General features: G+C 40.0%; 4 protein-coding genes, 2 long non-coding RNA genes and 1 pseudogene across 14 annotated transcripts; 2 read left to right on the top strand and 5 right to left on the bottom strand.

Moving 5' to 3' along the window:
- Positions 1 to 2,029: 2,029 nt before the first annotated feature.
- Positions 2,030 to 4,188, top strand: LOC112195426 (protein C2-DOMAIN ABA-RELATED 1). The gene is made up of 2 exons (XM_024335864.2): positions 2,030 to 2,335; positions 2,784 to 4,188. Exons 1-2 carry the CDS (start codon positions 2,225 to 2,227, stop codon positions 3,168 to 3,170), a joined length of 498 nt encoding a protein of 165 aa, XP_024191632.1. The 5' UTR covers positions 2,030 to 2,224; the 3' UTR covers positions 3,171 to 4,188.
- A 15,209-nt stretch (positions 4,189 to 19,397) lies between these two features.
- Positions 19,398 to 21,792, top strand: LOC112195391. 4 transcript variants are annotated; one of them, XM_024335813.2, is made up of 6 exons: positions 19,401 to 19,649; positions 19,831 to 19,878; positions 19,948 to 20,042; positions 20,669 to 20,716; positions 20,973 to 21,067; positions 21,473 to 21,792. In XM_024335813.2, exons 1-6 carry the CDS (start codon positions 19,445 to 19,447, stop codon positions 21,570 to 21,572), a joined length of 591 nt encoding a protein of 196 aa, XP_024191581.1. In that variant the 5' UTR covers positions 19,401 to 19,444; the 3' UTR covers positions 21,573 to 21,792. The 4 variants fall into 4 exon arrangements, with proteins under 4 accessions (XP_024191584.1, XP_024191582.1, XP_024191583.1 ...); XM_024335814.2 differs by lacking the exon at positions 19,831 to 19,878 and having other exon boundaries at positions 19,399 to 19,649; XM_024335815.2 differs by lacking the exon at positions 20,669 to 20,716 and having other exon boundaries at positions 19,400 to 19,649.
- Positions 21,793 to 22,356: 564 nt separating this feature from the next.
- LOC121052378 lies at positions 22,357 to 31,108 on the bottom strand. 3 transcript variants are annotated; one of them, XR_005808877.1, is made up of 4 exons: positions 30,590 to 31,108; positions 30,374 to 30,467; positions 22,986 to 23,098; positions 22,357 to 22,850 (listed from the first exon to the last, which is right to left on the bottom strand). It is a non-coding gene; the product is annotated as an uncharacterized LOC121052378 (long non-coding RNA). The 3 variants fall into 3 exon arrangements; XR_005808876.1 differs by having other exon boundaries at positions 30,374 to 31,104; XR_005808878.1 differs by lacking the exons at positions 30,374 to 30,467; positions 30,590 to 31,108 and adding an exon at positions 23,194 to 24,324.
- A 3,530-nt stretch (positions 31,109 to 34,638) lies between these two features.
- Positions 34,639 to 37,395, bottom strand: LOC112194575. Its single transcript, XM_024334796.1, has 4 exons — positions 36,997 to 37,395; positions 36,163 to 36,876; positions 35,309 to 36,114; positions 34,639 to 35,071 (listed from the first exon to the last, which is right to left on the bottom strand). The coding sequence occupies exons 1-4, from the start codon at positions 37,393 to 37,395 to the stop codon at positions 34,639 to 34,641; spliced, it is 2,352 nt and encodes a 783-aa protein (XP_024190564.1).
- Positions 37,396 to 38,006: 611 nt separating this feature from the next.
- LOC112195139 lies at positions 38,007 to 45,752 on the bottom strand. Of its 4 annotated transcripts, XM_040517237.1 has the most exons (9): positions 45,634 to 45,752; positions 45,339 to 45,555; positions 44,680 to 44,774; positions 44,097 to 44,130; positions 43,644 to 43,691; positions 43,467 to 43,552; positions 42,160 to 42,207; positions 41,726 to 41,805; positions 38,007 to 40,773 (listed from the first exon to the last, which is right to left on the bottom strand). In XM_040517237.1, exon 9 carries the CDS (start codon positions 40,273 to 40,275, stop codon positions 38,020 to 38,022), a length of 2,256 nt encoding a protein of 751 aa, XP_040373171.1. In that variant the 5' UTR covers positions 40,276 to 40,773; positions 41,726 to 41,805; positions 42,160 to 42,207; positions 43,467 to 43,552; positions 43,644 to 43,691; positions 44,097 to 44,130; positions 44,680 to 44,774; positions 45,339 to 45,555; positions 45,634 to 45,752; the 3' UTR covers positions 38,007 to 38,019. The 4 variants fall into 4 exon arrangements, with proteins under 4 accessions (XP_040373171.1, XP_040373170.1, XP_040373172.1 ...); XM_040517236.1 differs by lacking the exon at positions 44,097 to 44,130; XM_040517238.1 differs by lacking the exon at positions 44,680 to 44,774.
- Positions 45,753 to 63,336: 17,584 nt separating this feature from the next.
- On the bottom strand, positions 63,337 to 64,321 carry LOC121052173. The gene is made up of 3 exons (XR_005808251.1): positions 64,190 to 64,321; positions 63,829 to 64,018; positions 63,337 to 63,461 (listed from the first exon to the last, which is right to left on the bottom strand). It is a non-coding gene; the product is annotated as an uncharacterized LOC121052173 (long non-coding RNA).
- Positions 64,322 to 66,376: 2,055 nt separating this feature from the next.
- Positions 66,377 to 68,118, bottom strand: LOC112194573 (annotated as a pseudogene).
- Between the last annotated feature and the right edge of the window lie 2,879 nt (positions 68,119 to 70,997).

The raw sequence follows: 70,997 nt of genomic DNA, 5'->3' as shown, positions 1-70,997 counted from the left end.
CATTTTGACATAGCTTATGTTGCATAAAAAGTTTTTTAACTTATAAGTTATCGTAATAAAATGTGTTGGTAAAATTTAATTTAATAAAACAGTTTTGAAACAAAAATTACAGTCAATGAATTATTTTTAGGATTGTGACAAGATTAATCACTACCTAAGCAATTTCACATATCAAAACTACCATAGAATCATAGAACTATAAAAAAAAAAAAAATCAAAAAGATAATTTTTGTATCACAATCAACCTCCGCAAGTTGGTGCTTAGTTAAATACAGTTGTTTAGTAGAGACTCATGATAGTATTTCAGGATGTTCTCTAATTGCGTATTGTAATAAGGAGTTTTGGCTCAATATTCCCCTCTTGTATTCGACAGTTTCATTAATCAATACTTGAGAGCAGCCACACCACCCTTTATTCAAAAAAAAAAAAAAAAATGTCCAACAGATCAGCCGCTGCACAATTGTCTGGAACCAATATCACAACCTAAAAACCATAGGTCCATTCTTTTACCATCATGCACCAAACTAATTGTGTTTTTATTTATTTTTTTATTTTATTATTATTTTTTAAAACTATTTGTGTTTGGTGGTGAATACTTAATGACTTACATTTCTTGGTCAACTCCTAACATAACACTAGGTGACCGGCACACATCAGCGCAATATCACAAATCCATTCACCAGGCAAGTCCTGGTCAGTGCTCAAAACGCCACCACCGCCATGCTCACTTGTCACGGAAAAGAACCTTCTAGGTAGTTTCGACGAAAAGAACCTTCTATTTCTGCTTCATGATGACTCTAGGATCGAGAATCCTCTTACCAAGGCAAAAGCCTTTAAGTTCTAAGTAGTTTCGACGAAAAGAACCTTCTATTTCTGCTTCATGATGACTCTAGGATCGAGCAGAATCCTCTTACTAATTACATCCCATTTATTGCTTGATGATAGCATTATATCTGTGGCAAACAATTTTCTCCAAGTCTATGTAGAGGATAAACTATATCTTGCTCAGTACTCAAACTTTACCCCCGAAACTTGATTCAATCAATCAAATTTTATGATAACTGTAACAAGAATTTTACTCGATCAACTGCCATTTTATATAGTAAGGCAGACTTGAGGTGACGCTCGTTCCATGCCGTAATGAATTTTTCCAGTCCAACTCCAAAAATGAGTTGACTATAGAACCATGCAGGAAGGAACCTTTATATAAAACTCACCCGAAGGTCAATGTTTGTAGCACGTAACGTTTACGGTGAATTTGTAATGTATGGTTATTTTTTTGTAAAATTATTGATGGAAGTTTCTTTCAAAATCAATCTATTAAAGCATAATTCTTAATTCGCTGAATGAAGATGCATAGCATTGTATCATTTTCTGATAAGACAATCATAAAGCTTTCAAAGGGAGAGGCATTGACCATGTGTATAATGTTTTATAAATAAAAAAGAGTCATCTTATTGTAACTAAAGACTAGTATCTGGCATATTAACAATTATCTGACGAGATTTGAGCTGATTATTGTAACTAAAGACTAGTATCTGGCATCTGCACATCATTAGATCCCTACTAACGGCTGTTTAGTCTTTGTCTCATTATGCTCTAACAAAAATGCCTAACTGTAACACCGTGTGGGCGCTCGGTGCGAGAGAATCATGATTAAGAATCACCTAATTAACATTAATCCAATTAACTAGCTGTAAGCCAGCAACACCGTTATAATCTTCTTATTCTTCGTATTCCTGTTAATTGGAGCCGATACGATCGAGTCAGACAAGTAATGCATGCCGGCATTGACATGGCTACTTACTGTAGTGGTAAGTCAAACTTTGTAGACAACCCTAATTCATATGAAAACAAATATAAAAACACAAAACGAGTGATGGAGTCTAGAAGAAAACGAGCGCGTGATCCTTGTGAGTAATTCTTTATGGAAAGATTGGTCGCGTTGAAAATATAGAGTAATATTATTATAGTGGCTTCTTCTAGCTAACGCAAACACTTTCAGACATTATATAAAGCAAGACAGAGTCGTTGGTTTAGTGTAATACATATCAAACTAGCTACCTCCTGCTTTCTCAGCAACTTCACAGTTCACACACCTTGGTCTAATTTCTAAACAGATCGAGATCGCATCCATACTACTAAGCCCTTCATCCTTCTCCTACTAATTTGTTTGTGGTGCGCGATTAAATCTGGTCGTACTGTACGTTGGAGCTAACTAGCAATGGAGAACCTGTTGGGTCTGTTGAGAATTCATATCCAAAGAGGAGTGAACCTTGCCGTCAGAGACATGAGAAGCAGCGACCCTTATCTCATTGTCAGAATGGGCAAGCAGGTACTTTCATTTCTTTTCTTCCTTTTTCTTCCATTTCTGGGTTTGGGAATTATACATCCTACTTTTCACTGATAATCCTGATCCTTACAAAAAACAGCTTGGCCGGACTGATAGATTGTAAATTATTTTCTTCTGGTGTTGATCAGGCACTTGGATTTATTATTATTATTTTTTTCCTTGATTGGACTAGTATTTTGTTTTTCATTTTAACCTTCTAATCTGATCCTATGGTTTGTTTTTATTTTCTCTCGGCCCTTGACTTTTTCATTGAGCATGACATAGCGGTCAATCGAAAGCACTATATGTCAATCAATAAATTAAGAAAATCTAATAGAAATACTAGAATTGAAAACAATATTGCTCTCAGTAAATAGGGAAATTTTAAACTTTTCAATCCTCGTCTTGTAGTTTTTAACTCATAGCTAATAGAGATTCCTTCGTAATGCAGAAGCTAAAGACTCGTGTAGTGAAGAAGAGCGTGAATCCAGAGTGGAATGAACAATTGACTCTTTCAATTGCTGATCCAAGTCTTCCGATCCTGGTCTCTGTGTATGACAAGGATACATTTAGTTTTGATGACAAAATGGGGGATGCAGAGTTTGAGATTGGTCCATTCATTAAAGCCTTGAAGATGGGTTTCCAAGGCCTTGAAGATGGAGCCATAATTTCTAAAGTGCAGGCAAACAAGCAAAATTGTCTAGCTGAAGAGAGCTGCATTATTTACTCCGAAGGCAAACTTGTACAGAACATGGTTCTCAGACTCAGAAATGTGGAGTGCGGGGAAGTGGAACTCCAATTGCAGTGGATTGATGTACCTAGTTCTAGGGGTCTATAGTTACTGATCTCACTGTGTCTGATTTTCCGTTCGTAATGTCCAGAGGAGTTACAGATGCTATCCTTCCATGTATTGTCATCAACATATGGGATGTGAGAATCTAATAAACTACAAATTGTATGCGATACCTTTTCTATTTCTATGTATGTGCACAGTAAAAAAGAAATAAATATCGCTTTCTCTAGATTGACAAAACGTCCTATGAGAAGCTCTGCTAGGATTTTTCTAGGGGTTGGAGAGGGCTTTCGACCTTTCAACGGTGTATCGGGTTCTTCCCTCGTATACTTGTGGGTCCTTTGGTTGAAATGAGTATGGAGGATGCGGCAACGTTCTTATTATTGGGTCCTATTTCGGGGTTCTGGCAAGTTTGTTTCTTTTCTGAGTTTTGTTTCACCGATCATGGTGTTTGATTGGTTCTTTGGTGAACATCGGTGGTTTCAATGGGTTTTTGGTTGGATATATTGGTGTGTGGAGATGGCGTGATTGGTTGCGAATTTTGCTCGGGCTAGAATTCTGGAATTCCGCTCTAGTCGGGTCGGGGGCTAGAGCTTCGAAGTAGGATTTTGTTGTTCCTCTGTCGATGTCTTTTGCTAATGGTCTTGGATTGTTTAGAGGCATGGGTCTGGATCGGGTCGATGGTTGCTGCGACGCCCTATTCGCATATGGTAGACTCTTCCCCGTGTGTTGTTCTGGTCACAGGTGATTGGGCAGCGCGGTGGAGGTTTTCCCCCGAGTTAGAGGTGCTCTACATGATGAAACGGTGCTCCCGGCGGTGGGTATACGTCGGTTTCAGGCCCAAACCGACTTCGACCTGAAACAGTCAATTAGGCCCAAAGTCCAAATCAACAATCGACTTAAAAATAATTGAGCCGAATTTTAGGTTGGGCCGAATTTTCGGGTCAGCCCAATTCAGTTTCAGGTCATTTTAATGGTTTTTTTTTTTTCCTTTTTCTTCTAGCGACTGTCCCTTTTTTATTTTTTTTTCTTCTCATTAATTTATATTTTCTATACATATCAACCCAATTTCTTATTTAGCAAAATATTTTAGCTTTATTTTTTTTTCTTTTATATCATTTTTTGTTGGTTTCAAGGTGAAATTCATGAACTAATTGTGAGAAGTTGAGAATAAGAATAAGTCAACTAATAGCCCAAATTTGCAGATTACAAGATTACAAACAACAGAATATTTGAAAATTTGAGAAAATTAACAAATCATATCAATTGCAGAGTGCCAAAGTAAAGTTCTCAACAAAAAAAAAACAATAATAACAACAACAAATCATATCAAATCTTTAAACACAGATTCTCAATTCCCATATTGCATCGCAAAATAAATTCCTAACTTCATCTCAATCCCTCTAGATTTGCTATGATTCCATATCTTACAATACATAATTTAAAAGTCATAAACCATAATTTGAATCATATATTTTATAAACCCAAATAAAACAGACATGCAATTCCAGATTTCAATAGCCTAATTCAAATCCTAAATAGAAGTTGAAAGGACGCACCCCGAATTTCACTCTGAAATCCGAAGTAGCCATGCGGGGCCTATCTTAATTTTACAAAAAATTTGGCTGAACTTCCCCTAGCCAAAACTTGTAGAAAGACAATTACACTTCTAAACAATCCATCCTTATTCTCCTGGAGCCACCCTGCTCCCTGATTCACAACAAACTCCACCACAAAACAAGTCTCAACTTAAAAACGTTTTGCCACTAGGTTATCAAATCAATCTAATATACAAGGTATACACGAAAATAAAATAGAAAGGTATAGGATCGATAAACCTACAATGCGGAAGTAGTAACAGCTATGCCTTAACTCCATGTACTCCCAACCTCAACTAATCTAGCCTGTAAATTGGGCATTTGAAAGTGAAGGGCCCAGGAAAAAGCATTTAAAACGTTAGAGTGAGTGGACGAAAAATAAGTAATTTTAAAATAAATAAACAAAACTTAATGCTTCCCCAATTTATTCTCTTAAAAACCATGCATGCAGTAAAGTCTTGAAAATACTCTTAATCCTCTTCTTTACTGAAATCTCAATCAAGTATTGTAGAACATCTCGAAAACAGTCTCGAAATCTGTTTAAAACCTCATATCATAAGTACCTCAAAATCATTCAGAAATCTCAGAAACCTCGTAGTCTCATAAATTCCGTTAAAATACTCATAAATAGGCGATGACTAGAGGGAACTGTCGACTAGTCATCTCATGCCACCTGGAGGGTACTGCAGTCCAGGACGCATCGGAGGGTGTTGCCGAACGGAAGATGAGGTGATAGTTAGAGGGTACTACCGACTAATCTATCTGGTTAGTCGGTAGATAGATTAGTCAGTAGTACCCTCTAACCATCACCTCTGCTGATAGCTCTGATTCTAGATAGATTATGTTGACATTAGACTAAACATGGACTATATACTGTTAAGAGTGGTTATCAGTTGGCACAAAACTACAAATTTTTAAATGAGGGGAGTGAAGGTAGTTCTAATCCACATGACCCGGTCTGGAAGTATGTTTGGTGTCTAAAAGCTCTAGCTGCTGCCAAGGTCTTTCTTTGGCGTGCGATCCATTACATCTTTCCTTGTGCCTTCAACTTACATTGACGACATTTACTATCTCCTCTGACATGTTCCCACTGTAAAATGGTGACAGGACTAGCCCCAGATTTCACCCTGAAATCCGAAGTGACCCTGCGGGGCCCACCTTAGAAGAAATTCTACCAAAAATTTGGCGGAACTTCCCCTAAAATGGGCTACCCAAACCTGTACAAAACATTTACACTTAATCAATTCATCCTTATGCTCCTAGAGCCACCCTGCTCCCCAAATCAACATCAGTCTCCAATTCCCAAAACACACATCTCAACTCGAATAGCATAAATCTCATAGGTAATCAGAGCAATTCTAACAGAAAGGTATAAGAGGAAAACCTAATTCAAAGGCAGATGCAGAAGCCATGCTATTGACTATGCCTCAACCCGTGTACGCCCGACCTCAACCAATTCGCCTGCAAACTGGGCATTTGAAACCGAAGGGCCTAGGGGAAAGTACATAAAATACGTTAGCGTGAGTGGACAAAATAAATAATTTTTAAACTAAATGGATTTTATATTTTCCCACATTTATTTCCTTAAAAACTCTCGATGCATGCAACGATTTAGAAAACAAATCACGAGAAGATCCGCTCAAGAAAAACCGACTAGCCCCTCTAGCTAGTCACAAACAACTGAGAGGAAAGATCGAAACTCCGATACTCAACAGGATAAGACCAGCCCCACTGGTTACACGGAAATCAGACTAGGCCCCGCTAGTCGAGAAATGATAGGATATGGGGAAGAGATATCACCATACGGGAAATGGAGCCTCCCAGGCTCTACCTACCCTCAACTGCCACTCACACATAGATTGTGCGAGGAGGAGAACTAATAACCTCAACTTCCACTCACACATAGATTGTGCGAGGAGGAGACCAAATAACCTCGACTGCCACCCACGTGAGGAGGAGAATAAATCACCTCTACTACCACTCACCAACACAAAGTAGATGAGGAGGAGAACAAGCTACCTCAACTGCGACTCACCAACACAAAGTCAGTGAGGAGGAGACCTAATAACATAACCCACGTATGGTGAGGAAAAATCATCGAAAACCAGTAAATCCATGTAGCTTCCCCACATTTCTCACGAGATAGAAACCATGTATTCAACGACGTGACCCCGCACGCCAAGATTACTCTCAATCTCAAAATGGATAAGTGAGAAATAGGAATAAATCGACGGCGTATCCCACACGCCCAGATATTCTCAAATCCGTAACCAAAACCGGAAATTAGTTTAGGTAAATCCCATTTCCAAAAATCTCTCAAAATCTCCAAGAAGCCAACCAAATCCAAAATCCTTAATTAGGCATTCCCGATGCCAAAATTGAAAGTCAATAAACAATTGAGAATATCCAACTCCATTGAAACTCATCTTAAAAATCTTCCAGGAGCTTAACTCGGTGATTAGGGATATGCTTAATTCCAGAAATTTACCTCGAAAATAAGGAATTCATCAAATAATATAATAAAACAAAACCAACCTTTGAAACTCATTATTGAAAGCAAATCCATGATATAATTCAAAATCAATTTCCGAAAATTAATTTATTTCCTCAAAAAGTAATATGAATAATCACTAGAGCATTATTTAAGAAAATAAATGCATGCATCGCTATTTAAAACAAAAGTCCACTCACAGTACTATTCCGACGATCACGCATTCGTGTTCCGTCATCGAGCAATAGCTCGGTACGTCGTCCTGTACACAATTATATTCCGTGAATAATTCTTCAATAATTTAATACAATTCCTAAAATCAATTCCTCATAATTTCACCTCCCAATTCTCCTCGGATTTAGCCCAAATTATACCACTAATACCAATTCGTTAATTTAAAGGTTCCAAGGCAGAACCGTGAGATATCCGACGGTCGGATTCTCGTAATTCGGTAATCGAAACCCTAAACTTCAGAAATTCATAATTAATTCCAAGTTTCTCCAAAAATCACCAAACTTCACATACAAGCTCTACACAATTTATAAGATTTAATGGGCTAAAAACCAGAATTAAAACACTATCCTACACGCCTCCACGCGCCACCAACAGTGGCAGCGCGTGGGCCCCACACGCCACAGGCAACCACCTCCGATGGCCACCAAAATTTGGCAGTACCATCTACTCAACAAACCCAACCTCTTTCTCAACTACAACAAGTTCCAATTTTACCTGGAAGAGCTCCAATTTGGCCGGTGAAAAATTTCTAGAAATTCCAAGAACCCTAGAAATTGAAATTGTTAATTCGACCTCTACATTGCAAATTGAAATGAAAGACCTTAGGGGAAATGATCTATGTCAAAAACCGAACCTTCGACGCCAATTTGGTGGCCGGAGACTGTCGGAATTGGAAAATATCGGCGTTGACTCAAAACTGCTACAGTGACTGTCCTCTTCTTCTCGTTGCTGCACCTTCGACAGTTCATATCAAACTACGAAACGAACCCAGAAATGAAGAGAAGGAAGAGAGCTTTCCAACGACATCTTATACGTCAAAATCCGTAACCGGATGGAGGAGTTATGGCCGGAAGAAGGTGAAGAGGTCGGAGAGGAAGAGAGAATCGGGGAGAGGGCTCGGTAAGTTTCCGAAAATGGAAACTTACTACAGTAACTCGGCTATTTATAGAAAATTACCATGAACAGTAACTTTAGTATTTTGGCCATAACTTTCGCATATGAACTCCGATTTTTACGTACCACATATGCACGCGCTCGGTTTAACGTCCTCTACAACTTCATGAAGAACATTTTCTCAAATTTTGACCCGAATAAAAAGTCATATTTTAGGGCCACTAAAAGTATCGAAACGACGGTAAAAGTGAAAGTAGTTGTCGTTTACCGTCCAAATGACTAGTAAACGGGTAAGTGAAGATACGGGATGTTACAAATGGGCTATGAAACTACTGTACATACCTTAAGGTCCTGCTCTAAGGCAAAAAAGGTTTGGCTACTCACTTCTTTTCTTACTGGTGTGGGAGGGTGGAAACATGGTTCTTTTCAGGAGCTATTCAGATTTGCTATTTTGTCCTTTCTAATATGAATTAATCTTTATACCAATGTGTTGTTGTGGAATCTGGCAAGCACGAAATAAAAAAAAAATTTCAAAACAAATATATCACGGCGTTTGTTCTCTTCTCCCATATTCAAGCTTCATTAGTGGAGTCGATTTCCCTACACACTTAGTGTCCTCAACATTCACATTCGACATGTAATCCTGACAGATGGGTAAATCCATGCTTCCTTTTTTCAAATTAAATGTGGACGCTGCTTTGGATGATGTACATGGTGTTAGAGGTATGGGAGCAGTTTTATGTAATGAAAGAGGTGATCTCTTGATAGTGGCTTCTAAAAGATTTCATGGAAGATTTGGTGTTAAGGTAGCTGAGACTTATGTGGTTGCTTTTGGCCTATAGGTGCTATCCCAGCTGGTTTTCACACTTTTTATCTTATCTTGGAATCATATGCTTTATTTGTAGTTAATGATTTTTGCAAGGCAAGTGAGGGCTAGTCTATGGAGGGAATGCTAATTGAAGAGGTGAAAATTGAAAAAAGTGTTTAATCTTTTTTCTTCTATTATATGTACATATTGCCCTAAAAAAATGTATTAAGGCAGCGCATGATTTAGCTACAAACACGCTTTTGTATTATGCATTTCAAGTTTAATAAGGTGGCTCATTCAATTGCCAAGTGCATTGTTCAGAAAAGTGAGTGTTGCATGTTTTTGGTTAGAGAAAAGGCTTTCTTGGCTCATGGATTGTATATAAGTGTCATATCTAGGTCGGGGGGGGGGGGGGGGGGGGGGGGGGGGGGAGGGGCGGGTGGTGTTTAGGCATAACTTGTCATCTTTATTTAATAATATGGGTGTGGGGTTGTGACCTGCACAAAATTTAGTTCTCAATTTACAACCCTATCAATGTTGTAAGAATAAGTATGGATCGTTCTCAACAGGGGATTACGTATTTATTCATTCCCGCAAAATAAAATGTTAGACAAAACAAAACAAAGATTATGAACACTATTTATGAAAATTACAATGATCGGGGGTTTTTGGATTTTAATTCTAAATTAACAACTAATTATATACATGTGACACATCAAAACACAAAATCAAGTAGATTTATATGAATGGATCAAAAATAGATAGAGTCAACTACTATTAACACATTACCAAGGTTTCAAAGTATCAATCACGAATCAAAACATGTTATAGCAAGGAATTGATCAAGAACAAAGATGAATGCATACAATGACCTTTTTACTTCCTTGAATTAAATTAACTAGATGAATGCACCATAGTTAACCCTATTAAACATGCAATTACTAGTGGCAGCTAATCACTAACAAGAACACAATCAATGCATTAAGCACAATGGAAGTTTGATCAATTCAAGCCAAGAACACAAGTTAGAATGCTAATCAAGCATGCAAAACTCATTGTTAATTTACCTAAGGAATTATAGGTTCTCCACTTTAATTATTAAGACCTAGAATGCTAGCAATCTTAATATGGATTCAATTACATGCCCATCAATCTAAGTATGCATTTAAGATCAATTAACACATAAAAGATGGGATTGCAGCACAAATTTAACAAACATGCTTAAACACTTTGAAATCACAATTAACAACCTTAAAAACCTAAAACCTAAAACATGCTTCATAGTATTTGAAAACTACATATCTAAAATCAACACTTCATCCTAACATGAAATCGCAAATCATCAAACAATAACAAGAGTCGAGATCGAAATTGATTTAGGATTTGAAATTGAAATTGTTTTACAAAGCAAAACCGAAAACAAAATAAGGTGTTCATGGTTACACTTTTGAATTCTTCAAGGACGCAAGAAGCTTCAAAGGTGGTGGAACGGATGAGGATCATGGCAAGGATGCTTGATTGGAGATAGAGATGCTTCATGGTCTTGAACTGTGAAGATTGATGAAGTTGCCGAAACTATGAGAGGAGAAGGGGACGAGTTTGTGTGTTTTGATTCTGAATTTTGTGGTGTGTTTTACGTCTTCACAAAGCCTCCCTATATATAGTGCATGGCTACCTTAGGTATCAAGGTCGAAATCTACTTCAATGATGTCATTCAACCAATCAAAATATTCTTCCCTTAAAATGGTCTTCATTTAACTCGTATGCATTTAGGAAACCTAAATCAATATTTTTTCTCTTTATTTTCTTTTCCATAATTCACACGAAGTAGATATTCTCCAAAACTCTCCCTTTTTGATGTATTGTCGAAATCTTCTGGATATATCCTTTTATTTTGCACGGCAACAAGCAATATTTATGGGACACAAACTCCTCTTCATGTCAATGATCATTCTAGAAACTCATACGCAGGTCACATGGTTCAATCTTTGGGCCAGACTTCTCAACTTGGACAATTTTGAAGCCCATCTTTAAATGTGACCTTTCTGAGAATAATCTGTTTATATTACTTTTTTTTTTCTGAGAATAATCCATTTATGTTACTTCTCAAAAGCAAAAAAAAAAAAAACAAATCTTTCTTCTACACGTTGCTAAGAGAAAGAATCTCAGACCTCACTCTCCTACTACTCTCATCTCATCGCCTAATCCTACTATTGCACTCTTTCAATCCTGCTACTGCACTCATACTCGTCAAGTTCTGCTACTGCACTTGTACTCGTGTCCAGTGCTGCTACTGCACTCATCATCGCCTAATCCTGCTACTGCACTCGTCCAATCTTGCTACTGCACTCACTACATTCATACTCGTCCAGTCTTGCTACTCGTGTTCTGCTACTACACTTATCATCGCCTAATCCTGCTACTGCACCCGTCCAATCTGTTACTGCACTCGCTGCACTCATACTCGTCCAGTTCTGCTACTACACTTCTACTCGTGTTCTGCTAGCTACTGCACTCGTCATCACCTAATCATGCTACTGCACTCGTCCAATCTCGCTACTGCACTTGCTACACTCATACTCATCCAGTTCTACTAATGCACTTGTACTCTTGTCCTACTACTGTACTCGTCATCGCTTAATCCTGCTACTGCACTCGCTGCACTCATACTCGTCTAGTAACAGGAGCATTAGCAGTAGCAGTAGAAGGAGTAATTAGATCATTTCAATTTGAACAGTAGCAGATCATATCATTGATAGTAGTCGATCATATCATTGAACCAAATAACAAATCATATCACTGAACAGTAGCAGAGCATATCATTGACATAAACTATAAACTATATAGTAGCATATCAATTCAATTTGTATAGTAGGAGATCAAGAATAGCTTTTATCATGGTTAGAAAGACTGAAACTTTCTACCATTTGCAATAGAGCAAAAGTGATATGTTAAATAAGACTGCGAAGAATGAAAATAATTTCAAAAACAGGGTTGGAATGAACTTTGGGGGCAATAATTTCCAAAACAGGGTTGGAATGAAAATGATGCTTTGTATTCTCAAAAGACCACACCCACCCAGTAAAAGTAACAAATAAATAAATTATAACTGAAATTGCCATAATTAAATAGAATCCAAAATTCCCAAAAACTCATTCCCACCCAAAAGAGAAAAGCCATAAAGATCCATGAAATCAATTCACAATAATCCAAAAACAACACTAATAACATCCAAATTATAACTGAAATTGCCTATTGTAGTGTTTCGTCAGGCCATCAACCTACATAAGTTCTCTAATTTGTTTCGGAGTGGCAACTGCAAAAAATTCAAAAACACTTCAAGTTAGATACTACTCTTGATGAGGGGAGTACAGAGAGTATAACACCCCACCAGATTAATGCAGGCAGAGAGAGAGTAGAATTGTTATTGGGCTAGCAAATCAATGAATACAAGTTGATTTGATCCTTAACAGATTCATACTAATATCTTCATACCAAAAGACATATATGGATGACTAGCACAAAAACATTAAACACAATAAGCTCAAGTTCAATCATGGAAAAATTAAGTAGTCATAGAAGGAATAATACAGTAACTCAAATGATAAACTTGCACCTTGTGCATATTCAACCATCCAGAAACCCACAGTTCCATATAATTCTTAAGAATCCAATCCATGAACATTAAACAAATAAGCAAGCAACACAAAATTGGAAACTCCTCCGATTTAAGTATCTAGAATCTAGAATCCTCAATCACAAAAATCAGACATTTATATCTTAAGTAATAAACACTTGAATTAGAGTCCCAGTAACCTTCCACTAGAAGCCGAAGGTAAGCATCAATTCCAATATCACACACAATAAACTGATTCAGTTCCAAGCAGCTGATGATACATGAAAACAAAATCCATGAAAATCATCACGAAACTAATTCAAATCAACATCATACATAACAACATAAACAAAACAGGAACCACCCACGTACATACAAATTTATCAAGATGACTCAGAAACCAACTCGCATAAACCTCTTTTCAGCCGACAAGTCCACTGCACACTTCAAGTACTGCTCCTTCCAAAATTCTGAACAAAACCCAGAACTTGAGAACTGAAATCTCCACCATGAAAGAAAAATAGCAAAATAAAGCAAATTTCCACTCTGAAACTACCAAATGCAGCTGAAAACCAAAACCCAACTCAAAGATTGCAACTCATATCTTCACATCCAAGCCAACTACCCGAAACCAACCCAATAAGTAATTCTACTCCTACTCCTACTACTCCAACCTCCTCTCACTCTTTTCACATCCTAATTTGAAGAAACATAAACCAAGGCAGTGAAATTGGAGTAAAGGCTTACCTTATCGACCTCCATTGAAGCCAAATTCGAGCTGAGCACGGATTTGAATCGTAGTTGCTACTGTTGTTGGCCTGTCGCTGGGGCTTCTGCTACTACGAAATTGGGGTTTCTGTTTTGGCGTTGGCTCCATCGTTGGGTTTAGGTTTTCCCTTTTTGGGTTAGTGGCAATGCCCATAAATTGTGATGAAACTCGAGCATTTTAGTCATTTTACATTAAAATTGGGAGTCATGCTTGCATCATTTAGTTTTTGGGCCTGGGCTAATGTCCTTATTTGTATAAATATTTTTACAAGTGGGTTTTCTGTGTTTACATCTTTGGTCATGTGCTACTATTTAATTTTCTATTAATTTTATCTCTATGTGTGGTCTACAATACCATGATCATAAAGTAAGCAAACAAAAGCTTTAATCTTTCATCATATTATTTAGTAAGACAAAGGCTTTTGTTCGTCGTCCATTAAGTGTCCTCAGTTTCTTTACTCTCTGTTTCATCTTTGCAGCGACACTTCTTGTTGTTCTTGACAACTTTAATTTTTTTTTTAAATTCATTTGTTGCACTTTGTTTGGAATCATGCATATGAGGTTAGAGCAAATTTGGAGCCAAGCATCTTTGACGCGTTGTTGAAAACTTGAGAGTAAGAATCATGCTATTGGAACTCCAGAGAGAAAGCAAGAACGCCGCTGGAATTTTAAGAGAACAAGACTGCATCACTGTTATTTGGAGGGCCAGCAAGAGATAGCAGTTGGGATTTGACCCATTTGAGAGCTGCTACGATATGGGAAGGCCTGGCTAGGATTTGAAAGCGCAAGGCCTACACTAGAGGCGCCGCTCCGATATGTTAATCGGGACGTTGCCCGGCATGGTCATTGGGACGCTGCCCGGCATGGTTCATCGGGACGCTGCTCCGGCATGTTGTCTTTGACATCATTGACACCCGGAGGTGCCTTTGTGGGGAGGGTCTGCAACAGAAAAGAAAAGGTAGTGGAGAGCTATGGAATGAGGTCTGAATCTTTTGTCTTCCAAGCTCCTTTGCTGCTTTCTCCTTCTGGTTTTCCACCGCTGCTATGCTCTGTTGCATCCTCCCCTGTTTTCTTTTCATGTAGCACTTATATAATGAACTGGTGATGAGTTTGACTTTTAATCAACCTGGAGGGTTTTGGAATTCCACTCAAATTGAAGTAGTTTTGGAACTTGTGTTCCAAGAACCCTTGAAGGCTACAACTCTTATCTTTGCAATTGCATTTTTATCTAGACTCTTGACAAAGCTAGAAGTCTTAACACGTTTTTCGTAAAACCCAATATAGGCCAGCTTGATGACTCTAAGCTTTTTCTTTTGCTTAGAGTTCCAATAGCTATCAATCTCGTCCATTCTTTTTCTTTCTTTTTTTTAATTAGAGGTTTTAATTTTAAATAAAGCACTCACATTTTCCTGCGGTGGACGGGCCTCGTTGTAATTGGGCGCTTGAATTTTTTCCGTTTCAACAGTTGGTGTAGGTGATGTGGATTCCTCTTATTCGTTCAAGATCCTCTTTCCTTGAGTGTTGAATGTGTACGGTTTAAACTTCGAATGAGAAGAAGGTCTTCTATGCTCGAGTTCTGGAAGATTCTTCAAACGTTCAAGTCTTGCTTGGATCTCTTGTGCACTAGGGATTTGTGAGATCCTGAATTTTTAAGTTGGTCAAATTTTATTTTAAGGTTGGAAATGGAAAGTAGAGGTCGCCACGAGTTTGCAGCATTTTTCGATGAATTTTCTGAGTTCCTGAGCTATTTTTAACAAATTTTTGAAGTTTAGTTGGAAATCAAATTAAGTGGCGACGTGGTGTGTCACTATTGGTCGATAGGCTGACTTGAAAACCAAGTAGCAGGCAAACGTGTCTTGCATGTGTAAGATCAGTTTGACACTTGTCAAATGGTGGCACTATGTTTGTTATATGCTTGACAAATGGCATAAGCATGATGATGGATGGTTTTGGTTTGGACAAGTGGCCTATTTATATTGGTGTTCTTTCCCTATATATTGGACTCAGCCAATTTCTTCTTCCGCACCCATTTTTTCGGAGAGAGAATTTTCTCTCTCTACTTTCTCTCTCTAAACTTCAGTGGATCATAACTTTTGATCCGTAACTCCGATTTAGAATCCGTGAAAGGCTACGGATTCGTCTTGATGTCGTCTTTCTATCCATAGAGGGTTGAGTTAGATCCAACAGTGATTTCTAGAAGGCTCGTTCCAAGAGATTCGGTTTATGATCGATATTTTAGGAGGTGATTCGGATTGTCGAGGTGAGTGGGTTTGTGTAATATGTTTCAAATATTCTTATTTTCTACAAAAATGGTGGAAAAGCATGATTTTATCTATTTACGAAATATCTCTCTATTTTCAAGTGAAGCATGTCTATTTGGGAAATACGCGGAGTTTATATATATTATGTGTTGGATCCATTGTTTGACTAGTCATGGAACATAAGAACTTCTTGATTGATTATGTCGAAGTAAGGATGTGTCACAGGGTGCCCGTGGTGGTCACTAAATTGAAGGATTGATATAAGAAGGGATGATGCGATGTGATAAATTGATGTGATATAAGATATACTACTTTCTAGCGTGTGTAAAATGACATGGCTTTACTGGCATATTACATGATCTACTCACTGAGCTCGTGGTTTGCTCACCCACCCATCATACCTTTTGCAGAGAAGTACTTAGATTTTGATGAGCCAAAGTGGGTTGGACGAGCCTAGAATGAAGAGCCTAGAAGGAAAGTTTATTTACGTTCTGCTTTGTAACACTCACACCTCAGATTCAGGGTCAGGTGCTTAAAATCCACCGACGCCGGGTCTGGGGTGTGACAGGATCTTAGAAGGCTCGGACATTCATAAGTTCCTAAAGAAATTGAAAATTAAACTAAGTCAGTAAACTATACAATAAACGAAATACAAGTAAATATTTATACAAGTATAAGGTAAAGTTTGTCACACAAGAAACACAACTATATTTGTATAAGTATAAAAAGCATATGATGCCATGTATAAGTGTACAATGAAAATTGTACCAAGTATAGAGTGTATGTATAAAATGTGTTTATATATATATTTTTTAGGGTGTAAAGTGTGAAATCATGCAACTTATAAGAATTCAAATTCAACCACAAGTCCTCATCAAGGTTTAGAATTTTCCTCCCAAGGGTTCTAGTATTAACATCGGGCGCCTTTCTCAATCTTTTGGTAACTCTTTTCACATATGGTCAAGTAGTAGAGGAATGATTTTGGCGGAGCTCAACTCACTTATTTAGTAGGGGATAAGACCCTTTGCTAGCACTTCTCATATCCAATCAACCTAGATACCATGTGATACTAAGGTGCGCCTACTTGAGAGAAAAAAGAGGGGGAAGCCAACGTTAATAAGAGAATCCTTCACCTATTCTATTATAATTTCAAACTCATAATTCAACTCAAACTCCCACAAATTACAAAAAATATTTTATCTTTATATACAATTTACAATTTCCAACGCCATTTACAAGAAATAAACAAGAATTTAATCCCCGGAAACGGCACCAAAAATTGACCTACAAAAAAGTTAGTGCTCAATTTAAAACTCCATCAATGTAGTAAGAATAAGCAGAGATCGTTCTCAACCGGGGATTAGAAACTTATTAATTCCTACAAAATAAAACGTTAGACATTACAAAACAAAGATTATATACACTATTTATGAAAATTACAATGATTGGTGGTTTTTGGATTTTAATTCTAAATTAACAACTAATTATATACATGTGACACATCAAAACACAAAATCAAGTAGATTTATATGAATGGAACGAAAATAGATAGAGTAAACTACTATTAACATGTTGGCAAGGTTTCAAAGTATCAATCACAAATCAAAACATGTTATAGCAAGGAATCGATCAAGACCAAAGATGAACGCATATAAAGTCCTTTTTACTTCCCTTGATTAAATTAACTAGATGAACGCACTATAGTTAACCCTATTAAGCATGCAATTACTAATGGCAGCTAATCACTAACAAGAACACAATCAACGCATTAAGCACAATGGAAGTTTGATCAATTCAAGCCAAGAACACAAGTTAGAACACTAATCAAGCATGCAAGACTTATTGTTAATTTACCTAAGGAATTATAGGTTCTCTACTTTAATTATTAAGACCTAGAACGCTAACAATCTTAATATGGATTCGATTACATGCTCATCAATCTAAGTATGCATCCTAAGATTAATTAACACATAAACGATGGGATTGAAGCACAAAATTAACAAACATGCTTATAAACACTTTGAAATCGTAATTAACAACCTTGAAAACCTAAAACCTAAAACCTAAAACATGCTTCATAGTATTCGAAAACTACATATCTAAAATCTACATATCTAAAATCGCAAATCGTCAAACAATAACAAGAGTCGAGATAGAAATTGATTTAGGATTTGAAATTGAAATTGTTTTAAAAGCAAAACTGAAAACAAAATAAGGTGTTCATGGTTACACTTTTGAATTCTTCAAGGACGCACGAAGCTTCAAAGGTGGTGGAATGGACGAGGATCACGACAAGAATGCTTGAATGGAGATGGAGATGCTTCACGGTCTTGAACTTTGAAGATTGATGAAGTTGCCGAAACTATGAGAGGAGACGGGAACGAGTTTGTGTGTTTTGATTCTAAATTTTGTGGTGTGTTTTACGTCTTCACAAAGCCTCCCTATATATAATGTAAGGCTACCTTAGGTATCAAGGTCGAAATATACTTCAATGATGTCATTTAACCAATCAAAATATTCCTTGAGAAGTAGAGAACAATCTTGAATCTTCATGAATATCTTCTTTGCTGAAATTACTATGTACCTTCCATCAAAATGGTCTTCATTCAACTCGAATGAAATCAGGAACCCTAAATCAATATTTATTCTTTTTATTTTCTTTTCCATAATTCACAGGAAGTAGATATTCCCCAAAACTCTCTCTTTTTGATGCATTGCCGAAATCTTCTAGATATATCCTTTTATTTTACATGTCAGCAAGCAATATTTATTGGACGCAAACTCCTCTTGATGTCAATGATCGTTCTAGAAACTCATGTGCGAGTCACATGCTTTAATCTTCGGGCCATACTTCTCAAATTGGACAATTTCGAAGCCCATCTTTAAATGTGACGACATTCTTGGTCTTCTAGAACATTCTTGAGTCATCTTGAAGCCACAACATCTCCTAGCCTTCCCAGGTATCCTAGTATCATCAGGAGTCTTAATGCAAACAGGTTTTCTAGTCCAACTGGGACTATGTTATTTCTCATTTCTGATCATCATTTTCACGAGCTTACTCATAGTTGACTCAGGATTCCTACTTCGGCTGAGATTCATTTTTCTAGTTGGATTGGGAAAACTTCATTTCTCTATTTCTTGTCATTTCTGCGCTTGTAACTCTTTGCCATCCATTTATAGACTAAAAAATACCTAAAAACAAAAACTAAGTTAGAAATGATACTGTTAAGGAAATAACTAAGTAAAATGTAGAGAGTATAACATTAAAAAAATAGCAAATATTGCTCTCATCAAGTTGAGCCTCTCAACTTGAAGTGGTTCAAAAAGATTTGAAAGCCACTATTGCTAACCCTCCAAACACACGCACCCTACTATTCACACATTAAACATGAATAATAATGTTCACTTGGCAGTAATTAAGAAGGAACCGTCCTTTCGAGAAAGGAAAAAGGAAAAGATAAATAAATAAATGAGGAGGAGGAGGAGGAACCTTCGGATATTAAAATCTATTGGTCAAATGATGGTTATTGGTAACTATGATAAATGGATGGATTAGCAGGCCCAATGATTGAATCGGCCCATTTCGTAATTCCCTTAAAAGTTAAAACTAGAGGCGACGGACGGGAAGAGAAGCGAGAGAGAGACACAAATGGCCTCGAGCGTTTTGGTTGGCATTCGTAAGCTGCTTGCTGGAACTTCAATCCCAACCTCCCAATCATCGTACAGACCCTTCTCCACTTTAGCCGTCGATGGCCGAGCTTCTGCAACCAAGGATTTGAGGCGCCTCTCCTCAATGGTTCCATTGCAACCCATTTACGGACATTCAGGGGATTTGACATTCCGTAAAATTCGAGGTAATATTCTCAGTTCAGATTATGGGCCCTTATTTTCTGGACTAGATTATGGACTGCTCTAGTCCACCGAAATATTCTACCTTTCCCATCCCTAAAATGACTTGTAGTTGTTTGATGAAATGCTAAAACATGATATAATCTCCTTCTGCTTTTGACTACATTGTTTTGATTATTTGGATAGATACATCTTTGCAAGCAGTCTGCTGCTTCTATAGCGCGAATGACTTTAGTAAGTACTCATAACTTTACATGCATGATATTATAAACCTTGTTTATATCTGGTTCTCTTCTTCTGCAGGGTATAGGTACGCACCTCCAATCATTCAAAGGCTAGTGCACCAATTCCCTCCTGTAAAAGCATTTCATTTTGTCATTGAAGACGACAATGATGAGGTATGGCATTGTAATCTCATCTTTTATTACTTTGGATCATTGTTGGAACTTGGAACCCATTCGTTGTAAATTTTCAGTAACACATCTTAAGATTAAGTTGAAAACAATGAGTCTTAAGAATAGTCAATTACGTATTCTTTTTTTTTTTTTTTGGTTTTTTTCTTTCTTTAATTGTTTTTATCTTCTACTTTTTCCTTGGAGCCAGAAAAGTGTACTCTGTGATTCACTGATTTGGAGTATTATAATGACAATTTAGGGATCGAGAGTAAATGTTCAGAACAGTTCATTAAATTTGTGTTAAACTTCGTTCTGTCTTTGATTTGAAACTAGTACTTAGGTATAAGTTGGAGTATCAGGGAACCCAATGTTTTGTTTAGATATGTTCCAGGGTAAGGATAACTTATGGGTTCAGTAGATAAAACTGTGTGTTATGAATGAGATAACTCAGTGAAGATAACTTACTGGTTTAGTTGATAAAACTGTGTTATGAATAAGATAACTCGGTTGGGTTGGTTAATGTACTCTTCATTACTGCTTCAGTTGCTATCTCCCACACTTCCTGCTTGCAGAAGAGTTATGATATTCTTTCTTTTCAATATTTAACAATATTTTTGCTCCCTCTGTAGGATTTATCTGATGATTTCACAATGACAGTGTTGAACATTTCAAGTCTGGTAAAAGACTTTTTTTTTTTTTTTTTTTCATTTTTGGATGCAATGTCATAACCAAGTGCTCTTTTGCTTAATCTTTGGTTTTACGATACAATAAAATTTTTACCCGTATATTGCACCAATTTTAATTCAGAAAAGCTAACCTACCTATACTTAACGGGTGAAAACTAGCTTGTTCAAGCTTAGTATATTTTAGCTTTTGCTTTCGTCTGGAAAATAGAAGATTTGTTTAATTTTTGCGTGCATGTTTTCTTCGCAGCCAATGTTTCATTTCTATCAAAATGGGGAAAAGGTAGAGGAGCTAGCTGGTGATTTTATCAGGCGCTTCAAGACAGTTCTTGAAAAACTTTACAAGTAATTAAATCCTTGGTTACTTTACATTTGCGTCCTATTTGGGTTGGTACCCTTGCAGGCGTCGACTCTTATCCAGACTTTTGGATGCTAACTGATGTGGCACGTAAAAATGGCGGCTTCTTGTTATAAATGAAATGTTGTCGCATCATTTAAGAGTCCAAAAGTTGTATAGTTAGGAACATAATTATATGTACTCAGTTTTTTTTTTTTTTTTTCCAAAAGTTGTATGGTTAGGAACATAATTATAAAAGTACATACATATATATATATATATATATATATATATGTTCTTTAAATTCCTTCTGATATATGGACTAATTGTATAAGGGTCTAGGACCCCTATAGTTAATAAGAAATAAGGCTACACTGTGTACTGATCCTTATCGTATATTTCGCATTTTGTAGCCCTCAAAAAGTTGGCACAAAAGCCCAGGAAAATGTGATGCGTGAAGGCATTGTTGGAGGAAGGAACAAGGAGGAACAAATGATTGGCCTCATGGACTAATACTTCGGCTTCAGCCTGGTTGTGAATTGTGGTGATCTGCAACTATGTTGTGTGAGATTAGAATGACCAGAAATAGGCTCTTAAGGTGAAAGATTTGGTCCTCAAGCTCGTATTAAAAACTGAAATGGACCCTGCATGACGTTGTAGGTATTCTGTTTTAAACTCTTTCGTTTTGGATCTAAATATAGTTACCTTGTGTCTGTATTGCATGATGGTTGTATGCTTTGTTTTTGGATTTTTTTCATCTGTTTAAAACTTTAAATATCCAGCTTCTCTCAGTTGGTCCTTACCTAGTGAAAGGCTTCATCTTCTTCAAATAGATAGAGGATTCTTCATCTTTACTGGCCAAATAGAAAGAGGACTGCGTCCTTCTTGTTTCTCAAATAATATGTTCCATTGCTAGTGGCAAATGCTGTGGGATCCGGGTTATTCATTCAGGTTAAGTGTGCTGTTCACACTTGGCTGGTCAGTTGAAATTTGGTGAGGTTAAATAAATGAAAAACTGCAAAATGGCCAACACATGTGGTCATGTCTCATTCAAGTCTCGGCTTTTACCTATTGGAGTCGCAGTCCTCGTTCCATAATTACAGTCTGTATTTGGTGTTATCTTTGTGCTGTAATAGGAATATGTGAAATTAAGTTGGGGTGTAATAATAAATATGTAAACTTAAGTAGTTTATGTCTACGTAATTTCTGCTCCACATTAGAAACTGTCGTTGCCGCTTAAAAGAAAAAGGCAAAAACTGTCGCACGTCATAAACCAAGCATACGCAGGACAAAAGAATCAACGTCAACAAAGAATTTCCACCAACATTCAGAACTCATTTGTCAATGCTTATATAATAGCCCTTCTATAGAGGGCCATTGATACATGAATCATTCAAAATACCCAGTAGAGTTGTGACAATAACAACTAAATAACCAAGACCATGAACCTGAAAATACATCTGGAAGCTAAATTAATCACAGGGAGTGTTAATGATATGGTGCTTCGTACTTGTTTGAACATGCCTCCCGCGTCACCTCTCTCATCTGCAAGAAGCAACTAATTTCCAGTGCATCAGAATTCAGCACAGAGACAGCATGATACAGAAGAACCCGGTTCATTAATTTACAAACTGATGATTGCCCCCACTGTGTGTGTTTGGAATCATTGCGGCACCCCTCACTTTCCTCCCTCGCTGCCCTCTAACTCCTTTGCTATCCTTATCTTTCACAGGTTGTAATTCTTGAGTAGTTTTTCTCCCAGTTCCAGATGAACTTATTGCAGGTTGAGTGCTACCATACGAGAAGATTCAACAATAGGGTTTAGTAACTATCTTATGTGATTCAAATATGTATTGGATAATACAAGACCACATTCACAAACACACAAAGGGTTTGCATATGCGAAGTAAGTAGATAACGAATTACTTGTACAGTTTCGCAAGAATCTTTTCCAAGCCTCTGGCATACTGATAAAATTCAAATCTCTCACAGGCTAGCTCTTCTACCTTTTTCCCATTTTTAAAGAAATGGAATGTCGGCTGCAAAAGATGCACACAATTGATTTCAATAATTTGCAATGAAAGACGGAGTAAAATATATTTAACTCAAAATTATTCATTAACTAAAGAACGACCTCTGTGTGAACAAATAGAACGCGCCTCACGCGCCCTCCCTTTCCAAGCCGTTACCTAACCTGTTTTTCCGATTGGGTCTTGCTCAACCACCATTGTTTCCGACTCCCTTCGCCATCTAACCGTTTCTGGTGGCGACCCCAACGTTTGTCTTCTCCGCCCTTCCACCGGGAAGTGGCGGGGACAGTGTGCCGATGCCGATTCAACGTAAACGCCTTAAGAATGGAGGAGATATCAGTTCAGATCTGGAGGCTCTTCGAATGGAGGATTTGGATTCTTCTGCCCAGACCCCTACCTTGCCGAAACCCCAACTCACCTATGCTAGCACTCTCAAAAACCCTGTTGACCGATATAGACAGACTATGACTGAGGAATTTGACTTCACTGATGCTGACTGCACCTACTCTCAAGGTAAGCATGGCCAGAATGTTTCGTTTTCTGATAAAGTTCATAATAAGCTGGATTTTGAGTGGAGGTGTGCTATTGTGGTCAAGCTCATGGGAAAACCTAATTCCACTAACACCTTTGAGTTTATGTTAAGAGGATTGAGGAAGAAATGGCAGGTCAAAGGGGGTTGGCAACTCATTGACCTCCCCAATGACTTTTTCATTGTGAAATTTAATCTGGAAGAAGATATGAACAATGCTCTCTGTGGTGGCCCATGGATTTTGGCTGGACAAACGCTCGTTGTTCAGAAGTGGAGACCTGATTTTGACCCCATGAATGAACATATTGGTAAGATGGCTCTATGGGTAAGAATTCTTGGCCTACCTGTGAAGTACTTTAAGGACTATGCTGTTGCTAAAATTGGAAAAGTCCTAGGAGATGTTGTTAAGGTGGATAAGCTCACAATTGGTCAAGCCAGAGGCAAGTTTGCTCGAGTGTGTATTGAGATTGATTTGAACAAGCCGCTACGCCCGTATGTTGAAGTTGAATCTATTGCTTACCAGGTTGTCTATGAAGGGATTTCTCTAATCTGTTTTGAGTGTGGATGTTTTGGCCATTCTAAAGACAATTGTCCTAGCATTAAAACTTCTGAGAATGCAACTGATTTGCAGCAGGCTAATTCCAATGAAACTGACCAGTCCCCAACGGGTGATAAGGACATTGATGGTAATGAGATGGGTATGACTATTATGCAGCATGATTCTGACTCTACCTCTCCCAATGTTGTTATCAAGGAGGACATGGGGCCATGGATGCTAATGAGTTATAGGAATAAAAAAGAGTTGGTGAGACTAGTGGAGCCAAGAAAAATGTTTCTGCTGGGTCCAGATTTGCTGTTCTCCAGGATGAAAGTGAGCTAGATTCTAAATTGAATGAACAGATCACCAACAACAAGGCCTCTGATCGTTCTCCTGCTATTGTGAAGCTTTGGCATAGTTTCCAAGAGAAAAAGAAGAATGTCTCAAGCCCTGGTAAAGATAAAAGTGTCAAGACCTCTACTGCCCCTCTACAAAATGCCAATATGTCTGGTAAACAAACCTCTACTGTGAAGCAATTCCCTAATAAAGAAAAATCATCTAGTGCTAACTCCAAGGGTTTGTCTCGAGTTCCCATGAAGGATGTGTCTAATTTTGGAAGCAGTAGTGGCTTCAAGACTGATCTGCACTATCAAAGGAAGGCCAAAGGGCTGAGTACATCCACTGCCAAGCAACAACCTCATATTTTCAAAAAACTCTCTTTTGATAATGTGAGTTCTGATGCCTTAGGCAAAGGAATTTCAGCTATATTTGGTCATTGCCCCCCTGAGGAGAGTGTGCCAGAAAATTTGATGCAATCTTCCATTGACCAGGTTTCTATGATTTTTGTGGAAAAGACCTTTGCTGAAAATAGCATGATGACTAATGAAGACAGCCTGCCTCCTCGAGTGGGGGAGGGTATGGTTGATGTCTAACTGGGGTATGTACCCTCTCCTTCCTTGCTATTTTAATGTTTAAAATTCTTTTTTGGAATGCTAGAGGTGCTGGAAGCGAGAATTTTAGGTCTGCCATTTCAGACTTAGTTAAACTACACTCTATTGATATTTTGGCTATTTGTGAGCCTCGTGTTCCGTTTGCTAGAGCTAGTGCTACTTTTAATAATCTTGGCTTTTCTGACTCAAGAATTATGGAAGCTGAGGGCTTTTCTGGTGGTCTTTGGTTGTTGTGGAATAAAAACAAGGTTAAAGTGGACTTCATTGATGAAAACTTCCAGTCCATTTCTGTCAAAATCACCCTTGCTGGCAAACCTGCCTGGATGCTCACTGTGGTCTATGCAAGTCCAAATCATACTTCTAGGGCCTCTCTCTGGTCTTATTTTGATAACCTCGCTGCTACTAATGATATGCCGTGGATGCTAATTGGTGATTTCAATGAATTGGTTTCTAGTGCGGATAAGAATGGTGGCTCTTTTACTGGAAAGTTTGGAGGTCTCAGAAATTGGATCAATAGAAATGCCATGATTGACATGGGATTCCAAGGCTCCTGTTTCACATGGAGTAATAACAGGGTGAAGGAAAGATTGGATAGGGGCTTCTGCAATTGTTCTTGGAGATCCTTGTTTAATGATGCTTTTATTCGACATCTTCCTAAAACCAGGTCTGATCATTGCCCCATTGTTTTGCAGCTTTGTTCCAATAATTCTGTTAATAGGAGAGCCGCTCCTTTTCGTTTCCAGGCCATGTGGTTTTCACATGCTAATTATAATGATTTTGTCTCCTCCATTTGGAACTCTTTGTCTGGTAACTTTTCTACTAGAGTCCAAAATCTCTCTATTGCTTTTGCTAAATGGAATAAAGAGGTCTTTGGGCACCTTTTTCAAAAAAAGAAAAATATCCTTGCGAGGATTGGTGGCATACAGAAAGCTAAGGACAGGCATGAAAATCTTTTCTTACTTAAACTTGAAGCTGATTTGATCCAGGAGTATGAATCCATCCTTAACCAAGAAAATTTGTTTTGGAGACAAAAATCTCGTGATAAGTGGCTGCAGGGGGGTGATAGAAACACTAGGTTCTTCCACTTAACAACTCTTGTTCGTAGAAGAAGAAATAAAATTGAAGGATTGTATGACTCTAATGGAAACTGGTACACTGATTCTGAATCCATGAAAAGAATTGCTGTTGATTTCTTTACTAATCTTTTCTCTCTGCAAAGTGTTGAAGATATCAGATTTACCATACCTTGGTTGTTTCCTAACATTGATCAGTTGAGTATGGAAAGTCTATGCTGGCCTATTACTCTACTTGAGGTTAAGAACTCTCTCTTTGCTATTGGAGGCCTTAAAGCACCGGGTTATGATGGTTTTCCTGCCATTTTTTACCAACATCATTGGCAGCTATACTCATGTGAGATTTTCAGAGTGGTTATTGATGCTTTTAACTCTGGCATCATACCTCCTGGTCTTAATCATACTGTGATTTCCCTCATTCCTAAGGTTGATGGTCCACAACACATGGCCAATTTCAGACCAATCAGTTTGTGCTCAACTATTTATAAAGTTATCTCCAAAATCATTGTAGCTCGTATTAGACCTCTCATGCAGCAGCTAATCAGCCCCAATCAGGTCAGTTATGTCCCTGGTAGAAATATCTCTGATAATGTCATGATTGCTCAAGAAATGCTTTTTAAATTCAAAAAGTCTTGTGGTGGCTTGGGCTTCTTTGCATGGAAGGTTGATCTCTCCAAAGCCTATGATAGATTAAGTTGGCAGTTTATTGAAATGGTTTTGTATGAAGCTCAGTTTCCTCATTCCTTGGTCAAACTAATTATGAGTTGCATTACCTCAACTAGCTTCCAAATTTGCTTTAATGGTGAATTAACTAGCTCTTTCCATGCTCAAAGGGGTATCAGACAGGGTGACCCACTTTCACCTTATATATTTGTTCTTTGCATGGAAAAATTATCCCACCTTATCCATTCTACTGTTGACGTTGGACTTTGGAGGCCTGTGAGGGCATCTCAATCTGGACCTAAAGTTTCTCATCTTTTCTTTGCTGATGACCTCATGCTTTTTGCTGAAGCTTCTCCCAATCAGGCTGCTGCTCTTAAAAATTGCCTTGATATTTTTTGCTCTCTTTTTGGTCAAGCCGTCAGCTATGAGAAATCTCTCATTTACTGCTCTCCTAATACTTGTAAGTCAATTGCTTCTGCTATTAGTAGAACGTGTGGCTCTCCGTTGACAAATGACCTTGGAAAGTATCTTGGGATGCCTCTTATCCATTCCAGGGTGAATAAGCATACTTATAATGGGATTTTTGATAAAGTTCAGAACAGACTCTCTAGCTGGAAAAGTAAGGCCCTGAGCATGGCTGGCAGACTAACTCTGGTGAACTCTGTCACTTCTTCTATTCCAATTTATACTATGCAGACTGCTAAGCTCCCCATGAGCCTTTGTGATAAGCTTGACAAGCTGAATAGAGATTTCATATGGGGAGACACTACTGACAGGAAGAAAATTCACTTGGTTAGCTGGGATGTGGTGTGCCAACCAAAGCAACTTGGTGGATTAGGCATCAAAAAGACTGAGGTTATGAATCAAGCCATGCTTGCTAAGGCAAGCTGGAGATTGTTCATAAATGACTCTGGCCTATGGGCTAACATCTACTCCAAAAAATATCTGAAGGACTGCAGCTTGTTGGATGAAAATTATTTACCTCCTCCTGATTGCTCTAGCACTTGGAGAAGTATTGTTCATGGAGCTTCCTTGTTGAAAAAGAATCTTAAATGGCGTGTTGGTGACGGTAAAACCATTAAATTCTGGTCTGATAGTTGGATTCTACCCAATGCCCTCATCAACTTTGCTCTTCCTTCTGCCCACATTAACCCTAATGCCACTATTTGTGATTTCTGGAATGATACTGGCTGGGATCTTGATCTCCTCTCCTCTGTTGTGCCAAATGAGATTATCAGCCTCATTATTAATGTTCCTACTGGTTTTGAGGGTTGTGGAGATGATACTTTAATATGGGGTGCTACTTCAAATGGCTGCTTTACTGTGAAATCTGCTTACAGTTCTACTTTTGACTTCTCTGTGCAGAATCCTCAATGGAAAACTTTATGGAAGCTGAACTGTCCTCCCAAGCTTATGACTTTTATTTGGACTGTTTTTCACAGGAAACTGCTTACTAATATGCAACGAGTCAGAAGAGGTCTCACTACTTGTGCTACTTGCCCATTATGTTTAAGTGCAGATGAATCTCTCATCCACCTGTTTAGGGACTGTCCCAAGTCTAGTGCTATTTGGAGGTCTATGCTTAAACCTGGTACCATTCTTAATTCCTTTTCTCTTGATTGGAATGGGTGGATTGCTGCCCAACTCCACTGTCATACCAAGGTTCATAACAATATTTCATGGTGCAATTTGTTTGTCTTTGTGTGTTGGTACATCTGGAAATGGAGAAATAAGCAAATCTTTGATCCTGCCTTTACCATGCCTATTTATCCTTTGAAAGTCATTCTTGATTATGCTGATGAGTGGATGGGAGCCCAAATTAAGGCCAAAGTTACTGATATGTATAGCTACTCTATGCTCTGCTGGTTAAAGCCTTCGGAGAATTCCTACAAGCTGAATATTGATGGTACCAGAGTTTCTCCTTCTGGTAAGATTGGTGCTGGTGGGGTCATTAGGGATCACCTTGGTTTATGGATTACTGGCTTTCAAATTAATCTTGGTTCTGGTGATATTCTGGAGGTTGAAGCCTGGGGCCTCTATTATGGTCTCAAATTGGCTACTAAGCATCATTCTATTAACTTGGTGGTTGAATCTGATTCTGCCATTTTGGTCCAGTTGATGCTAATGCCTGATCTCTCCCTCCATCCTCTGGGATCCTTACTCAATGGATGTAAGCTGCTTATGTCTAATTTGAACAATGCTCAGCTCACCCATGTGTTCCAGGAATGCAACATGCTTGCTGATGCATTAGCAAAGAATAGCATCAATCATGATCTGGGCATCATCACTTTTGAAAGTCCCCCTATCCATGCTGCTCAGGCATACTTAGAAGATATTGCTGCTGTGTCTAGAGTCAGAAGATCTGGCATGTGCTATCACACTTAGTTGTTCTTTTTCTTTTGTTTGGGTCTTTTTGACCCTGCTTGTAACCAAAAAAAAAAAAAAAAAAAAATATTTAACTCAGGTGTTGACAAACTCCTTGGTCTTCTTTCACCTAGGCCAACTACAGCGGTTAGCTTTGCTAAACTATTAATTATGGTTTTTCAAGGAAACAACAGAATATATTAATCAGCATATGTTTAAAAAACACCCCAATTTTATATTGTATAAAACACCCCAATTTTATTTTTTTGCGCAACTTCAGCCTTATGCCACTCAAAAACAGCTACCATGATTGTATTCAGAAGATTGTGAAGTAACATAAATCCAATACCAAAAATGGAATTAATACTCCACTTCCAGTCTTTATTCATAACTGAAAGGCATTCCTAAATGAAAACTTCCTAAAGGAGTGAGACCCCAGCCAGATAGATTTATCAAGACCACTGCGGTAAGACCAGCACATGTACACAGAACCAAAGGCTTACGCAAATCCTAACCCTCATGAAAGAAATCACTGGCTTACGCAAGCCAACGTTTTACGAAGAAGACAAATTGACCCATGGAAACTACGGCTAGGACAGCTATACAAGAATGGGGCAAAGTCATTCTACCTGCAAAAAATAAGGTAATGCTCTTCCAAGAGTCAATTATCTCTATTGTTGCTCTCGAGTCATTTTTATCTCCATCTTCTATCACCTCACTTGATATCATGAAAATTCACAGAAGAGTAGTAATTCTACTTACTTTCTCTCTTAATGTAAACAATTAATCTAGTAGAACTATTGTAAAGCAAAAACGAAATAGCATTATTTGACCAATCCAACATCATAATAGCATGCACATTCTATACTACCAAAATAAAAACTAGTCCCCGTTACATCAAAGACAAGCACAGCCTTGTATTGAAGTTATTCCCTCCAAAACCCTCTATGCTAGTCTAAGACACGCGATAAATACACCACCACAGACCATGTTAATAACACCACAGGGATCAAAATGAATACTAAAATTTGAAAGTTAAAACAGTAAATTCCTGTAAACTTTTGAACATACATGTATAATAAATTTTTCATTTGTAAATGAGGGGGTGGGGGTTGACCTGGCGAGGAACAGATTGGTGGAGAAAAGCATGCCTAAAGCGAATATTACCTTGAATTCTGTTAACAGCTGTTTCTGGTGGCTTTCTCCGAGTACCTCACGCAGAATGCTATACCGTCTGGGGTACCGATCCAACTCCTAAATCCTGAATCAAGAACACACGCTTAGAGGGGTAAACCGTACCGGACGGTTTACGCCTCTCCGATGCCTGAGTGAGAGACTAATATAGATGTATAAAAAGTAAATAGTGGACAAAGGAGTTATTACCCGTAAAAGGTGGTTGTGCTAATGCCTTTATACTCGAGCATGGGAAAGGAGTCTCCCCTGCCCTCGATGTGGGACGCAGGTGGTTCTTCTGATGTCATATCAGCCCTCTTGTTGTGTAAATCGTTGGGCTGTGCTGGCCTTGCCCCGGGCCCTAGGTGCCCGGGGTGGTATCCCATATGAGCCCAGCCATGGTGGGTCGTGATCCCGGCCCATGGCATAGTACCTGAGAGTACCGATGGGGCCCAGCCGATAGTGCCAAACTCAGTTGAGACTTCCCTAGTATGTACAAGTCCCCCAAGTTCCCGTTCAAGATGTTTCTTGGGTGGGGACTTATTATTGTTGTCTCAAAGTTTGGCACTAGTGTGCCTATAGGGAGTCCCCCAAGTTCCCGATCAAGGGATATCTTGAGCGGGTTACGCTGTAGGTAGCCTCCGGTACCCGGTGGGGTAGAGAGAGGACTTGGCTCTGATACCCGGTGGGGTAGAGAGAGATTGAGCCTCCGGTACCCGATGGGGTAGAAAGAGGACTTGGCTCTGATACCCGATGGGGTAGAGAGAGATTGAGCCTCCGGTACCCGGTGGGGTAGAGAGAGGACTTGGCTCTGATACCCGGTGGGGTAGAGAGAGATTGAGCCTCCGGTACCCGGTGGGGTAGAGAGAGGGCTCGGCTCTGATACCCGATGGGGTAGAGAGAGGTTGAGCCTCTGGTACCCGGTGGGGTAGAGAGAGGACTTGGCTCTGATACCCGGTGGGGTAGAGAGAGATTGAGCCTCCGGTACCCGGTGGGCTAGGCGGTGCATGTCATCCACGTGGGGCAGATCGAGTTGTGCAATAAATGCCCGTCCCCTCGACTGACAGTTTTCGAGACGTGGGACATGTGTAGTGATCCTGTGGTTGAGGGCTTTTCGGCTTCAACGGCCCAGATGCTTTGGAGATTGAATTTAAGAGGGAAACAGACTGTTTCCCTTCTCACCTTCTCCAAAATTCTGAGAATTGAGAATTTGCGTCTTGCTCTCTCTCTCTGCTTGCCTCTGTTGCTGTCACTGTGAGGAGTGAAGAAGAAAGTTTTGGTGAGATTAGCGACTGTAAGAAAAGAGGTAAGAGAATGTGGTTTGGTTTCCTTGGTTTTCTTTTTGTGTTTCTTCGATCTGCATGAGATTTGGGTTTCGTCGATTTTGCTTGTGTTTCTGGGGTTTTGTTTGAATTTCTGGGTTTTGCTTTGAATTTCTGGGTTTTTCTTTGAATTTCTGGGTTTTGTTTGAAGTGGGGAGTGATTCGCGCTTCAACATGGTCTTAGATCTGGTTAGGCTAACCCTTGTGTTTCTGATTCCAGATATAGCGAGTTGTGAGGTTTCCGGTATCGTAGTTAGGATGGAATCAGAAACCAAGGGTGGGGATACGGGATCGTCGTACCAGTCGTCTGCCAGGCAAGCTGAAGCGGATATCGATCGGTACTTAGCTCCAGTCGACCAATTAGCAGAGAATACCGGATCCTCGACTGGGGTGTTCTCGGAGAGTAGTGAGGAGTCTGACGAGGGTGAGAGCGAGGATGGATCTGCGGAGGCTGCCGTAGTCACGGTGGCAATTCCCACGGGCATACCGAAGCCTAGGTATACACTCGCAGACGGGACCGTATGCGACGAACCCGGGAGAAGTATGACGATGAAGGAGATCAATGCCATGTGACTGAAGTGGGGAATACCGGACGTGGTAGAGCTTAGGCCTCTCAAGGATGGAGAGATGGCCGCGAATCCTGCCCCGGGGTGGGTGGCGCTGCACGAGAACCAGTTCCATCAAGGGTTATCGCTACCGCTGCCCCGGTGCCTACAATATCTATTGCGGATGCTGAACCTGTCACCGGGGCAGTTGACCCCGAATGCTATTCGCCAAATATACAGTATGATGGCCATGTGGGACTTGTGCCAACAAGGGTGGCCCTCCGTAAATGAATTCCGCGCGGTACACAGGATCCTGTACTCAAGGAAACTGTCCTGTGCGGGTACGGTGACATTTGCCGCTAGGGATTACGAACCACTAGTTACCGACATGCCTTCCTCGATGAGCAAAAGGTGGAGGAATCAAGTGTTTCTAGCTGGTGGGCGGTGGCAGATTAAGAATAAGAAGTGGAAGCTGACCGGTACCTTTCAAGCAATCGGGGACCAGGCCTACACTTTATCCGAGGTGGAAAGGAAGAGGATAGCCCGGGTATACTCTGTTTGGAATGAGAAAGAGAGGAGCTCTTATAGATTTATCCGGCATTCTATACTTTATAGGCTAGGGCTAGGCTGGCTCCCCGGTGAGGCTTAAAAAAGAGTTTTTTTTTTTTTACATGTCCTTTTTTCCTTTGACTAACCTTGGAACTGATTGCAGTGAAAGCGCCAAAGAGGAAACCCCGGAAAGGCAAAGAGGAGGACCGAATGGACGATAACCAGTTGATGGATATGCTGATGAGCCAGGGGGAAGACGCCCTTCATATTGAAGTCGACCTAGGGTTGAAAGCTACGGGTCGGTCCATTGAAGAGACCCTTCTGGAGATCACTGACGCGGGGTATGGGGAACCTGATCCCAATGCTCCCGTGACTCCAGTCGAGCAGCCTTCTGCCGCTGATATCATCACCATAGCTGACCCCGGAAGGGAGAAGGTACCGCCCTCAGTGTCTATTTCTTCTCGGTCCACTGGGAGCGACGAGGCCCTGCTTCCAGGAGAGAAGAAGAGGTCACATAGGCACCGGCATCGAGGTGATAAGCAGGAGGTTACATATACCGGTCGGGATGTTAAAGGTTCCGGTTCGAAGAGGCAGAAGAAAGAACATCTGGTACCAGAGGCGGTGCCTTCGCTTGGCCTATTGTCTCCTGCCATTCCGGTAATCCCCAAGAAGCCTATTAAGTAGCTGCTGAGCGAGTACGGGGTTGCTGATGAAAAATTCGTGCGGTCCATGCTTAGTGACCTGAAGGATATTGACCTCGACCGAGTGCAGGCCAAGGACAATACCCCCAAAGAGAATCGCCGTCTTGCCCGGGAATCCATGATGCGGGTATGGGTTTGCTTTACCCTTGCAACCGACATTTATTGTATATATATCCTAACCGGTGTGTTTGCAGGCACTTTTCAATGTGTACGCGGTGGATGCCAGCGAGGAAGATACTCAACTGAAGGAGGAGGTTAGCAATCTCTCCGGGCAGGTGAAGTATCTGCATGGTGAGAAGGCCAAGCTGGAGAAGGTGCGGGACTCCTTGAGGAAGAAGATTGAGTCTTTGACTCCAATGGTTGCCGAAATGGGCGCGGCGAAGCAGCGAATTGCGGAGCTTGAGGGTGAACTCACTGAGGCGCGGGATGAGGTAAAAAATGCTCGGGACTCTGAGAAAGATGCTGCAGAGTCTGCCACATCATGGAAGGAGAAGGCAGATTACTTGGAGGAGCGCCTTCCCGCGGAGAAGCACGAGGCCGTGGAGGACTACAAGGCCTCCGACGAGCTTGTTGCTATGCTAGCTGCTGCCCAGGACAAGGCTGTTATCATGTAGTTCAAGGAGTGGGTGGCGGCCGGGTACTTGGATCATGCCAAATTCAGGCGGGGCCTTCTTGAGAAGAAGAAGAAAGACCAGGATGCGGCAACCAAGTCTGGTGCCGGTGGATCCCAGAGTACCGGTGGCCAGCAGTAGTGGAAATTATTATTATTATTATTTTTTTTGTTTTTAGTAGAAATTATCCTTGTCTTGAACAATGGCGTAATTCCTATGCTTGGTAGTCCAAGCTTTTTGTGCATGGAAATTTTTTTGAATTTGAATGGGAATTGGAAAGGAATTAAAATTTCTAGGATTTTGTACCTTGAGCGTTTATTTGCATTACTTATTACCGGAATAGAGTAACTGACAATAGCTATGTCCGGGAATGCCCGGGGTAGGTAAAAAAAAGATGCTAGAAATGGTCTGAATAATTCATTTTTCCATTCAAATACCACATGGTGGTTAAATACAGAATGAGTACCCGGTGGGTAGCTTGCCATAGCTGTATGGTCAAAAAGCAAAAGCTAGGACAAGATGCTTCCGGAGCTACTTGTAATAGTACCGCAGGCGCTGGGTATTCCATGGATGCCTGGAAACGGCCCCGTTCATGTCTCGGATGAAAAAGGTTGCGGGGCCTACCTCCTCAATGATCTCGTAAGGGCCTGTCCAGGATGGATCTAGTCCCCGGGGTTCTGGGTAGACCTGCTTCATGACCCAGTCCCCCAACTTCAGTGTGCGGGATTGTACCTTGGCATCGTAATAGCGAGCTATCCTCCGCTTGTTAGCCAAGTTATGCATGTGTGCCACATCCCTTCGTTCCTCGAGTAAGTCAGCATCGAGCTGTAGGCCTTCTTGGTTGGTACCCGCATCGAAGTATTCGATCCGGGGACTCTGGATTTGTGTTTCAATAGGGAGTACCGCCTCTGATCCGAAAGCCATGCAGAATGGGGTCTCTCCGGTGGCCTCTGTTGCCGTGGTCCTGATAGCCCACAACACCTCCGGGAGTTTAGCAGCCCAAAGACCCTTGGCTTCGTCGAGCTTCTTTTTTAGTATTTTCTTGATTATCTTGTTGACAGCCTCGACCTGACCGTTGGTCTGGGGGTGAGCCGGGGATGCATAGAGAATCTTGGTGCCCAGGTTTGCTGTGTAAGCCCTCAACTCATCATTGTCGAACTGGGTACCGTTGTCCGTGACTATGGTGTCCAGTACTCCAAACCTGCAGTAGATGTTCTTCCACAGGAAATTTTTTACCTTTTCTGTGGTGATGGCGACAAGAGGTTCTGCTTCAATCCACTTTGTTTGGTAGTCCACAGCGACGATGGCGTATTTGAATTGTCCCACAGCAGTGGGAAGTTTACCAATCAAGTCCAAACCCCACTGGCAGAACGGCCATGGTGCAAGGAGGATGGAGAGGGCAATGGGCGGTGCCCTTGGGATATTTGCATACATTTGGCACTTGTGGCAAGAACTAGATATCGTTTGGGCTAGGGCCGACATGGTTGGCCAGAAATATCCTGCCCTTAGGGTCTTGTGTGCAAGAGATCGGGCTCCGGCATGGTTACCGCATACACCAGCATGTATGTCCTTCATTATTTTGTGGCCTTCCTCCGGTGTTACACACTTTAGATTGGGGAAGCAGTGGCCTCTCCGGTATAACTTGTCATTCATGATCGTGTATCGAGCTGACCTTAACTGTAGTCTTCTGGCCTCTACCTTATCGTCCGGTGCCAGGCCGTCGACCATGTATTTCAAAATTGGGTCCATCCATGAAGTAGTGTGATCCACCGCGAATATTTCTGACACCGTTTTAGAAGTGCTAGGTCTTTCAAGTACTTCGACCTTAGTGGCCCCATAGGTAGGACTTGGAGAAGTTAATGCAAGCTTAGCAAGGGCGTCTGCCTTGTCGTTTTCTGCCCTCGGTATTTGGGTAAAAATGTAGGAGGTAAATCTCTGAACTAATGCCCGGGCCAGAGCCTGGTAAGAGGACATGTAGGGCTCTTTTGCCTCGAAGTTACCGCTGACCTGGTTTACGACTAACTGAGAATCACTGAATATACTAAGGTGCTATACCCCTAGTTCCCGGGCAATCTGCAGACCTGCTATGAGTGCCTCATACTCTGCGGTGTTGTTGGATGCCTTGAAGGCAAATTTGAGGGCGTACTCGTAGACTTGATCGTCCGGGCTAATTAGCAGGATACCGGCTCTGCTTGTTTTCTTGTTGGATGCGCCATCAACATATAATCGCCAAGTGCCTGGTGGAGGTGTATCCGGGGCTAGTGGTTCAGGTGATTCCAGGGGAGGGTTCTGGGAGGGAATTGACTCAGAAATAAAATCTGCCGCTGCCTGGCCCTTAATAGCTGTCTGGGGCTGGTACTTGATATCGAACTCCCCCAGCTCGATGGCCCATTTAATTAACCTGCCCGATGTCTCTGGTTTCTGCAAAACCTGCCTCAATGGGTGATTAGTGAAAACGGTGATTGAGTGTGCTTGGAAGTAATGCCTAAGCTTCCGGGCCGATACAAGGAGGGCCAGTGCTATTTTTTCAATGTCCGGGTACCTGGATTCTGCACCAGTGTACCCCTTTCCAGCGTAGTACACCGGGTACTCGCAATCGGAGTCTTTCCTAATCAGAGCTGAGCTCACAGCCGTTGACGATGCCGCCAGATATATGTAGAGCATTTCTCCTGGAACAGGTTTGTAGAGTAGAGGTACCTCTGACAAGTACGCCTTCAAGCCAAGAAAAGCAGCCTCGTGCTCAGCCGTCCAGGCTATTACCTCGACGTGCTGGGTTTTTAGCAATTTGAAGAAAGGAGTACACTTGTCTATCAGCCTGGAGATGAATCTTGACAGAGCGGCCACTTTGCCTGTAAGGGATTGGACCTCGTTCCGGTAGGTTGGGGATACCATGTCTAATATAGCCTGCACCTTCTCCGGGTTGGCTTCAATTCCCCTGTGGCTAATGATGTACCCGAGAAACTTTCCTACCTCGACCCCGAAGATGCACTTCTGTGGGTTAAGCCGCATACCATTGCGTAATATGATGGTGAAGACGATTGACAAGTTGGTTACGTGGTCCTCCGAAGTTAAACTTTTTACCAGCATATCGTCCACGTAAACCTCCATGATAGTACCGATAACTTCCTCAAACATGGAGTTGACAAGTCGCTGATAAGTGGCACCTGCATTCTTTAATCCGAAAGGCATGACCTGGTAACAATAGAGACCTTTGTCTGTGGTAAAGGCGGTGTGCTCCTCGTCTACATGGTTCATTCGAATTTGGTTGTACCCACTGAACGCATCCATGAAACTGAGTAACCGGTACCCAGCAGTGGAGTCGATCAATTGGTCAATTCACAGGAGCGGGAAGCTATCCTTAGGGCACGCTCGGTTGAGGTTTGTGTAGTCCACACACATGCGCCATGATCCCGGAGATTTCTTTGGCACCATGACCACGTTGGCTAACCACCAGGGGTAGGTCACTTCCCTGACAAAGTTGATGGTCATCAACTTCTTTACTTCAACCTGGATAGCCCGGTACTTATCGTGTGTGAATGCTCTTCGCTTTTGTCTTACCGGTGCCGAGAAAGGGATAATGCTAAGATTGTGCGTGGCGATCTCGGTTGGTATACCGGGCATGTCCTCGTATGACCAGGCGAAAGCAGATGCGTTAGAGCAGAGGAACGAGATCAATTTTTCCCTGCTAACCGGAGACAGCTTGGTACCAATCTTGACAGTCCTGTCCGGGAACTGCTCTGATAGAACTACCTCTTCAATGTCCTCCACGGCACCGGGCCGTTCTTCGTCAGAGTCGGTATCATCTCTAGGATCCTCGTACCTGTCCGTTAGAGGGTTAGTAGCTACGGCCAACATCTCAGACTTTCCCCTTCCGCGAGATACAGTCAAAGAATAGCATTTCCTTGCCGCAGCCTAATCACCCCGGATGGTGGCGATACCGACCGGGGTTGGCACCTTCATCATCAACATGTGACCTGCAATGAAGGTTTTCAGACGCCAGAGTGCCGGTCGACCCAGGATAGCATTATAGGATGAGGCGCAGTCAACTACAATGAACACTGTTTTGATGGTTGAACAATTCGGACTCTCCCCTACCGTGATCGATAGGTAATCTGATCCAAGTGGCTGGACGATATCTCCTGAAAAGCTAATGAGGGGCTCATTATCCTGTGACAGCTTGGCTCTCCCTCTGTTCAAAGCTTTGTACGCATCGCGAAATACTACGCTAACTGAGGCCCCGGTGTCCACGAGCACCCGGGACATTATATAGTTGTCCATTTGGAGCGTGATTAAGAAGGGATCATCATGGGGCATCTTCAGATCGGCCTCCTCCTCCTGCAGGAATGTCACCGATGTCCATTCGGTATCACCGTCTTGCTGCGGGGCCTTGTGGAAATTGAAAACTTCTGGACGACCGAAGCTAGAATTTCGCTTCTTCCTCTGGGGAGGTAACTCTTTCGGGCCCCCATCGTGGATCGTGAAGATCTGGCCGTACACGTCCACAGCCCCGATCTCCTTAGCAGGCAGGTACCGTTGAAGCTTGCCCCCCTGGATAAGGGATTCGATAGTATTTTTTAAAGCAACGCAGAGATTGGTATTGTGTCCGGCATCCTCATGATAAGTGCAGAACCTTCCGGTATCTTGCTGGGTAAGTTTACTCTTCGGGAACTTCCTTGGGGGTGGGCCCGGTATCTCATCCTTGCTTTCATTCCAAATAGTCTCGTATGAAGCGTTAAGGATTGTGAACACCTCATACCGGGGTGGTGGTGGTGTTCGCGGGGCCTGCTGTACCCTCTGCTCCCGGTGAGGGTGAGAGGTCCCATAACTGTTAGACCTGGACGAGGACTCTTTGCTCCTTTTGCTCGAGGTATGGGGTGACCTGTCATGACTATGGGCCCATTCCCTCTTCCGTGGCTCATCCCTGACTGTCGAGGCCGGGGTGTGAACCCTTAGCTCTGGTCTGGGGGTGTCCCCGTACGTTTCGAATTCGGCCTGGGCGTGTCTGATGGCAGTGGCCATCAGCTCGTCGTAGTTAGCTGGAGGATTATGGTTGATCCCATAGAGAAATTCTCCGCGTCTTAAACCTCTCCTGAAAGCCAGCTCGGCCAGTTCCTTATTAAGGTCCCGGCACTTAGCGGTAGCTGCCTGCCATCGGTTTACAAATGACTTCAAAGTTTCATTCTCTCCCTGCTGGACCTTTAACAGGCCCTTCAATGTGTGTATCCCATCGGTGCGTAAGATGAATCGAGCTACAAACTTGTCAGCTAGCTCCTTGAAATTCCCTACAGAACTGACCGGCAGTTCGTAGAACCAACTCAAAGCCTCCCCCGACAGAGTCTCCTGGAACATATTACAACACACCTCATCCGTATATCCCTTGGCGCTTGTTTGCGATCGGAAGGCCTGTAGATGCTGGTAGGGGTCTCCAACTCCCGTGTAGTCAATCTTCAGTGGCTTCGATATGTCCGCTCGAATGGCTCCTCTAACTTGTTGGGTAAAAGGGCCCGGGCGGTCCTCGTAGGTGGTCATGGTTCTCCAGGTGTCCCTGTTTTCTGTGGCCTGCACCCTTGCCTGCAGGGCATGCAAAGAGTTGCTCATTTGCATAAGTAATGCCGTGTTTGCATCTGTTACCGGGGGGATACTCAGAACGGGCTGTGGTAACGGTGGTGGTGGTAGATGCCTCAAGCTTTCCGGGAACAATTCTGCCGGTACTTGGATTATTCGTTGACCGCCTTCCGTAGAAGGTGCAGGGGCAGTGTTGGTATCTCCTGCTATCGGGGTAGCGTTCACGCTTGCCGCTAGTTGGGATGCTCTAGCCAAGGCCTGGGTGAGTGCCTCGTTGTGCTGGTGCCTCCTGTCCAGTGCTCGGGCCAGTGCTGTGTTTTCATCTTCCAAATCTTGTATTCTCTGTTGCGTAAGGCGGTTTGTTTCCCTATCGGTACTCTGTTGTTCCCGATCGATCCTGGATTGTTCCCTGAAGGCCGCTATCTCAGCTCGCATAGACTCCAACTCCGATACCGGAGCCACATGGTCCGGGACTTGCGGGTCTAAGGATCCGAGACCATGCACTCCAACGCATGGCGTTCCTGGTGACGAGGTTCCCGGAGAGAATATCAGTGCCCGGGCGACACTTCTACCCTCCTCTGCCGTTCCTTCCGGCTCGGTCATGATTCGCCCCTATCTGGCCCGCCAATGTTTCTGGTGGCTTTCTCCGGGTACCTCACGCAGAATGCTATACCGTCTGGGGTACCGATCCAACTCCTAAATCCTGAATCAAGAACACACGCTTAGAGAGGTAAACCGTACCGGACGGTTTACGCCTCTCCGATGCCTGAGTGAGAGACTAATATAGATGTATAAAAAGTAAATAGTGGACAAAGGAGTTATTACCCGTAAAAGGTGGTTGTGCTAATGCCTTTATACTCGAGCATGGGAAAGGAGTCTCCCCTGCCCTCGATGTGGGACGCAGGTGGTTCTTCTGATGTCATATCAGCCCTCTTGTTGTGTCAATCGTTGGGCTGTGCTGGCCTTGCCCCGGGCCCTAGGTGCCCGGGGTGGTATCCCATATGAGCCCAGCCATGGTGGGTCGTGATCCCGGCCCATGGCATAGTACCTGAGAGTACCGATGGGGCCCAGCCGATAGTGCCAAACTCAGTTGAGACTTCCCTAGTATGTACAACAACCAAATTATATTCCTCCTTTGATAGAATGAGCTCACAGCTTGCAAAACCTGAAACTATATATATAAAATATAAACAATTTTTTTTTTTTTGGAAAGGAAATATAAACAAATTTAGGAACACTAAAGTCAGTGGTAACAACAAAAACAAATTCATAGAAGAAAGTTGCAATAACTTGATCAATTTGGACCAAGGCATCCAAATTCTCTCCTTTTTCTTTTCAATCCTGCATTTTACTATTATGATTGCTACCATTCATTATCTAAATTCAGAGAAAGTTACAATAATTGGATCAATTTGGACCAAGGCATTCAATTTCTCTACCTTTTCTTTTCCATCCTGCATTTTACTATTATGATTGCTACCATTCATTATCTAAATTCAGAGATCTACTACAGCAAAACAGAGAATCCAGAGGTCACTTAGTCATCCAAATGTATTAACAAATGAATGGTTTTTGCTACAGTTATATTCTCATCACGATCGGTCTTTTGTTTGATATGGTTGGATGACTAGACGATTTCTTCATTGATTATTTTCTACAGAGGTGATCTCTAAATGACATTTAGAAAATAACAGGGAACAATGGAAAAGATGAATGCAAATTAGATGGCTTGTCCAAATTTATTTTGACGATATTATTGTCCAAGAGAAAAAGGATACCTGAGAATGAGAAGAGGCACCAGTGTTGCAGAAATGAAGGTTAGGAAGTAGAAGCAATTGCCAGTGGTGAGGTAGGAATTTGAAATTGGGGTTAGAGTTTGGATGGAATTATATGATGATCAAATAAATAAACTCATTTTCTTGTGTTGCGGTTGCCAAATCTCAACCAGGCATCTTCACCACCAACAATTGCTTCTACTTCCAAACCCTTCTCCACTTCCTTTTATGCACTGGCTCCTCTTCCCACCCTCCAACAACTATATTACTATTTTCACCTTTTTTAGGACGTTCTACATCACTTCCTTCAGTAGTTCTCTTGTTCTCCCTGCTAGATGAACTCTTTGTAGATTGAAAGCTAGAAGATGAGAAAAGTCAACAATATAATGTAATTCCCTATATCGTACAGAAACACCCAAAAAAAAAATAATTAAATTAAAAAAAAAAAGCAAAAAAAGATATTGAGAAATACTTATAGAGTTGTTCAACAATCCTTTTCAAGTGACAAATAAAAAAATAAAAATATAAAAACAGGAAAGAGAAAAAAAAAAAGTTCAGAACTACTTTTGGAAAGTGACAATAACAGCCCCCTCTGCTAAAAAGTACAACCAAAATTTTCAAGTGCACTCCGAAAACAAAAGATAGTAATCAGATCAGTAGAGCTAAGTATGAAATCTGCATCCAGAGAAAATAAAAGGTTCGTATCATTTACCGTATAGGAAATACCAAGAGATTTCAGTGTGCTTTTATAGTTGTCGGCCTGCACGGAGAGTAAACAAAAGGTCAACTCATTTTTAGGCAAAACCAGAAATAAGATCATAATGGTTCTATTAGCAGGCACATGTGATATCATATATCAAAGAAAGTATAATGACAAAAAATTATTAGATGAACAAGCAATTAAGGAATACTTTAATGCAAATGCAGGTTACTTGACCATGGATCAATAACAACATTTGACGACTGGAATTTGCTGTAAGCTCAACAGAATTAAGGGAATTAGAAAGATACGTAAAAATACTATATATGAAGGATTTTTGCTGTAAGATTGCTTACGAGATAGCACTGCACATTCGAACTAAACCATTTTACGTCATTAAACTCATCATAACTGAACTCTATAAAGAAATCTTTAACTCTCATGGAAGGCTAAACTCTATTCACCAAAATATTTCTTTTATCCTCACAAGATTAACCACAATTTTGCTTTGTTAGAATTCTTAACAAAGATTCCCATGTGTCATACGAGATGCAATTGTCATAATGCAACTGTGACTGCAGCAATTCCTCTATGATCGAATCAACTTTCACAACTTATTCTTCTCTTTTTCCAAACTTATGCATTGCTACTTTGTCTATCATGATATCCAAATTTCAGGTTCCGTTATTCTTCAATCATCCATCTCCAAGCCCAAAGCAGTGTAAAGTTTGGTTTTAATATTTGCAAGGGACAGAGCAATATTAAATATTGATTTTATAAAGATGAAATTTATTATCATTACCCATCATCACCTTCAGTAACCTCAGATGGCGGGCACTAAACACTATACACCTGTGGTGTAAAGAACTTCACATTTTATTGTGTTAATAACTTCTGCGATACCCACTTTTCCGTTGAAAGAAGCTTTCAAGTTCCCTTATACCCTACCTATCACTAGGTTCAAGATGGTATAAATTCCGTATAAATAGTTCATAGACAAATTATTGGATGAAACTATTTCCCCATCATCTACCTTCATAATTATAATCAAACAGCCTAACATTCTTTCTGCAAAGAGGGAGGGGAAAAAAAAACAAACAGTGCAACTACATTGCCACATAGGAAGTGAAAATTCCAAAACCATTATCCCCAAGATACCATTTCAAATATTGAATAAATAAAGCACTGTATTAATCTTAATACCTGTAACTCGAATCATGAAAAAAAAATTGATAACACCTTACTCTTAAGAAGAGATTCAAGAGTTTGCTATAAAACTAAAATTGTTCCCAAGAGAAGAGTAGATTACAGCGACACACCTTAGCATCAAGAACGAATTCAGATATTGCTACATTTGGGAATCGGTGATTCATGTTCCTAAGGTGTCTAGCTACATAAAAACACACTGCAAAAGAAAGTACACCAAAAATAAGTTAGAACAGACACAGCTTATTGCAAACGGCTTGACTGATGAAAGTAAATTCATCGCAACTTACAGGGCTCAGAGTATGTAGTGACGCAGAAAATTGCTGGCAACGATTGATCTATACCAATGAATTAAAAAAAATTAAGAGCTGCAAGAAATTAAATAATGATAACAGAGTAAAATAGAGCATAAAAAGTACAAGTGAATTTAGGGATGGGTCCTGCTAATTTATTTTTTGAATTTTGTCCCTAAACCAGTTATCACCAGAGGATGCTAGTTCTCCGATCATATTGTAGCAATTGATATAACCCAAAGTGCAGATACCACGTTGGTATAGGATTGTGGGCTGACCAAACCAAGAAATTGGACAGTCTCACATTTGGTCATTAAAGTGGGTTCTCATACTGGATTAAACATAACCCAGCCCACCTAGGGCATGTTTGTTTCATGGGACTACCATGCCTCACCTTAATTTCTATAAGAGTCCTGGACTTCTCTAGCCTGGCTTATGCTAAACTAATACCTGATCCATGTTTGGTGCTCCGTAGGACTAAGGACTACAACAGAAGAACGAACTGTTAATAAGAAAGAATAACACAGGAAAGAACACCAGGAGAATGATTGGTGGAGTAGAAAAAGAACAAAGAACCAACTGATCGATTAAGGATTAACCAAGCCTTGATGAACTATCCAAAAAACATAGAGACAAATCTCAACTTATCTGAAATTTTTGAAAACAAAACATATGGACACTAGTTTGGCATGGCAACCAATCCCCCAATCTCTCTCTGCTCTCCCAGACTTTATCGCATAACATTACAACCAATTTGAACAATTTGCCAAACATCAGACCAAATCTCAAATACCAAAAGAAAAAATCAAAATCAAACTCAAATTCATAAATATGTCTTCTTTGTTGCTTCAATGGTTCTGTACTCCGACTCAGGCATTACTCAATAGACCTTGATGCGCTCAATTTGGGTCAGACCTTGATGCTGCGACTGAGGCATTACTCAATAGAGGTGCAAGGCTTAAAGAAGTACTGAAACAACAACAATATGCACCGCTTCCAATTGAAAAAACAAATTTTAGTCAGGGAGACATACTCTCAATATGAGAAGTCTTTCTCATCCAGCATCAATGACAAGGCCAAAACCAAGATTGGTTACAAAACCTTTACTAATTCCCACAAGGCCAAAACCTGCTACCATGCACAATAAGTTTAAGGCAACCAGTGTGGAGGAAGGGCCAATCTAAATGAACCAATGTGTCTGTGATGAAACCATGTTAGCTTCAAGCCAATCCTAGCATATTTATTGATAGCAGATGGAGGCAAATTAGGAGTTTCAAACTAGCCTCAAAGAGAGTGATACATTTTGACTTGTAAACCAAAACAAAAAGCAGGTATTGGAGCCTAATGAATAGCTTGAACACTACAAGTATTGGAGCCTAAATTAATCCACTGGGTTGAGGGAAAAGACTAGAGAAAGCAGGTATTGTAGCCAGCCAATAGCAGCCCATTGCCTAAGAGTAATCGTACAACCTTTTTAATAGGTGATCAAAAGTTTTAATCATGTAAGCAATCATATATATATAGCTACTGTATAGTAAATTTACTAGTTTGTGGCTGGACTTTATCATCTTACTAAATATCATGGAAATAAAAATATCTCATCAAACCAAAAATTTAATGTTAAGCCAAGCGCAGCCATCTAACTCTAATCTAATTCAGATAAAAAAACCTAAGAGAGACCATGTGTATTACCTTGAACTCTTTTAACTTCCAAATCATAATCTTCCTTTATCGCGAAGGCTTTAACGAGTAGGTTTGGGGATGGTAATGAGTGGAGAAGGCGGTGTTGCAGAAAATGATAATGATGGCTTGGGGCAGCAAAGAAATTGGACGCCGAAAGCTTACGATGGTGATGAATAAGAGCAACAAACAAACCCCTGGAATTCATCATCTCTTGTTTCGTCGGCCTCTGAAAAATGTTTTACGATTCAAAGCATCAGATGTCTGTTTCGTTTCCTATAAAAGTTGATAATAGTTGGGCTCTTACCGTAGGTTGTCTCTATGTGGGTGTATCTGAATCTTGGTCTATTTGCTCTCTGGCTTGATGGGTTGGTTTTTGATGGGTCTATATTTGTTTCCAGGGAAAATGTAAAGGGTAATCTTGTGCTTGCGTAATGAGGAAATTAGAGAAAACTAAAAAGAGTCTTTTTTGGGTGAAATGGAAATCTGAATTTGGAGTAAGGTCCCCCAGAAAAAGCGCCCGTCTTTGATCCCAACCAGCTTTCGCCGGGAAAAAAAAAAAAAAGCTTGGTCAATCTTGGTCAAACCAGGAAAGGTTTGTCATACCTTGGTCAACTCCTGGTCAAACAGGAAAAGTTGGTCGGACAATTTATTAATCGTCTGTTAAAGGAAAAACATATTGTGTGCCTTCATCAAAGCAACTGACGAAGAGGGAATCAAGAAATCAGTGATTACCATCAATCAGTACAATTACGGATCAATCAGCATTTAGTATCATTAATGTAATCGATATTTCCGTTGTAATTCTATCCCTATATAAAGGGACTATGAAATGAAATGAGTAGACCAATTCCAATTGTCATTTTACTTTAACACGTTATCAGCACGCTCAGAGCCAATAGCAAAAGAAAAAAAAACCCAAAAAACCCTAAGAAGAAAAAGTTTTTCTTCTTTTCTGCCGCCACCCTGAAAAAAAAATCCCTCTGCCTAGCATTTCGATCCTAGCCCAGCGTGCCGGCACCTGCACACCGCACACCGCCTTCGTCAATCTTCTTCCTCATCATCGCCGCCGGCGCGATCCACACCCATCTGCAGCAACGCCTCCGCCAACGCTCGGATTGGCCAGCCGGGATCCGCTCATCCCGCGCACCGGTCCCAGATCGTACGTCGTCAGTTCATCAGTTCCTGCCGTCGGTGACCCCCGTTCCCACCGGAGAACCCAGAACTCATCTAGGTTGTCACCTGCACCTCGCTCGCCTCCACCCAACTGCAGCGCCCCCAGCCCACTTGCAGCGACCCTGCACCAGCAACCATTTGAACGCCGAAAAAACCCCAGGCGAACCAGAAGACGCGAAGGAGAAGTGAAAAAAAAAAAGCGGGTTGACCCGGCCCAGCAAGAAGAAACCAAAAAAAAAAAAATAAAAAAAAAAATAAAAAACAGGCCCTGCAGGCCTAGAAACAAAAAAAACAGAGAAAGAAACAGAAAAAGAAAAGAAAAAAAGGGAGAAGGCCCAAAGTAAAGATCAGGCCCAGAGAAAAAAGTGCTAATTCTCAACCCAACAAATCAGCCGGCCCAGCAGAACCCGAAAAAAAAACATCGCTACGCGCGTGCGCTAGGATCATTTTATTTTCTCAAAATCAAGTATGTTTTCTTTTATTTATTTAATTTCATACTATGGTATATTTAATTAGGATTTTTGAGCATGTTTTGTGATTTTTATTTACGTTTATATAATTATTCCTAAGCATGCCTTTATATTATGCTACTATTTATATTTTATTTTTACGCATGATATATGTAGCATATATTTTGTTGTATATTTGTGCAATTTGAGCATGTCATGTAGTTTATTTTTATATATGCTATGTTTTATTTATTATTAAATGTGTTATAATTATTTTTGTAATGCAACATATAAAATTCCATTTTGCCATGATAATGAAAATTCATGCGCATTATACACACACTTACTGTGATAAAGTATTTTCACATAGCATCGGAAAAAAATGTGACCATTACGAATCTTGGTCTTGAAATCTAATTCATACGTTTGGAAAATAATTCACGTGGATGTCTTTATGACTGCGTAATTTATTTCTTCTCTCTTGTTTATGTAGATGGCTGATCCAACTCGACCTGAATTTGACATTTTGGACTCAGACGGACTTGAGTACCACCGTTGGGTTTCCGATGTGGAAACTGCTTTTGTGGCAAGAGACTACACTGCCACCATTACCGACCCCAAAGATGATGAACTATCTAACAAGGTGAAAGCAAATGCCTTAATATTTCTGAGGCGACATATTGATCCTAGCCTACGCTGGGAGTACCTTCAGTTGAAGACACCCAAAGAACTGTGGGATTCCCTTAAGGGACGTTTTGGGAACATTCATGACACCTTGCTCCCAGAACTGACCGTTCAGTGGAATGAAATCCGCTTGCTTGACTACAAAAGGGTCAATGACTTCAACAAGGACATGTTGCGCTTAAAGGCACGTCTAAATTTCTGTGGAAAGGAACTCACAGAAGATGATATGATCCAGAAGACTCTTTCCACTTTTCCTACTTCAGCAATTATACTAGCAAACCAGTATAGGCTGGAGTATGATAACAAAAGAATCACAACCTTCAACAAGCTGATAACCTACTGCAAGTGGCTGAGAGGCATAATGAGGTTCTGTTAAACAACAATGCCAGGCCTGTTGGAACAAAGAAAATTCTTGAGGCTAATTATGGCAAAGTGAAAGGTGGAAAGAACCCCAATGCAAAGGGCGTTGGACGTGCTGATCCCTACCCACGTGGCAACAATGCACCACGTGGCAAGGGACATGGAGGTCGTGATATGGGCCGTGGAGGCCCTCCCAATGTATGGCGTAGAGATGGTGGTGCTGGCCCTAGTGGTCATGGAAACAAGGTGCAAAGGGCACCTAAGAACCCTTCAGTCAAACAGCATAGAGTTGGCAATGAACCATGCTATAGGTGTGGAGTCATTGGGCATTGGTACAAGAACTGCCAAGCAAGCAACAGAGTAGCAGCCAATTACAAGAGGTATAGGGAGTCTAAAGAACAAGAGGCTCACTATATGGAAGAAGGAGGCCATGACCCAGAAGTCAACCTCACAATTGCAGACTTTAATGGCAACAAGGAACTTGCTCAGTCAACCGATGCCCCAGATTTTGACTGATCTGCTTTGTTTACTTTATTTTCCAAAAACAGTTGTGAAGGCATAATGCCTCATTTTTAATTAGACTATTACTTGGTCTTAAAGTTTATTTCAGTAATGGTTTGATGAATTAGATTTATGAACAAAGACCTTGATTTGATTATCATTGGCTTATTAATAAATTTTGAATTTTATTCTGAAGCACTGAATTTATTCAAATTTATTTACTACACATATTTATATGGTTCGAAATTGCACTATAAAGATGTAAAGCAATACATCTAGAAAAAGAAAAAATTATTTCGATGAAAAGATTATCATTCTACATAAATACATATACTCTAAAGAATATGAGATACGCTCTGTATGCACCAAGAGCTAATCGAACCTTGTTAAGTATCAAAGATATTCATGCCAACGATTATCATGTAAAAACACACTGTGAGAATGGAACTGAATACCTTTATATTACCTCTAATGAATGTGGAAGGAAACGCATTTTAGAGAAACTCATGAGTCAATCTAGTGGACTGTACCTCACTACGATTCGGATCATTGAATCCTATGTTGTCACCAACAATGAAATATGGGACTCTGACTCATACAGGCTTTGGCATGACCGCCTAGGGCACCCCGGTCGTGACATGATGATCCGTATTTTAAAGAACTCATATGGACATCCCTTCTTTCGAGTGAAAAATAAAATGGGACAAAAATCCGTCACACTGCAAGGTGTCGGTCCTAGTACTGCTCAAATACAGTCATTGCCTTTTGAAGTACCAGAAGCACTACCTACCTCCCATTATGCCTCATTGACTATTTCAAAGGCACATCACTCATTTTTACAAAGCTTGCCCTTTAGCAAAAACAGGATAGAGACCTTCCTATGCTAAAGATACAAAACAAAACATTCCATTCTTACAAAGGATACAAGGAGATATCTGTGGACCTATCCATCCAGAATGCGGACCATTTTAAGTACTTTATGGTTCTGGTGGATACTTCGACACACTGGTCACATGTCGCTTTAGTGTCCACAAGAAATGCTGCATTTGCAAAACTCCTAGCACAGATTATACGCTTAAGGGCTCACCACCCTGATCACCCCATCAAGTCTATAAGGCTTGATAACGCTGGAGAGTTTACATCAAAAGCATTTGATGATTATTGCATGTCTATTGGGATCGATGTAGAGCATCCTGTACCCCATGTGCATACACAAAATGGTCTCGCAGAAGCCACCATCAAAAGGCTACAGATGGTAGCTAGGGCATTGGTTATGCGCACTAACCTGCCTATATCTGCATAGGGTTATGCAATATTGCACGCAGCTTTACTTATTCGTTTCAGACCCACTGCTAGCCAACCATTTTCTGCGTACCAGTTGGTAACTGGATATGAGCCTGACATTTCACACTTACGCATATTTGGTTGCGCAGTATATGTGCCTATTGCGCCCCCACAGCGCACCAAAATAGGTCCTCAGAGACGATTAAGTATTTATGTTGGATACGAATCCCCAACAATTATCCTCTATTTGGGAACCCTTGACAGGCGATCTCTTTACCGCTAGATTTGCAGATTGTCACTTTTGATGAGACAGTCTTCCCGTCGTTAGGGGGAGATAGGAAAAATGATTTTCCAATGGAACAACAGGAATTGTCGTGGTTTGTCCCCACTCTGTCTCATTTTGATCCCCACACTTCACAATGTGAAAGTGAAGTGAAAAGAATAATCGATCTTCAGAACGTAGCAGATTCGATGCCTGATGCGTTTACTGATATCGTAAAAGTGACGAGATCACATATACCAGCTGCAAATGTGCCTGCAAGGTTAGAAGTCCCCAACAAGGGGCACGGTGCCGCAGATAGAGGCACTGCAACCACACTTAGTAGAGGTGTGGTTGAGGCCGTGGCTCCCTAAGGAAGAGGGGGAGGCCACTTGGTTCGATTGATACTCACCCAAGGAAGAAGAGGGCGAGTAAGGCACAAACCAATCATCAATGTATACAATCCCTCTCATGAGATTGTCTCTGATTATAGTTATGTCCATGAATCAATACTGGAGGACGCTCCGATGTTAAAAATGATTCCAGAGAACAAAGAAATCTCAGAGGATTATGAGAGTGCGTATGAGTTGATAGAAAGATCTTCCATACACATTGATGATATATACTGTTGCTCAAGGAATCATAGAGCACGATGATATCAAACCACGTTCTGTTGCAAAATGGCAACAAAGAGAAGATTGGCCTAAATGGAAAGAAGCAATCCAGGCAGAATTAGATTCTCTGACAAAGAGACAGGTATTTGGTCTGGTAGTGCTAACCCCACCAAGTGTAAAGCCTGTAGGACATAAATGGGTCTTTGTCAGAAATCGTAATGAGAAGAATGAAGTCCTGAGGTACAAGGCTTGCCTTGTGGCGCAAGGTTTCTCACAACGCCCTGGAATTGACTACGAGGAGACATACTCTCCCGTAATGGACGTTATAACGTTCCGCTACTTAGTTAGCATAGTAATTTCTGAAGGACTGGAAATGCAGCTCATGGATGTGGTTACTATATATCTCTATGGGGATCTAGATTCAGAGATATATATGAAAGTACCTGATGGCCTTACATTACCCAAGTCAAGTGACTCTAAACCACGGAGTGCATTTGCAATTAAGTTGAAACGCTCACTTTACGGAATGAAACAATCCGGGCGGATGTGGTATACCCGTCTAAGTGACTACTTGATTGGGAAGGGATATAAGAACGATGAAGTATGCCCCTGCGTATTCATAAAGAAAACAAGTTCCGGATTTGCAACTGTAGCTGTATATGTCGATGATATGAACATAATAGGTACTCTTGACGAAATAAGAGAAACCGCGAGCTACTTGAAATCCGAATTTGAGATGAAGGATCTTGGGAAAACTCGATTCTATCTAGGCCTTGAACTAGAACACCGAGTTTGTGGAATACTAATCCACCAGTCTGCGTATGTCCAAAAGTCAGGCGATATAACATGGACAAAGCGCATCCTGCTAGCACTCCCATGATCGGTCGAAGCTTGGATGCAAGGAAAGATCCATTTCGTCCAAAGGAAGATGACGAAGAGGTGTTGGGAGCTGAAATTCCCTATCTAAGTGCAATAGGCGCATTATTGTACCTAGCCTAATGTACTCGACCAGACATTGCATTCTCAGTGAACTTGTTAGCTAGATTTAGCTCAGCGCCAACGCAGCGTCATTGGAATGGTATCAAGAACATTTTCGATACCTAAAAGGAACCATTGACTTGGGACTGTTCTTTCCCTATAGAGAGACAAGAGGGACCGTAGATGGAACTACAATCCCTAAAGGAAATGTTGATGGCGAAAGAGCCACTCCCTACACCGAAACGCCAAATGACGTTTTGGTTGGTTTTGCTGATACTGGGTATCTCTCTGACCCACATAAAGATCGTTCCCAAACTGGTTATGTATTTACCATTGGGAACACGACGATATCTTGGAGATCAACCAAGCAAACCCTTGTGGCTACCTCCTCGAACCACTCAGAGATCATTGCTCTACATGAGGCGGTTCGTGAGTGTGTATGGTTAAGAGCTATCATTACACATATTCGAGGGACTAGTGGTTTGAGTTCTACCACTGAAAAGTCTACTTGCATTTATGAAAATAATGCAGCTTGCATCGAACAGATGAAGCTAGGATATATCAAGGGTGATAATACAAAACACATATCGCCAAAGTTTTCCTACAATCAGCAACAACAGGGTCTCCTCAAGATTCAAATGAATCAAGTAAGGTCTGAGGAGAATGTGGCAGATTTGTTCACCAAATCACTGCCTAAGGACACATTTGAGAAACATGTGAAAAACATAGGAATGCGAAGACTTTCCAAGCTCCCCTGATTAATGTAAGTATCAGTCAAGGGGAGTCTAACACACACATGTCATCCTCAAATGTAAAAGGTGCGTTGTGCTCTTTTCCTTCGACCAAGGCGTATTTTTTGTCCCACAGGGTTTTTATTGTTACTTGGCAAGGTTTTTAGTGAGGCAACAACTCATGCACCATTTCGCTTTGACTTGGCACAAGGGGGAGTGTTAAAGGAAAAACATATTGTGTGCCTTCATCAAAGCAACTGATGAAGAGGGAATCAAGGAATCAGTGATTACCATCAATCAGCACAATTACGGATCAATCAGCATTTAGTATCATTAATGTAATCGATATTTCCGTTGTAATTCTATCCCTATATAAAGGGACTATGAAATGAAATGAGTAGACCAATTCCAATTGTCATTTTACTTTAACATCGTCAAGATTTTAAATATTTGTTCAATAGATTATTAATGATCGAAATGTTGGAATTTAAGACTCTAGCTGTTACGTCCCGGATCGCAAGTTACCGGTTTACTAGCCTTTCGGACAGTAAACGAGATATATTTTTACTTTCCACTCCGTTTCGACCTTTTACGGGTCCTAAAAGTTTACTTTTTGGATCGTTCATCATTTGGAAAATTTTCTTCATGAACGTTGTAGAGGATGTTAAACTGAGTCCATATACATGTGGTTCGCTTAAATCGGAGTTCGTATGCAAAAGTTATGGCCAAAATACTAAGTTACTGTTCATTGTAACTTTTTGTATATAGGGAAAGTTATCGTGGTAAGTTTCTATTTCAGAAACTTATCCGTTGGTTTCTCTCTCTCCGACCCCTTCACCTTCTTCCGGCCATATTTCCTCTGTCCGGTGACGGATTTTGACGTAATTGGTATTGTTGGAAAGCTCTCTTCCTCCTCTTCAATTCTATGATGGTTTGGTGATTTATTTTGGACTGTGGAAGGTGCAGCAAGGAGAAGAAAAGGACTGCAGCGCCTTTCTTCGGGTTTTCTGATTTTCCGGCGATTCCTCGCCGTCCGGCCACCAAACAGCGAGTCACGTGTCTTGTTGGAATCGTCTCCTCCTCCTCCACAAGCCTATAGCAATGGGTCACGGTATTTTGGCCAGAGAAAAGAGAATTGAAGCCTAGAAGGTTACTGTAGCATATTGGGGTTTTCCGGCGATTTCTTCCGATTCCAGCAACCATTGGCGACAAAACCGGTTTTGTTGTGTTCGTGGGAGCTTCCTCTTTCGATCCATAGTGGTGGTGGTGGACGAATTTCACTGAAGCAAAGTCAACTCAAAGTAAACAGTAGCTTCGCCGAAGTTTTTGCTTTTGGGCCGATTTCCAGCCATTCAAGGTATCTATGGATTTTGTCGTAGTTGAGAAAGTTGTTGGGAATGTTGAGATGATCGTGTTGATGAAATTTGGTGATTAAATTTGGAGGTTGGCCGGCGGCGCGTGGAGGCGCGTAGGGTCGGTTTTAAATTCCTATTTTTGGCTAGATAATTTAATTGTGAGTTGTAGAACATGTAGATATGATTTTTGTGGAAATCGGAGAAGTTTGACATCGATTATGAATTTCCGAAGTTTGATATTTTGATTATCGATTTACTAGAATCCGACCGTCAGATTTATCTCAGTTCTGCCTTAGAACCTTTAAATTAACAAATTGGTGTTAGTGGTAAAGTTTGGGTTGAATTCAAGAAGAAATGGAGACATTGATTTATGAGGATTTGATTTTAGAATCGTATTTAATTGTCAAATTGTTGTTCACGGAATATAATTGTATATAGGACGATGTACCGAGCTACTGCTCGACGAAGAAACCCGTATGCGTGGTCGCCTAAATACTACTGTGAGTGGACTTTTGTTTTAAGTAATGATGCATGCGATTATTTTCCCGAATTAATGATTTATTTATTTATCATTTTATCACAGTTTTGGCTTATGATTTATTTTTGGGAATTTGATATCGATTTATCTCATGGATTTTACTTGCATTAATGATTTTCGGAGATTGATTATGATTTATCTCGATTATTATTTGGAAAATGGATTTGTGATACTATTTCATTGATATTGAGTTTTCGATGGTTTATCTCCGCTATATGATTATTATATGGATTTGGATTCATGATTTATATTGATTATCGAGAATTATTTTCTGAGGTGATTTTCAGAATTTAATATTATATTTTATTCATTGATTTTGAGATTTTTGGAATATTATCGGAAATGGGATTCCCGAGGGAATTATAATTATCTATTCTCGCCTATTTATTTTGGATTCGGAAATATTTTTGGCATGCGGGGCACGTCATTGGAATATATGTATTTGCTAGTGAGATTTTGAGGAAGTCTTACTAGTTTTCGATTTTCGTATGATTTTTAACCCACCATACCTGGGTCATTTTATTTTATTGCTAGCTAGCCTATTAGTATTCCTCCCCACTTACTATGTGTTTGTGGGTGAGAAGAGCAAGAACCTGGGAGGTTCAAGAGCTTGGGAGGGTTCCTTACTCGTATGGTGATAACTTCTTCCCCATACTCTGTCGTTACTTGATTGGCGGGGCTAGTCCGATTTCTTTTACCCAGCGGGGCTGGTATGTTTTCAAGAATTTTCATGTGGCGAGAAATATATTTTATAAGTGTGGCGAGAAATATATTTTACATCGAGATTTTTGTAAATAGTTCAATTTGTCAGAAAGTATTAAAGTGTATTTAATTTAAAACTATCTCGATTATTTATTTTTGTCCACTCACTCTAACGTGTTTTTAAATTACTTTCCCCTGGGCCCTTCGGTTTCAAATGCCCAGTTTGCAGGCAAGATTAGTTAAGGTCAGGCATCCATGGAGTTGAGGCATAGTTGTCAGTCACTGCTTCTGCATTGTAGGATCTATCGATCATTTATCCTCTTTACTTTTATCTTAGAATTGCTCTGATAACTTGTGAAATTAATATTGTTAAGTTGAGACTTGTATAATGTGAAAGTGGAGTTGTTGGAATTTGGGGAGCAAGGTGGCTCCAGGAGAATAATAAGGATTGTTTAGAAGTGTAAATGACTTTCTACAGTTTTTAGGTAGTCCATTTTTTGGAGAAGTTCCGTCAAATTTTTTATAGAATTTCTTCTAAGGTGGGCCCCACAGGGCCTCTTCGGGTTTCAGGGTGAAACCCGGGGCGGGTCCTGTCACTAGTTACCCGAGGAACGAAAGGTTCGCGACTCCCGGAGTATGTGAGAGAAAGCATCGGAATCCATGTAGGGGATTCGGGACTCTCCTCAATGTGTGATTTTATTTTGTTAAGTTGTTTTAAAGTTACGCATGTTAAGTTGTGTGGCTTGGTTAAGTTAAAATGCGAACCACACTAACCAAACCGTATGAGAAATGTGATGGCTTGAGAGCGAAGGGTGGCATGACTTCCTTAGGTTCGATCCCCATAACCTCCAGAGGGTTATCTACATTGGTCAGACAGTGCGCGAAAGCAATGACGACCTGATTCTGTGTGTGTAGCTAGGTAGCGGACCCTCTCACTACGCTTACCTGGTTTACAAATTAATTGAGGTAAGGTCTTGTAGTGGGTCTACGGGACTCGCCATCGAGTAAGATACAGCGCGCATGTTTATCTGAATATCTTGCATCGCTTTTCGAGTCAGAACGCATTTTTATTGTCGTTTCTTGAAATATTTGGTTTAAGTTTTCATACTCGGGCCCCAAAAATTTATTTATTGGTTTCAAATCTAGTCGAGGTAGAGTTCTTGTTGAGCAGCTAGTACGAAAGCTCACCCCTACAACAGTGTGGATGCATGTGCTGTGCACTGATAACAGGACAATAGCAGACGGAGCTGGGTGTGCAGAATAAGTTCGGTAATCCATCTTCCGGACTTTATTTTAAGGGCTAAATACTGGTTACTACCCTGTGGTTTAGGTCCAAAATCAATTCAGTCCCTGGACTTCTAATTTCATCAAAAACACCCATGCACTTTCAATTTTGATCTAATAGGTCCAATTCGTTAATATTTTGTTATGGGTTCAAGTTATAGTTGGATTATTTGTTGAAAAACTATTTATTTTTAATAGTAGGACTCGCTCCTAAATTGACTATGCAGGCCACCTCGACACCACATCATAAAACATAGGCCATATATGAGCCACGTTAAGAAGTTAAATAACTCAATTGTCGGAAAACTAACAAATTGGACCTATTAGATCAAAATTGAAAGTACAGGGGTGTTTTTGATGAAATTAGAAGTTTAGGGACTAAATTGATTTTGGACCCAAACTATAGGGTAGTAATCTGTATTTAGCCCTTATTTTAAATTCTATTTCTCGAATTTGTGTTCCTGAATTTTTGAAAGCTAGTCTTGTGTCGAACCTAGTTGAGTTTGTACTCCTTGAAGTCGTTTTCTTTCGAGTGAACATTCATCTCAAGTTCTGGATGAACAAATTGATTTAGTGTTTTAAAGAATTCTACCTCAAAATTATTTTTAAGCTCTGCTGTGCGTTTACGAGAAGTTTATTAAACAAATGCCTAGCAGTTCTCTAGGTGTAAACCAAGCGTTCAGTTTATATTTTAGAGACTCACGGCACTGTGGCCTGCTTAAGTTGGTGAGGTGCAGCTTGGGGCGTTACAGGAGGCTTGGATTTGGATAACGTCTTCGACGTTAAGTTGAACTCTTCTCCGCCAACAATTAAACAAAAAGATATTGTAAATGGACACATGTCCACTAATTAGTGGAACAGCTTTAGCTAACCAGGTATTGTTAGCAAAGTATTATCCGAATTGAAATGAATTTTTGTAAGCTTCTGGTCAGCAAATCAACTACGATAAATCTATTTTACTTTTTTTAGATAATGTTCCTAATATGACTAAGAATAATATCTCTTTTGTTCTACAAATCCAGCATAAAACTACTACTGGTAGATATCTCATAATCCAAGATATTATTTGTTGCAAAGATCTTATCAATACTAGAGATATCATTCTGAAAATGCAAAAGAAGCTAGCAGGATGGAAGGCAAACTCTCTATCAAGAGGAGGCAGACTTGCCTTAACCAAAGCTACTTTTACAGGTATGTCCAATCATATGTTTTTTTCATGTCTCAAACGGCCAAAATGTAACGCCCCAAATTGCACCTCACCAGCTTAGACACGTCGTAGTGCCGCGTGTCTCTAAAACATAAACTGAAGGCTTGATTTACATCCTAGAAACCCGCAAGGCATTTTGTTTAGTAATAATTGTTGTAAAACACACAGCGGAACTTATAAATATTCTACGAGGTGAAATACTTTAAATTGTTATATTAAACTTGTTCGTCCAGAAGTTGATATGACAGATTTTTCGAGAAATAAAGAACCTCAAGGAATAAAGGTTTAGCATAGTCTCGATATAGTAATTTACCGAAGTCCGCACACCCAACTCCATACGCTCCTATCTCGTACTAGTGCACAGTACATGTAACCACACTGTTGTAGGGGTGCGCATTCATCCTCGCTACTCAGTAGGGGCTTCAACCCGGTTAGGTTTCAAAACCAACGTATAAATTTATAGTTTTGGGTACCCAGTATAAAAATGTACTTAACATTTTCTATTGAAGAACGACAAACTTAATTTTTTTTTTCTCCCAGACTCAAAACAAATGCAGGAAATTCAAATACATACGGCGCCAAGTAATACCTGATGGCCGGTCTCGTAGACCCACTACACGACCTTACCTCAAATTAATTAATAACCAGGTAAGCGTAGCGAGAGCGTCCGCTACCTAGCTACACACACGGAACCGGGTCGTCATTGCAATCACGCACCGTTCAACCGATGTAGCTAACCCTCCGGAGGTTAAGGGGATCGAACCTAAGGAAGTCAGTGCCACCCTTCGCTCTCAAGCCATCAACTCTCACGATTTGGTTAGTATGCATTGCCTTTTAACATAACCAAGCCACGCAACTTATCATGCATCACTATTTAATTAAATATGAAAAGCAGCTAACCGAGTGAGTCCCAAGTCCCCTACCTGGATTTCGATGCTTATTTTTCACGTAAATCGAGCGTCACGAATCTTCCGTTCCTCGGGTAACTGGAGTCCTAAATCCAACATAATGATCATTAGTTTTTCGTCAAACAAGTATTTAAAATCTTACGATTAACTAATCGTTCGACTAACATTTCCTTGTTTCACTAGGATTGACCATAGTTTGACCAGTGTTGACTTTGCGCACAGCATGCTTTAAGTGCTAACAATTTCTCTAAATGTAGTTTTATCGACCACATACACTCTTCCGACCAATCATGACCATATTGAAATAATTCAAATACCGGCTAATTCCCTTTCATATTGGGTGACCCAAAACTAGTAAGGGCACCCAACCTCACTTTACTTTTCACTTCAACTAAGTTTTAATTTTCTTAACGTCTCTGTATACAGCTTGGCATCCACTTAAATATGGAATTCTACCGAAACTTACTTCACCTATCAACAGCTCCAATCACTAACAAGCATGTACTAAGTAATTGTTCCAAACAATTATATACGCAATTCATCTAGTTTATGTGCAGATGCAAATTGTCAAGTAATTACACTAATCCACAAACACCTTAACAATTGCATCACAATCCCATAACAGAGTTAAACTTATACTCAGAAAATTCAAATTTCCACAACAACAACCAAATTCTTAGCTCACTTTGGGAGTACAAACTCAAGAATGGTGTTTGAAGTGCTACCTCACTTCCTCGACAAGAACATAGAAACTGGCAGAATACCTTTTTCGACGAAGAATTGCAGCCTGAAATCCTCCTTTGTTCACTTTCTCCATAACTCCACAAATTCTGAAATTAAACACAACCAGACCTCAATTTCAACTCTAGCATATCTAATTGAATCAAAAATGGCCCACGGAAACCCGAAATCACCACCGTGAACAGTGATTCGAACGGAGACCGTAAACACCCAAATCCAACTTTCCCCAAAACGTAATCGAATTCAAAATCTGTCTATACTAGCATGTAGAGCTCAGAGAGGAGATTATGTTTCATACCATGCATGGCTCAATCCCTCGCCGGAGTTGTCGGCAAAAAATAGATGACTGGCATCGCCGATCTTCTGTTGGCAGTCTTCAAAAAAGAAGTTGCAGTTTTTAATCTTTCTTAGCATGTGTGCTCTTGCCCTCCTCTTATGTACTTGTATTTTAAAGCATTGAAGAGTGGATGGAATGTTGGTTAGTATGGGAGGTTTTATGTTTAAACAACAACCTAGGTTCGTAGTACATTACTTGCCTTTTCTATTTTTTGCTGGGTTCTGATTTGAAAAGCTCTTTCTGAGTTGAGTCTTTAGGTGGTTGCAAAGCTTTTTTCGAAGGTGACTGATGTTTTGGTGTCGCGCTTGCTAGCATCTTTTGCGGTGATGGTTGGATGTCTGGATAGACAGCCTTGATCATCAGGTCATTTTGGTTGCCTAATGTGAGTTGCCAGATTTTGAATTGGCCCTTGCTCTTGAAAATTTGTTCTCAAGGATCCCCTTAACCTCAGGAGGGTTAGCTACACTGGTCGGACGGAGCGCAATCGTAGTGACAACTCGGTTCCATGTGTGTAGCTAGGTAGTGAATGCTCTCGCCTCGCTTACCTAGTTATTTATTAATTTGAGGTAAGGTCGTGTAGTGGGTCTACGGGACCAGCAATCAGGTAATGTGGCTTCGTGTTTAGTTGAGTTTCATGCATCGATTTTGAGTCATAAATACTTTTTAAAGTTTGTCTTTCTTTGAAGATAGGGTTTTTATCACCACTAGAGTCAAATCTTTCGTGCACCGGAATGACACCCAACTTTTAAAAGTGATCAAAGAGGTACTTACACTTATAAAAATTGATCAACTTCATACATCCGTCCATTTTCTGTCACATCTCCGTTAAAACTAAGGGTACATACGGTCTTTCACTCAATTTTTAATTGGAAATGACAATATTGCACCTACAACCCAAGCTTTGTTCTTGTTTATGTAAAAGCAGTTGGATCAATGGCCATTAAGCAATGTAATTGCATGAAAATAGAATGGTCCCGCCATCGGCCTCTTCCGTCGCCCCAGCCATCGATGGGCTTCCTCCGCCGCGCCGCAGATAGCACCACAAAATTATAATTTGAATTCGAAAACTTTGCACAATTGGAATCCAATCAAACCCAAAAATTAAAGTGGTTTGTGGTCAGAGGGGCCATCAACCATCTATAACCCAATCTTCTTCTTCTATAGCCTTAAAATATTCCATTAATTTCACTGCTACCATCTCAAAACAATTAAGGTTTGGATGTTTCCCACATTCTGAAGAAACAAAGAAAAAGGGAGAGAGAGAGGTAGACGATAGAAGAAGAAGATAATCAACAAAGTAAAATAAAAAATAACTAAAAAAACAATTTTTGTGTGAATATACTATTATAACCTCATATGCACTGCACGTGATCAATTTTAATAGAAAAGTAACAAAAAATAAGCATAGGTATCAAGTTGATTTGTTTTTAAAAGTTTAGGAATCATTTTGATCACTTTTGAAAGTTGGGTACCATTTTATCCAGGGTAAAAACGTTTAGACACCATTTGTGATAAAAAATTCTTGAATAAAATGGTTTAAGTACGTTTTCATATTGGCTAGCCAAAAAAAATAAAAAATTATTAATTGGTTTTCAAACCTAGCCGAGGTGAACCCTCTATTGAGCAGCGAGGACGAATGCTCACTCCTAGAACTATGTGGTTGCAGGTACTGTGCACTGGTAACGTGATTGTAGCGGACGGACCTGGGTGTGCAGAATTCAATAGCTCCTCATAACGAAAGTTAGGTTATGGATTTTAATCTCGACCTTTACTACTTGGTACTTGGAAGTTGCTGAATGTTCGCTGTTAATGCTAAGTCTGTTATTCCTTGACTATTTGAAATTGATAAGTTCTAGACGAACAAAGTAAGCTTACTAATTTTAAAAAGTTTTCACTTAAAAAGTATTTTCAAATCTTTGTTGTACGTTTTATGGAAATTTTTATTTAACAAAATGCCTTGTGGGTTTCCAGGACGTAAATCTTCGGTTTATTTCTTAGAGACATGCGGTAGTGTGACGTGCCCAACCTGGTGAGGTGCAGTTTGGGGCGTTACACTTAAGGTCGATGGCGACGACGACTGAGCCATCACACTGCCCAATCGGAGAAGTATGTACACTCGGTTCATGGTGGCTGGGGGGGAGAGAGAGAGTCTCCGAGAGCCACATAGAGAGAATGAGAGTGGCAATTGTGAAATTTTTAGATTTTTAGAGTCTAAAAACGAGTTTTTGTCCTTAAATGGGGTGAGTGGGAATTCTAATTTGTTTGTGGACTAACTGAGAGTTTTTTTTTATGTGCTCTAATTTGTTTGTGGACTAACTGAGAGTTTTTTTTTTATGTGCAATTATATATATATATATATATATATATATATATATATACAGGGCCCTTCTAGTGAGGGATTCATTTTTTTGGTATTTTCTAGGGATAGGGCATTAGACCAACTTTTCGATCATATTTTTACATCTCAACCGTTCAGTTTTTAGGTCCTAATGTATAGATCACTTCTGCAAATTTTCAGCCAATTTGATGATCGTTAAGGTATCCAAAACTACAATTTACCATTATAAATACAAACGGTTCTGGTTTGACAGATTCGGTCCGTTCGTGTAAATTGCAGTTTTGGATGCCTTAATGATCACTGATTTGGCTGAAAATTTGCAGAAGTGATCTACACATTAGGACCTAAAAAATGAACGGTTGAGATGCCGAAATATAATCAAAAAGTTTGTCTAATGCCTATCCCTAGAAAAGACCAAAAAAAGGGATCTCTTAGTGGAAGGGCCCTATATAGGGCTTCTTAGGAATGGAGGTCCGTTCATTAGCTAAGGAACAAATTTCCATATTTTGACAACTTTTCGATCACATATTCACATCTTAACCGTTCAGTTTTTAGATCCTAATGTATAGATCACTTCTGCAAAATTTCAGCCAAATTGATGATCGTTAAGGCATCCAAAACTGCAATTTACCATTATAAACACGAACGGTTCAGGTTGGACAGATTCGGTTCGTTCATTGATTTAATCGAGTTCGATACCTTAACGATCATCAAATTGGCTGAAAATTTGCAGAAGTGATCTATACATTAGGACCTAAAAACTAAATGGTTAAGATGTGAATATGTGATCGAAAAATGGTCAACATACGGAAATCCGTTCCTTAGCTAAGGAACGGACCTTAGCAAATTCCTATATATATAGAGCCCTGCTAGTGAGGGATCCTCTTTTTTGACTATTTTAAGAGATAGCTTATTAGACCAACTTTTCGGTCATATATTCACATCTCAACCGTTAAGTTTTTAGGTATATGTGAGTAGATCATTTTTACAAATTTTCAGCCAAATTGATAATCCTTAAAGTATTCATAACTGCATTTACAATTATAAACACGAATGGTTTAGGTCGGACAGATTGGGTTCGTCCAGATTGGGTTCGTCCATTGATTTAATCTAGATCGATATCTTAACGATCATCAATTTGGCTGAAAATTTGCAAAAATAATCTATACATGAAGACCTAAAAACTGAACGGACGAGATGCCTAAATGCAATCAAAGAATGAGTCCCACAAGAGATCGCTTAAAATGACTAAAAAATAAACCCTTAGTGGAAGGGCTCTACACACGCACGCACACATACTGTTTATAGTAAAAATGGAAGTAAAATGATAAAGAATTAGAAAGGTTATCACAGGTAAAATTATTAGAATAAGGAAATAGTGAAATACAAAGATTCAATCGGCACTAGCAATGATACTCGCGCTTTGCCACAGGATTTGTTTTTGCTAATAATTCACAATAACGACAGATATGAATGAAAATGACTTGATTTTTGATCAAAATGATAAAATAAGAGACAAAGTTGTGTTTCACTAAAATTGTTTTGAGTTTACATTATTGCAGTTTACAATAACATTCTATCAAATCATTCTATCAAAACATCAAGTATTGTAGGAAGCAGGGACTACTGAAGTAAACGAATAGAAATGCCGTAGCAGCTGCTCCAAGAACCAAGTAAACGAATTGACACCTGAGGATATTGAATATGCCAAATTAATTTTGACTAAAGCTTTCTATCAACAGTTACATACATATAGCCAATTTATTGAAAAATAAAATTGCTTAATGCAAAATTATACTGTTCTAGCAAGTAGGTTGACATATATGTAGCTAGACATATCAAGAGGCAAATTCTAGTGACACCACATAAGAAATGATGAAGTGGAAATCTAATTTTTGGTACTGCATAGTGGATAAAGTTCAAAATATGATATAGATGTTGCAACATCAATGACGACTATATATCTGTTTTAGTCCTAGAAGACCCACATCGTTATTCCCAGTTTCTCCAAAAGAATTAATCAGATCTCCAAAGCCTAGGATCAGTAGAGGCATACATAGTCCATTACCAAATGGCACTAAATGTACCAACAGTCATTAACAGGTAATCCGTGGAATCTGCAAAGGAGAAAGACTTTTTGATGCAGCTTCTTGCCTCAGTGATTCCATCTCCATCAGAAGGGTTCTCCTCAGCCATGTTTTACAGAAAACTTGAGTGATGAGATTACAGCCGCAAGAGAAAAAAATCTGGTTTGGGTTCAAAGTAAGAAACTAACATGAAACAAATATTCAAAGAGATGGACATACACGATAACAATCAAGCACTATATATGAAACTTATAAGTGTTTCAGGGGACATTAATAAACATCATCAAAAGATCAAGTAAATAGCTGAATAGATCAAAGAAATGGACGTACCATTGAGGAACAGGTTTACCATTTTTCTGGATATGGGTTGATGAATTTCTTGCATTTTCATGCTGGCATTACTTTTATAAGTAAGCACATCAACCTATAGCTTGCAACCTTGGAGGTTCTTCTATAGTTCTTCCCGGCTGTCCTACCCGTACGTTCTGTTTGTACAAACCAATGAATTAAAAAGTGCGCCTAAGGCGCAAAAAGCGATTTTCTGGCCTGAAAATGAGTGTGTTTCAGGGGCTAGGCGACGACGCTGGTGAGGCGTTCTCCAAGGCGCGAAAGGCGTCCTCCAAGGCGCAAAAGGCGTACGCGCAGAAAAAATGAGAAGTGACGTCGTTTTGAAACAGAATGGGTTTAAAGGCTGTCTAGGTCGCGACTGCTACCCCAAATTCGATTTCAGCCCGATTTCAGCCCTCTGCCCCTCTCTGTTCGCAAATTCGATCCCTAAGTCCCTAACCCAGAGTTCGAGTTAGGAGTTCGATTTCAGCCCTCTACCCCTCTCTGCGCAGCAGTCAATTTGAGCTTGATTGGAGGTCGATTCGCAACAGGCCATTTGAACTTCTGAAGGTATGATTCCCGATTTCCCGTCTATATTTACTTGGGTTTGAGTTGTTCTTGTCTAGACAATCATATATGTCCAGCAACCCCATTAATTTGGTTGCAATAGTTTGTGGGTTACTGTCAATTACTCAATTTTGCAGATTTTGATCTTTCAGATATTCTTGTTTGTGGGTTACTGTCAATTTTGCAGATTTTGTGATCCCATTGGAATTGATTTAGATTTTGTTGGATTCAGTTTGAGTTTTGAGTAAAGACTTCATCTTTTTTTATTGGGTGAAGGCTCGGGGAGTGGCTTGAAAATGGGGTTTGAAGGATCCTCTTCAGGAAGGGATTCTTCTCCAGCATCCTTTTTGGGTGCTCTGTTCTCGGTCCTCTTTTGAAGTAGCAGCTGGAAGATATTGAGATGGGCTGAACTGGGTTTACTAAATTGAGGCCGAGTAGCTATCTAATTATCTCTTGTGTTAATTGATATATGATTAGCTATATGATTGTCTGGGTTTACTACTTTACTATATGAGTTTCTCGTGTTAATTGATATGCCATCATTATAATAATAGTTATGTTAATTGAGTGTTAATTGATATGCCATCATTATAATAGTTGTGTTAATTGAGTGATTGTCTCTTGTGAATCACAATTAGTAATGTTCTTTTGGTTACTCTTAATGTGGTTACTCTTAGGTGATTTATACGAAAGGCTTACGCCTTATGCGCCTTATGCCTCAAGGCTGCAAGGCTCACCCAAAAACACCTCGGGTACGCCTTCAGCGTTTTAAAACATTGGTACAAACCATCAAAAAGAAGAGTTCAAAATTCAGCATCCAAGGACAACTTATTTTGCATATAAGTTAATAAAACTAACTGGAACAAAGATAATATTTGAGACAGAATTTACAATCTTGAAAATAGAAAGAAGAATAGACATATGCAGTATTGCATGTAGTTAAGTAAACATGGCTTACAAAATTGTATGTAGTGCCTCCTCATATCTTCAACCTAGAAATAAAACATAAACTACATACATTTATGTATTGATTTCACAAAACAAATATACACGTAGAAGATCTTCTTACCCAAATGTAGTCGATTTGATTCTTGTCGAAGAACCTAAAACCCTGTTTTAGATAGAAAGACAACAAAAGCCAAGGTTGTCATAAGTTCATTGATAAACATAGAACACAAATGTTCCGGAATTAAAAAAAAAAGTTGCAAGAATGTATCTGAAAATATCTTCACATGTTCAGTTTGCTTTATATGCTTCTAGGAATTTAAGTCACAGATTTGGGCTTCATTATAGGTCATTAAAATTTCCATTATTTATCCAAGTACTCTGAAAAATTTGAATGTCGCATCACACAAAACAACAGATAACGTATCATACATTTTGGTGAGCTTCCTTTACTATGTCATTTGTGGCAGAACTGGTATCACTTTGACTATCTAACTTTAAATTAAGGTTCTTAATGAAACCAATTATGAGCCAAGAGCAATAATACAAACTCCAACCATAAAGCATACAAATTCCAAATTTCATTCCAAAATCTCATTAAGAATCTAACATAATAAAACCATTTACTTTACATGTAATAGGATACGTGGGTTGCCATAGACATTGGCATTTAAATCCTTAAAGATTGCTTCCAGCTGCAATCCAGAGTAAAAAGTAACCCCAGCATGATAAAAAGTACAGACTACCTGCATTTAAAGGGCCAAAACCAACAGGGTTTGTTGAGGGGCAGGAAAAAAATGCAGAAGAAGATAGTTGGTAAGTCAAGTTTAGATAGTTTACTTTGTATGTAAACAGATTGAGAATGTTTAATTGTGACACAGTTTTGTTCTCAACAGCCTCAAGCTATTCGGAACTGATCAGTCGTTTTGGTGCTGTTGAGAGAATGTTAATAGTGTAGTAAGGACCAGCAAATCTGCTTTTCAGAAAGAAGTGGCAATTGTCAGTTATATAACAAATAAATAAATGCAAATGCACAGCAGAAAAGAAGGAGAGCTATATGAGAGTCATAAAGTTCAATATTAAGAATATGAAAGCAAGCCAGATAAAACGCATATATGTGCTATATATGTATTTGGTACTCACCTCAAGAACTCTTTCCATTATGTCCATGTCCAATATATTGGGTTTGAATCCAACCCCATTTCCAGTAATTGAATGACCTATTACCATTGCAATAATAAGTCAACAGGATAATACACCTTGACCTCAAAAACTGTACAACCGCCCTACTGACTCTAAATAATAGAAAGGCACCTAAACACTGTACAAAGGATTCAAGAAAGAAAGAATTTGAAATAAGGTAAAACCAGTAAAAAATATGAAATCAAGCCTTGGTCTACCTGGTTTACCACCATTTAGTATATTACTTTTGTTGGAGAGGAAAGATCCCACATTGGAAAAGTGACAAATAAAATATAACTTATAAGTGGGTGGATCCCACCCAATTGTACCGAGGCCTTTTGTGATTAAAACTCAACACCTAACGAGTGGTTAAGTTGGGACAGTATCTGTACAATGGTGGGCCACGGGCCACTCTTGTCGCTATTTAACAACTTTCAGCAGGCTCCACTCTATATATCTATCATGACAGAAAGAGATTGAACATTACGAATTGAACAAATAAAATAGAAGAAAATGAGACACATCACAAAAAAGATGAATAAATGAATATATGGATAATGTAACTTGAGAGATTTTTACCTTACAATCAGGGTTTTGAGATTTGAGACATTGTCCAACGCCAGAGACGGTGCCTCCGCTACTGTAACAAAGATGTCAACTTTTCCATTAGTATTTTCCCATATCTCAGGTCCGGTAGTCGTACCTGTTGTTTCACCATTTTAAGGTCAGTCATACATAGCAAAATGATGCAGAAGTTTAATAATTAATTAAATCAGGTATAAGAAAGCACTATAAGCGAATTTGTATAATTCAGTACCTGAGTATTGGCAGGGTTTGAGAATTGTTGGAGGATAAGAGCATTTGGAGTGGATTCCAGAGAGTCATAAGCCTTCTTGACAGTTCCTCCCATCCCTTTTGTAGGGTCAGTGAGAATCAACTCAACTCCGAAGACTCTCATACTTACTCATTTCTCCAAGCTCGTGTAAGACGACATGGTCAAAACCATCTTGTACCCTTTCATCGCGGCCATAAAAGCCATATTGATTCCCATGTTTCCTGATGTTGGCTCTATCAGAGTTGTTTGTTAATACATTTAACATAGTGGTTAGGGAAGGTTGAAGGTATAATGTGTAAAATTTGAAGACAAATTTATCTCATCAATGAGGTTTAGGCTTTTACTAACCACTCCAAGGAGTAAATAAGCCTTTCTTTTCAGCATCATTGAACATAGCAAGTGCTGGTCTGCAACTAAACATCATCAAAACAATGAGAGTTGGAGTCGCGGTGAACTAACATATTCTAGAATTTACAAACCCAAACACAAAAACTTCAAATAAATTTCTTTTCCATTCCTCTACTACATATCATTGGAATTAAATCAAAAGTCATAATCAAGATTTCATTTTTCCTATTCCTTCACTTAGCCACTAACCAAACAGAGCTCCATAGACAATCAAATCCCTCAAAGCAGATTGAAGGTAAAGCCGTAGCAAATATGTAATTTTCATTTTGAATTTCACCATTCACCAACAATTTCCCATCATGTACTTATTCCACGGAACCACAGGAACAGTAGAAAATGTAATATAAATTCTACTTCTTTCACATGAATCCAGTTAATGCACGCAATAACCAAGAATATCAAGATCTTACGTCAACATAATCTCCAGCCTTGGTCACAATTTCTTGCATATTGCACAGAATACCCAAGGAGAAAGTGTCAACAATACATATCACAAAGTTCTTAAAAACAATAAACAACAATTCACTATTAATATATAAAATGTTATACATATTACCTGCAAGATTGGAGGTGCCTTGAAAATTACTATATCTGAAACTTCAGGCTTTCTAAAGAGATATGAAACCTGACACCAAAATAGAAGCAGAGATTTCTCAGATAATATACAAAACATATAATCTGGTTGAGCATATAAAATAAAATTTCAAACAGTAAGCAATATCTCCACTAACAATATGCTCTATGAAATCAACTACTAATAATTATTATTCACTTAAGTTCACACCAATACATATGAATAAAAAACCATTCCGTAATTTCGAGATTAATGATGAACTGATATGAACATTACTGACCTTCTCAGCTAAAACACGATCACCCACATCGAGAGTCAGGTACATAGAAGTGGAAGGAATGGACCTGGGCTTGGCCAAGGATGATTGAAACAGAACGCTGACAGTCAGAGACTATCTTTTGGAGGAGATTGAGTCTGAAATTCTCTATTTCCACCGCTTCCCACACCTTGAACACAGACATTATGATCATACAATCAATATAGTTGAAGATAACTTTGACAGATTCTTCCTTACGGAGATAGAGATTTCGTCATTTGGATTATATGATGAGAGTACAGGGCAAAGCTGTAATGACAGGACCCGCCTCAGATTTCACCCTGAAATCCGAAATGGTCCTACGGGGTCCATCTTAAAAGAAATTCTACTAAAATTTGGTGGAATTTCCCCTAAAAATGGATTACCAAAAAACCTGTGGAAAGACAATACACTTCTAAAACAATCCACCCTTATTCTTTTGAAGCCACTCTGCTCCCTAAATCACAACATCTCCCATTTTACAAACAATTCTCAACTTAAGAATATTAATCACATGGGTTAATATTTTACAAACTGGGCATTTGAAACCGAAGGGCCCAGGGGAAAAGCATTTAAAAACCGTTAGAGTGAGTGGACGGAAAAATAAGTAATTTCAAATGAACAAGTGAAACTTAATGTTTTCCCAATTTATTCTCTTAAAAACCTCGCATGCAGTAAAATCTTAAAAACACTCTTAATCCTTATCTTTATTGAAATCTCAAACACGTATTGTAAAACCTTTCAAAAGCCATCTCAAAATCTCTTTAAAACCTCATATCTCAAAAATAGGCGATGACTAGAGGGAACTGCCGACTAGTCATCTCATGCCACCTGGAGGGGACTGCCGAGCGGAATATTCTGTAGGGGATTGCCGGCCAGAATATTGTCTGGAGAGGACTACTAACTAGACTGTTACCTGGAGGGGACTGCCGACCAGGTAATGCATGCGTGCGCTGACTTATTTACCTCCTCAATAAACTGGAATCAATCTCTTTAAAATAATTGATTTCGGAAAGAACCAGATATTAAATCAATAAATCACAGAAAGCATAACTCAAAAACATCTCGATAACTATTTCCCACCAAGGAGGCCTCCATGCAATTCAGAGCGACCTCGAGAAGCGAAACCTAGGTTTCGTTTGCTGGTGGCGGCGACCTTACGGTCCCCAGATCAGGCTGCAGAGGAACGGTGATGGCAAGGGGACAGCAGGCTTCCTGTTCGGTGTCGTTTCCTGTTCGGCGACGTCGTTTTTCTGGTGGACTGCTCGACGGTACAGTTTGAGGTAGTGAGGGCTCCATTCGCGGCGACTTGCAACTGAGGCGGTTGAGGGTGTTTTCTAGGAGTGGTTTGGCTGTTGGGTCGGCGTCAGAGGGTCACACCAACAGCGTCGCCGGTCATTGCTTTTTGTCGACTTTTGAGGAGGCCAGTGTCCTGCATCTTGGGGGCGGCGATCTAGTGGTTTGTCCAGATCAGGGTTTAGGAGCTTCTCTCTAAACCAAGACTATGGTGGTCGACCGCTGGATCGGTGATGGTTCTTTGCTTTTCTGATGGTTCGCAGTAGGCCGCTCTAGAGGTGTAGGAAGGATGTTGGACACGACGTTGACCGGATTGGAGCCTTCGAGGAGGTCAGTGTTGGTGGCGGCGACGGCATCGGCTCAGGCGTTGAAGGAGGAGTGCCGGACTGGTCATAGTTTCAAACTAGAGTTTGGGCTGGGCTTGGGGCAGTGGGCTAATGGTTGTCCTTTGTCCTTTCTTCACTTATATATTGGGCCTGGTATGGGCTGTTGGAAGGAGCTGAATTTCCTTGCTTTCAATAAGTACTCACACCTTGTTCTGCCCTCGATTGTAGTTATTTTGCTGATTGATGAGTGGCGATGTACACCAGAAAGGTCTTAGGCGTCAACGCTTGTCAAGTTAGTGGCTATGATATGTGTCGGAGTTTTCACATTTTGTTTTTTTATTTTTTATTTTTTTGTTTGGTTTTTTTGTTTTTGGTAGCTCTGC

The sequence above is a fragment of the Rosa chinensis genome, chromosome 3, assembly GCF_002994745.2.
Source record: "Rosa chinensis cultivar Old Blush chromosome 3, RchiOBHm-V2, whole genome shotgun sequence".
NCBI classification, from domain to species: Eukaryota; Viridiplantae; Streptophyta; class Magnoliopsida; order Rosales; family Rosaceae; genus Rosa; species Rosa chinensis.
This window is presented reverse-complemented; position numbering and strand designations above follow the sequence as displayed.

Bases quoted from the DNA above. Each gene is read 5' to 3' on its own strand.
- LOC112195426 (XM_024335864.2), top strand. From the start codon at position 2,225: ATGGAGAACCTGTTGGGTCTGTTGAGAATTCATATCCAAAGAGGAGTG. The intron at 2,336-2,783 runs GTACTTTCATTT...TTCGTAATGCAG, and splicing joins TTGTCAGAATGGGCAAGCAG to AAGCTAAAGACTCGTGTAGT.
- LOC112195391 (XM_024335813.2), top strand. From the start codon at position 19,445: ATGGCCTCGAGCGTTTTGGTTGGCATTCGTAAGCTGCTTGCTGGAACT. The intron at 20,717-20,972 runs GTAAAAGACTTT...TTTTCTTCGCAG, and splicing joins TGTTGAACATTTCAAGTCTG to CCAATGTTTCATTTCTATCA. The intron at 21,068-21,472 runs GTAATTAAATCC...CGCATTTTGTAG, and splicing joins GTTCTTGAAAAACTTTACAA to CCCTCAAAAAGTTGGCACAA.
- LOC112194575 (XM_024334796.1), bottom strand. From the start codon at position 37,395: ATGGATGCGTTCAGTGGGTACAACCAAATTCGAATGAACCATGTAGAC. The intron at 36,877-36,996 runs GTATCCCCAACC...CTAAAAACCCAG, and splicing joins TGCAGGCTATATTAGACATG to CACGTCGAGGTAATAGCCTG. The intron at 36,115-36,162 runs GTATAGCACCTT...GTCGTAAACCAG, and splicing joins AGATTGCCCGGGAACTAGGG to GTCAGCGGTAACTTCGAGGC.
- LOC112195139 (XM_040517237.1), bottom strand. From the start codon at position 40,275: ATGACCGAGCCGGAAGGAACGGCAGAGGAGGGTAGAAGTGTCGCCCGG.